The sequence below is a fragment of the Doryrhamphus excisus genome, chromosome 12 (assembly GCF_030265055.1).
Source record: "Doryrhamphus excisus isolate RoL2022-K1 chromosome 12, RoL_Dexc_1.0, whole genome shotgun sequence".
NCBI classification, from domain to species: Eukaryota; Metazoa; Chordata; class Actinopteri; order Syngnathiformes; family Syngnathidae; genus Doryrhamphus; species Doryrhamphus excisus.
The window spans coordinates 12,908,261-12,969,208 of NC_080477.1; the positions used below are offsets into that span (position 1 = coordinate 12,908,261).

The window sequence follows — 60,948 nt, forward strand, 5'->3', positions numbered from 1 at the left end:
TATCTACCAGCCTTTCCTTATGAAGATGGCTTCGGTGGAGGCTATGCTGACGAGTCTGTGTTTGAGAGGATGAGAAAGTATCAGGCAACTGCTGTAGATGAGCATTTCAATGTAAGTACAAACATCATTGCAAAGCCCCTTCCCCCTCCTGTCTGTTGTTGGTGAATTTTCAATTTGAAACCACCCTTTTTAAACTAGTCTTTTCCCGATGGTGTTTATATGTGCAGAGTGAGTTGAGTGCACAGGATGAGCGTACCGATATTCCTGTGGTTTTAAGGAGGAAGAGGGCAACAGCAAATGACAAAAATATATGCACGTTATTTATTCAGACTGACCACTTATTCCACAAGTTCTATGGCACTCGAGAGGCTGTCATTGCACAGGTACCATCACACGTACACATGAAGAAGCATGTCTTCGCTTTGGAGGACTTTGGGATATATAAGGCATGTAATAATCCAAACCTTCACGTTGCCCACAGATCTCCAGCCATGTTAAGGCTATTAACGCCATTTACCAATCCACGGACTTCATGGGCATTCGAAATATCGGCTTCATGGTGAAAAGAATCAGGGTGAGTTGGATTTATTCCATACCATTTAAATGAGTTTTACCCAATTGTGTGTTGTCTTGTACGTCACTGATTGACATTACCCCTTAGATTAACACCACAGAAAACACACTTGACCGTACCAATCCTTTTCGTTTTGACAACATCGGAGTGGAGACGTTCTTAGAGCTGAACTCTGAACAGAACCACAATGACTACTGCCTGGCCTACGTCTTCACTAACAGGGATTTTGACGACGGTGTCCTTGGCTTGGCTTGGATTGCAAGTCCCTCAGGTTAGCCACACATAGCTTTGGTGTTAGTAACCTCCTGTATTAGATTTACAACATACAGCGTGTATCATTTTGAACAAAAATGTATTGCTTCACATATATGTAAATTAATATTTATAACAAAATTATTCTTCAAATTCAAAATTGCCACAATGTTTATTTGGAATCCAGTATGAAATGCACTCCCATTTTTCTTGGAGACCCCACACTGTGTCCCAGTGTGGACGGCCCCAAAGGTGGCGTTTCCTTGATCCTCAGTGCCATGCCATGTCTCCCTACTGTGTGTGATTGTGTGTGGGTGTGTGTGTCTAGTATGGAGGGTGGGAGGGAGGGGCTTTCTTAGTAATTGTTTTTCCTTTTAATTGTGGTAATTGTTTTTAATTCTGTAAAGCACTTTGTGTTGTATGTCTTTGCAGAAAAAGTGCTATACAAATAAAGTTGATTTGATTTGATTTTGAAAAACAAGATTGCTTTATGCCAGGTGTGTGCAAAGTGCAAGTGGGGCCCATTTGTGGCCCACGGCTCATTGTAGAAATGAAAGTAATTGAAATGGCAAAACAGTAAAAGGGCACAATGTAAATCAAAAAGGTGGACATATTGAATACCAAACATAATGCAAATCTTTTTTCCTTTTACAAAATGAAATGATCAAAAAAATATATAATTTTGGACACCCCTGCTTTATAAGAAGTGTTGAGTAATTGCCTGCTATTTTGGACACACAGCTATCAGCTTGAATGCATTGGTAGCATAGTGTCTTTGTCAATCAATGTTACACTCTGTTCACAGGAAACTCTGGAGGCATCTGTGAGAAGGCAAAACTGTACTCTGATGGGAAGATTAAATCCCTGAACACTGGTATTATCACTGTGAAGAACTACGGCTCGCACGTCCCTTTAAAGGTGTCGCACATCACCTTCGCCCATGAGATTGGGCACAACTTTGGCTCGCCTGTAAGTCCGCCTCATGAAACATTGGGACTAATGCACTTCTGCAATTTTCATGTTGTAACTTGCAAAACATTCTATGTATTTGCAGCATGACTCCGGGATCGAGTGTACCCCTGGAGAGTCAACCAACCAAAAAGCCAAAGAACTTGGCAATTATGTCATGTATGCAAGAGCCACCTCGGGAGACAAGATCAACAATAACAGGTTTTCCACATGCAGCATTGGCAATATAAGTACTGTTCTGGCAAAGAAGAAGGACAGATGTTTTGTTGGTAAATTCCTGCCTTTTAACTGTTTGCATTGTAACGAATACCAAGTAGCGATTCCAAGTTTTGTGTGTATGTGTACATGTACAGAATCTGGACAACCGACTTGTGGCAATGGACTTGTGGAAGACGGAGAAGAGTGTGACTGTGGCTACAATGATCAGTGTCTAGAATCCTGCTGTTATGATGCCAGTGAACCGGAGGACAGGAGATGCAAACTGAAACCTGGAAAGATTTGCAGGTTAGTTGTGATGCATAATTTCCTCCTCTTATTCGAGTCACTGCTAACCTGTGTCACATAGTTGTGATGTCATGCTATTTACTTAAATGTTTTTGAGATGATGTAGATTCTCTCTGTAGAACCATGCCTTGTTGGTACCTTCCTGTGTGAAGAGGATATGTGAAGAGAATAATGCATTTCTCTGAATAATACAATGTTTTTGCTGCAGTCCAAGCCAAGGCCCATGCTGCAATGCAGATTGCTCTTTTAAGGGCTTGAGTGACAAGTGCAGTGCTGAGTCTGAGTGTAGCAAAGAGGGAATGTGCAGTGGTACAACCGCCTTGTGTCTTACCCCTGAACCAAAGGAGAACATGACGGATTGCCATGAAGGTACACAAGTCTGTCTCAATGGGGTAAGTTAGCTTGACTTTGTTTTTAGTTTTTCATGCGCCATACTTGTGCATTAGTTTCATGCGTCACATTTGTGCCATCCACGTGCTTTGATGCAGGTCTGCAGTGGTTCCATTTGTCAAAAGCATGGACTTGAAATTTGCACCTGTGCTAGCAGCGACAAGAATGACATGGCTCAGTTATGTCATGTGTGCTGCATGAACGAAAGTGGGTGGCAGGCTGCAGATGTGACTATGGTTTGGAATGCACAGTGCCAGTCATTTTCAGAAATCAATACCGCTCTATCTGCCCCGCAGCGGACCCCAGCACCTGTAGCAGCACCAGCTCAGAGAAGTGGAAAACTTACTTCCAAGGAAAAGCCATAACCCTGCAGGCTGGCTCACCGTGCAACGATTTTAAGGGCTACTGTGATGTGTTCCAAAGGTGCCGTCTGGTTGATGCTGACGGGCCTCTGGCAAGGCTTAAGAAGGCCATATTCAATGCAGAACTATACGAAACTATTGCAGAGTGGATTGCGGTGAGTGTCAAATTGATGCAGGACTGCACTGCAAGTTGTACCCTGTATCATTACATTGTCCAAGTTACATTACCATGTCTCTTTTGTCAAGGATTACTGGTGGGCGGTGCTTTTGATGGGCATCGCACTTATTATGCTAATGGGTGGTTTCATCAAGATCTGCAGTGTGCACACTCCAAGCAGCAACCCCAAACTGCCTCCTCCAAAGCCACTGCCAGGTACAACACACAATCAGACATAGCGCATTTTCATCCTGCGACATTTAAAGCACATTTATAACAGTGACAGCAACTCCTTAAATGCTTCAAAGAAACCATTTGAAATCTTTAAACTATGGGTGTCCAATAATCAATATTACATTGTCAGCCAATATTGGCATCCAAATTGCTTTTTTTGGGTATTGTCTGCCAATAATACCAATACTGTAACATTGGAAATTAGAAAAAAAGCTAATATTCCCAAATAATTACATTTTATTCTCTGAATAACTTTATGTCTGTGTGATTCATCCATAGTTATTGATGTGTTGTTACTTCGTAGGTACCCTGATGAGAAGAAGAATGCAGCACGCCAATGCACGCTTGCAGGCCATGCCACGGAGCTACAGGGGCAACCATCAAATGGCTCAGACGGTCATCTGAGTTGACCTGTTATTTGCTCAGCCTCTGCTGGCTCATTTCCAGTGATTACACTGAAAGAACGTAACTCAAAAAGAGTCACTGTACCTATTTTACTGCAAAACGTCATTGCAACTGAATCATTGCGCTAGAGAGCAGCGCACAGTTTTTGAAAATATCCAAAATAGAATTTCACTAAACACTGTTAGGGTCTTAATCTTTATATTTTTGACTGGACTTGCATAAAATTTTAATGTTACCGCCAATCAATTTTTTTTCTTTTTCCTGATTACGGAGTCGACACAGTGAATCTTTCTTTGATCAGCACACTGATTTTTGGATTGAGCCCTTTAAATTGCCGATGCCCTTCCTGACGAATACCGATGATGGTTACCAAACACTGGCTACAGTTGCTATTTTACAGTCTTTATAGTCTAAAATGAATCAAAGTGCAAGCTTTTTGTAATATATTGCCGTAGTTCTTACATCTTGAATGTAAAGTTCTTATATAGTATCTTGTTCCAATTGTAATTAGTTTTTTTTTTGTACATTCACTTTCTCAGGATTAACGGCAGAAAAAAATTGTTGGGCACATCCCGAGTGGTACCTGAAACAGGTGTGTTTAGAATGAATAAAAATGCACTCTTGGGCACACACGCCATATAGCGTTGTAAATAAGGTCATGTGAGATTCATGTTACATGTTAATGGTGAGAATTTGTCAATTTGTCTCACCACACACACTAATGTGCCTACTGACGGCTCTATAGCCTAAGATGTTCTATTGTCAGTGACCTCACAATAGCCTTGTGTATATATACAGTGTTTAAATTGTGACAAATGTTTTCAGTGTTGTCTGTGCTAACTGTTCAAAGCGTCTTGCTAGGGGAAATTGGCTGCTAGAATAGTACAATTTGTCCACGTGAAGCAACACCTGCTGCTGTTTGTGTTGCATGCAAGGTGTGAGGATGTCTTGTTACGTGGTTTCCACCACCAGACTTGTCATGTGGGGAAAGAAATGTTCTAATGGTACTACACTGGAGTTTGAAACTACTTCTAGTTGGCAATTTGTACAGTGTAATTGCATTTTACTGAATATGCTTAATTTGTATTTATTTTGAATTGAAATTGATTAATAAAGTATCTTGTTATACAGGTTTGACTTGTGGCTTTACAGGAAATAATGTCACTGAACTCTGAAGTACTGACCTGAATCCTATTGGTATGCAATGTGGCTGTGGCCAGTGAGTTGTTGCTAAGGGTGGCCCAACCAGTTATTAGGTTTAGGTGGTGAACACTTTCACACAGGGCCATGTAGGTTTGGATTTTTTTGTCATCTAAAAATTCCCAGTTGTATTGTCATTGATTAAGCTTGTTCGATGATCATCAGAAACAAGTGTGACAAATGTGTAAAAGAAAAACATTTTCAACACCACTGTAGTGTAATTTGAAAAAAACTTTAATCACTTGAAAGTCTAGTTTTGTAACCTTAAATGACACATTGTCTCTGATTTTTCTAGGGCCATCCTCATCCAGATGCCAAGTGGAACCCAAAGAAAGGTGAATCCGTCTTTTGAATGGACGGATAGTGTCTGCTTAGCTGTGTTTCCTCTTGTGCTGCCTTGGTGGGTCTTGTTGACATCTTACAAACACTGTTTCTTGTGACATTTGTACATGATGTTCATTTGCCATGGCACAAAAAGATATCCTAGGTGAAAAGTGCACACAAATGGTTCATGTTAACACAAGTTGTATAGAGGCAGGATAAAGCCACTAGATGGCGTTAAAGTCCTACAGTGACTAATATTGTATCCTTTTCACTTGAGTTCACAAAACTATTGTGATGAGGGATAGGCATAGGAGTTTTCTGTAGCCATAGCAATGACTATGGAGCACAAATTATATGTAGAGTAATGCTATTTATACATTAATCAGGGGTCCTCAATTTGTCCAGAAACATAGTATCGTTAAAAAAGAGTTAACATTTACAGTATACAAATTTTTTGATGGGCCAAATGAACTGCTGCCTATTGAGAACCCACTGCTCTATATATATTATATATATTATATATCTCTGAGAATATATAACTGTATATTAATCCTATGCATACCGTTTTTGTGTGTCACCATCTTTGACGCTAATCTTTCCCACAGTCAACACAGGCATGATTTGGTGTCCGCCCCAAGGTATGATGGTTTGCACCCTGTTCCACACATGCTTCCATAGAGCTGATCCTTCCCAGTGGAACTTAAGCAACATCAGATCCCCCAAATGTCTGTCCAAGGTTATCAGGAAGGTGTAGGTCTTATTCCCCCGAACCTGCTCCGTACTGGGCGAGAGTTTACAAAAGAAACAATTTCATCCTCTGAATAGCACTGAAACATTGCAAAAGAATAATGTATCTTTGTGATACATGACTGAATTATTCATTGCTAAATGCTCTCTTCCTTGATGTGAACAGGTCTGCATATTGCATGTGATGGAAGGTGGTACTTACAAGACGAAGGAGACCTCGCCACTTTCGTCTTTTGTACCAGTGAGGGAGATGCTGAGCGAAGGCTTGGTGTTCTCCATGGACTGGACAAACTGGATCCTGAACTGGTAATGATAAACTACACAGCAGGGATGAAGGTAGCACATCACAAAGCTGCTGAATGTCAAGTCACCAGCTAAAGATGACATTTATTTTAATTTTTACCAATAATGGTTCAAAAACTACTTAGAATGCATGGGTCCATCTAATGTGCGTGACTTTCCGAGATGAGAAAATCTTGTATTTATAAAGGGCAGAGTATTAGGTCCACAGTGAAAAGAGTGTACATTTACGAGATATTACCTCATAATATTACCTTTACCCAAGGCCAAAGGTCACATAAATGGCCCCTTTTCATAGATGTCTCAGTCAATGCCTGTTACAAAGGTGTATTAAAATAATAACTTATGTGACTATTGGTATTGGTATGTGCTCAACTGTTCTATTTTTCCTCTGACGTATGACCATGTAATATGACTTTATTCTCGTAAATTACTATTTTTCTTGTAAATTTAGAAGAAAAAAAGTCATCAATTTATGACTTCATTCTCAAAATCTCTGATGTTTTTTTCTTCATTGTGGTCCTAATACTCCGTGGTAGACAGCAAAAGAGATGTGTAGAGGATGATAATGGTGCTATGCTGCACATACGTTTGTAGGGCATCCTGGAGCGTGTTTTCAGATAGAGCCTCTTGCTTTTCCCCACATGAACCTTTTTGATGTTGTAGCCCAGTGTGTTGCAGCGGTTCTTGCGGCAGTCCAGGCAGACGCCTTTGTCGAAGGCTCTGTCGTCGCTGCACCTGTAGGCCATGATCTGTTTGTCCTTGTTGAGAACTGAGTCAATGAATAGATGCACGGAACGCTCGTGGGCACATTTCACTGTTTGTTGAAAACCTGACGGACAGAATGAAAGTGTGTTCATTTATACTGTAATTACTAGCTTTGTTTTAATTAGCTTTTTATAGCAATCATTCCGACATAGAAATAGGAAATCGGCGTACCCGGAGAAATCTCATGCATGCACGGGGAAAACATGCAAACTCCAAACAGAGATGGCTAAGGTTAAGCAGAGAATCGATCGTTCCCAATCTCCTGGCTGTTGTGAGTTACTTCAAACTTTCAATGTAAGTCTGTTGTTACAGCAATTAAGTCTGGATCTTGTTTGTCTCCTCCAACATTACACGAACATCACTGACACGTAGTAACTAGTGTAGAATACTATGTCAGTGTAATTTAATGCGTCTTATATTGCCTTATAATTTGCCTTATATTTATTTTATATTATAATGCCTTATATTTGTAGTTCAGTTAGCCATTTTTATGCTTGAAAATGCTTAATTTATTTTAAAAAATAGGTAACATTAGCTTAAATTTGTATATGTTTTGACTAATGATAGGTTGTATTTAATAACGAAACAGCAGAATTAAATCATATTTTGTGAAGCCGCAGAATTAGAACTGCAAAGTGGCAAGAGATGATGGTACACCCCTGCCATAACTAAAAAAATTAAAATAAACCCCTGCCAAGGTGATTATTTAACAAAAGTTGATGAAGAAGAAATCAGTCATGGTTTTTGTTTTATCCAACCACATGGAATCAGCCAAGTAAGCTCTGACAAGAATGAGGCAGTAGATCATGTTCGCTTCCCCCGTGACTCTAAGTGGAAAAGAGATTCCTCCAACCTACTTTTGGTTCCATAAAATAATGTAACACACTGATGGGACTCCCATTTTCCATGTGCATTGCAAGGTGGACAGGAAGCTTCCATTACGACACAAAGTGCATTGGGAGAAAATACACAGTATGCATTTCTGTGCCAACATTTAATGGATTCTTGCCACCCCAAAATTCCATAGAAATCGGTAGTGTAAGTTTTACATAAATAACAAGGACTTGTGCTTGAGCAGAAAAGAACAAATCTAAATCTGTCTCAAGATGAAGTACGATAACTGTGACCGCAGCTGGCTTTACAATGCGCCGAGAGGATTTAAAGGGGCGTCACTGTGTAGATTGACATCATTATTCTCAAAGGCTGACACCTCTCATATGTTCATGTTGTCACCGCTCCTAAAGACGTCTCATTATGTCTAATATTTCCTCTCTAAAGGCCTCATTTCTCAGACGGCGTAGCCTGAAGGCAGCTTCACCTCAGACGGCTGGACCGAGGCAGGAGGAAAGGAAGCAAGGCACATGTTGCTAATTAACTCCTTAGTTTGACAGATGCTTTAATGTGGCACTCGCTGTCATTTCATGCGGATGCGTTTTGCATTGAGAGGCACCAAAACACCACAAATCACTGAGCCACTTGCGCTCAGCTGGAGGGAATTAAATTCATCTGCTTGAACGCACTCCACCAGAAACTGTCAACACCAGCAAAGATGAACCGGCTCAGCACATCCTAGTTCCTCAAACCGTTGTTTTTGAGGTGGCCAGATCAATTAAGAAAAAAAATGTTATGACAGGGCAGCAGAGGAGGATGTGACAAAGCACTTCCTCTCTGAGTGACATGTCTGTCTTCACTCATATAGACCAGAACATTCAGATAGTTATTCATCATTAAAAACTACAGTGTAGCTCTATTTATAATTACGTAGATTAAAAGAATGTTCCAATCACAACGTCTTTAGACAATTTTTTTCTTCATATGTATCCTGTTATATAGTCAAAATGCTTATTGTTGTAGTGGTAGTTTGCAGTGTATATATACTGTATATACTGAAGACTATTTCTCATATATTGTACATTTTGTGTGTTTAAATAAGGTAAAGGAAGGATTTGGGGCAGATCAGGATCTTGGGCCGCATGGTGGTTAGCATGTTGGCGACACAGTCTGGAGATCGGGAAGATCTGGGTTCGAATCTCCACTTTGGATCTATGTGTGGAGTTTGCATGTTCTCTACGGGTACTCCGGTTTCCTCCCACATTCCAAAAACATGCTAGGTTAATTGGCTACTCCAAATTGTCCATAGGTATGAATGTGAGTGTGAATGGTTGTTTGTCTATAAGTGCCCTGTGATTGGCTGGCGACCAGTCCAGGGTGTACCCTGCTTCTCGCCTGAAGACAGCTGGGATAGACTCCAGCATACCCGCCACTCTAGTATAGAAAATGGATGTATATTGGTAGCTTGTGTAGGTGTACCTAATGTTGTGAGTACTGAGTATAACATACTGTATATTGCACGGTTGCATTAACTGTGTAATTGTGTAGTTTCTCACCAATAATGCCATACTGGGCCATGTGATCATAAATGTTTTGCAGGTCACATCCTGGTTGATAGTCTCCTCCATTGGGGTAAAAGTCATAATGTGCCACAGCCTGCTTGATGCCCACACTGAGGCCTAAACGTTCATGTGTGAACGTGTGGATGGCATCAACAAACTGGGCATCATCAGGGGACAGTCTATCTGTTGGTGACATCCCTTCAAACAATGGCCCGGCAGGATCGAGACCTGAATGAATGTAAGTTAGAATCAATAACAGCTTTGGATGAAGGAATAATGTCATGTAGTAACTTACCAGTAATTCTTCCAATTTGTTCCGGCCCTTTAATATAGCTTCCAGCAAATCCAGAGATGTGCGCTCCAAGGCTATAACCAATTAAATGGGCCTTTCCAAATGAATATCCATAGTGCTCCTGTGAGAGTGCTTCAAATGTATTAAGAGCTTTGGTGTACATGTGATTGATATGCACTGTAGACACGTTTAGGAGCCTCAGACGTGTGTCCCAAGACTTTTGTACAAATAGTGTATTTTGTTTGGTACCTTGAGTGAGGACAGCAGATGAGCTATGTCTTTTCCAACAGTACGTGTGTTTTGTGCTGCAGTGGGGTAGTACTGATGAGCCAGGGACAGCCAGTCAGTGATCACTATATTGACGTCCGTTAGATGAGTCTTCAGAATAGATGCTAATCTGTGCACCCAGCTCTCCATTATGCCATCCACCTGAGGGAACATTTACAAGAAAAGTTTCTCTCCTGTGTGCCACAACAGTGGGTAGGTGCACAATCTCAGGTAATCCAAAATTCTGCCAGTGAAGCATACAAGCATATTCAAGAGTCAAATTGCATTTCATATGTTGGCAGGTCTACACTAATATCGAAAGTCCTCCGTGCCTCTCACAATCCCACTATTTGAGAAGTACCCTCTGAATCATAGTATTCTGAATCATAGTACTAGTGTAGAACTGCACTGTTTATATTAGAACCAGCATTTAGTACGATACAGTCCAGTCCCATTGCAAACTACAGCCACAGTATCGGTACAAAGCTGAATTTTTGAGAGCTCATTAAGTTGTGCAGGTGTAGCCACAGTAACTCCTTTCCTTCCATGCTTCTTAGCTGCTGGTGAAGTGACCTTACCGACCACCCGTGAGTGATGATGATGAGGGGATTAGTGGTGTTGAAGCCACAGGAGGACAGGCTGTGCAGCTGCAGAGGGTCCAGCGTGCAGGTGTCCTCCCCCTCCACAAATAGCCCGAAGACTGAACTGCTGACATAAGGCTCTTTCACCTTCAGGGTGCCCCTCTTGTCCGGGGGTGCCACATCTCAGGGATCAAACAGCAGAGGGAGACTTATCTGTGAGTATGACACTCAAGTTTGCGCTCAAATGAACACTAAATAACCTAGTAATAACATTACTGAGTACACACTGATGCAATTATGGCTGAGTAAATAGTTCTGAAGAACTCCCAACAATTCCAGAGGTCTGTTGGAACGACACGGGAACGTGAGGTCAAATGCTTGTTCAGTTTTCTAATGGAACCTATATTTTTTGTAAAAATGTTCCCCTTTAAGTTGCAAGAACTTGGGAATTTGAACTGCCATTGTGCAAATGTCTCCCAATTTTATGAAACTTCAACTCAGCAAGCATCAGAGGATTAACTTTTTTTTTTTAAACACTCATTTAAAAACCCTCCCACATGGCAGCCTTTCAGAGATTTTCACATGCAGTGGAGTGCCCTAATACCAGTCAGTGTAATGGCCCAGTGAAAAATCAGGACATTTCCGTCAATTGCTAAAAAAAAAAATATATCGGGCTGGGTGTAAAAACAGAATGTGTCCTGGGAAACCAAGATATTTGGTCATCCTAAATATTATTGTGTGCTGTCAATACTGTCAGTGGAAAGCCATATTTTGGATATTTGACTCTTGAATATCAATATTGTACCATTAGAGAAAACAAAACAATACATCAGCATTTGTACTACTCCTACAAGTTTATTTCTTTCCGCTTTTTCCTGATTACGGAGTCGCCACAGCGGATCTTGTTGGGTTTTGAGCCCTTTATATTCCAGATGCCCTTCCTGACGAATACCGATGATGCTTACTAGTGGAGGTTCGAACCCGAGGTGTTCACTCCAAAGTCCAGAACGCTATGACTACACTACGGCGGGCTCGTACTACAAGTAGGTTGCCGTAACTACATGTATGGTAGTATTGTTTATCAAACTTACAGTTCAGTTCACATGGTCATGGTTTGTGTTAGTAAGCAAAGAACTACTGTCAACCGCTGATGACATCATAGATTGGACTGAGCTGGAGGATACTGACTTCCGGTTCCTGTTTCCATGTGAACACGGACATATTGTGATAAAGATATGTTACAATATTGACTTTTTACTGTCTGCCAGTATCCTTAGTTACAAAGACAGTTTGACTTTTCAACAGAAATAGAAAAAGCATATGCTAATCAAGGTTCCACTGTAAATGCATTGAGAAATTGCCTTCTTACGGCTGTGCAACAAGTGTACACCTGAATAAACCAAAGACAGACCAACTCATATGGCAATCAAAGTAATGCCGATACCTTATTAAAACTGCTTACTACCTTGGAGTAATCTAACATCTCATAACTCTGACATACGTCATGCAACTCCACCCCAACCCTGGTGAGGATAGAAAATGAATTGATAGATGGAACTCATGCAACTCCAATTAAACAATAAAAATATGACCAAATATGACCTACACTCAAATAAGCAAATGTCAGATCCTGTCAATAACAACACATTAACATAAACATTCTTGGGCTGCTGCTCTAGGCTCCTTGTGGCTTCCTTGTTTGTGTTCCGAGCAGTCCAAAAAAAGAAAACAATTAACTGGATGGTGGAGTTGATTAATGAGCAACAGTTTGCACTTAATTTGTGGGGCTCTATGTCATTTAAAGCCACACTATTTATTCAGCAGTATGTGTGGCAATTAAAATAATTGAGATGGTACAATGACTTGTGAAAAGCAGTCTTGTTGCCATGGCGACCACTTTTTCATCTAATTTAGTGGTTTATGGACCAGTCAGGACACTTTTCATTGTGTTAGCACATGAAATGATGAATGTATTTTTTCCCAGACATAAACATAGGCGCTTTGTTAGTGACTTGGGAACACAGTTGTCAAACTAAGATTTGATTGTGGATTACATAAATGACTTGATCCATTTTTAAGTACAAAGACAGAATATTCCTTCTTTCTTTTTTTTATCAGTAACAAACAACACAAATAATGTGATCATTATTTTTTTACATTTTAGAGCACCTCAGATTTTTCAAAGAAAAAATACAATTTGCAGAAAATGTAATGCACTGCATAGTCACAACAGATGAAATAATAATCATATAAATTCAACAATATGTCTATAAGCTGTGCACAAAATTGATGGATGTTTATTATTGTGGTAACATGTATCCAAATAGCTTGTATCTATATATTTTAGACATGACATGAGAGGGTCATAATATTGGTAGGATACTGCTATCAATTTTTGGGGGGGTGTTGGACCTCCTTAGATTAGACTGTGAGGGTCTACTGATATACTGCTCATTGTGATCATGAAATTCACATGGTTCCACTCACCTGTTTTATTTGCTTTAGCTTTTCTCCCCTCTGTGATGTGACACGCTAACAGCAGACAGCACAGGACTTTGAGCACAGACATGGCGCAGTGGCGACTACTTCAAATGACACAGTCAAGTCTGGAACCCAGGGTGATGTCGACTTGAAAGCACAATCTACAGGAAACAACACACACTGTGCTCTGCTATACGGAAAACTGAGAGGACAGCAGGTGTGGATAAGGTAGGACTAGGCTTTTGCTGATTGGCTGGGGTCAGGACATGGAGATCGAACGTGTTGTGAAATAGCGGGTGGTATGTACGATGGGGGTGGAGGTGGGCCGTTTGGTGCAACGTACAAGGGAACCAATGACTCAGGAGACGCCTACTTGTACACAACACTGCACTGCTGAGCAAAATTTTAAGATCAGCTGAGAAATTACAAGTATTTACTTTTTGTCCTGTTGGATTTTAAGTAGAGCTTCAAAATACAAAAAGGAAAAAAATGGGAGCGAGACAAACAAAGTAAGCGAACAAAGTGAAGTAGGCTGAGTTCATAAGATGATCAGACCACAGCCTTTAAAAGCCAAAATCTTACGGGATGATACTTGGCCCAAATGAAGGTTGCTACTCGTACCGAGTGCAGACCAATAACCATCACATAAGAGAAGGGTATTAAAGTGGACCTATTGTGCTCATTTTTCGGCCCTTTGTATTTGTATTGAGCTGTGGACTCCTATAGAGCAGCTAAACACAATAACCAGCAGAGAAAGCCTTCTAGTTTTTCCAGAATCTGCACCTATTCAGCTGTATTTATTTGGATTTCCGGGCTTTCTGTGAAAACGGTCTGTTTCAATTTATTCCAGGCACGCCCACTCCACTGTGATGAGTCACACAACTGCTTAGAAGGACTTCCGGTTTGTGCCACTCGCTTTAAAATGTCCACTTTTAACATACAGCCATGTGTTGGAACCCAAATCCCATCTGAAAGTAGAGACTGGACGGTCTGAAGTTTCTCAAGAAAAGAGGTTACTTCAAGACGTCTCAATGGTAAGTAGCTTTAGCATTTTAGCGTTACGTTTTCTCCAGCATTGGTAATGTATAATGAGTTTGCGAGACTACCTGTGTTTAAAAAAACAGCTATTAGCAACCCTGCTATGTGTATGCACACTCTATAATGCTACACAGACAAGCGCTTTTGCTCCATGACTTATACAAAATAAATACAGTTAGGACACTGAAAAATCGTTACTTACTGCTGGCTCTTCTGGCTCTTCCACACAACATAACATTGGAAAGGTGCAATTTTTCCAGGAAGAACTCGATGGAAACTGTTATAGCTGCGATGTAGTGGCCAGGGTCCTGCAGGTTTATGCGACCTTTTCCCTGGGTTATTTCCAAGTTAGGCAATCAGTGGTGGATGATAACCATGCAACGCGATCAAAGTCACAGAATTATCACATTATCTTCTGCACTTCAGTTTTATATATTTCCAAGTACTGTTTCCCAAATAAAATATCCCCTATCATGGATACAGTGAAGGAAATCATTTATTTTATTTTCAAACTCAATTGCACAGGGGGCCAAAACTCCACCCCCACCCCCCACCCCCAACATACATACATTGAGTTTTGGGGGCTGTTTCCTTTTCCTTTCACTGTGTCCCAGAAAACGGTCACCAAATGTTTAAATATAAAGGCAAAGGTCATGTCCAGTGTTTGTGTCTGGAGCGAAAGGGTTAATGTACTGTATTTTCAATGTGTGCTGTCACATCAGCTGATTTGTTAGAGCAAATATTGTCAACCTTTGCTTGTGTGTGTATACCAGGGCATGTCATGGCCCATCATTGATTGTTTTACTGAAAAGGAACAGTAAATCTGCTGTATAACAAATAATACAATTTAAAGATGTTGTTATTAGATGAGCTGATAAGATGTTTAAAATACATGAAATTAATGACTTAATTTGTACCCCTAAAGACTGAGGCGCCAACTAGATTTCTGACAATGACTTACAAGTAAACTTCTTCCTGTCCAATTGGCGCCAAATTGTCTTCTATTTTGACTGACACATTACAAAGTCTGTTAATGGCCAGAAATTGATTCAGTCATCCCTACTCCTCCAGATAAAGGATAAAGCATCTAATCTAAGAGGGTGTCTGATGGGAGTTTCTCAGAAGGACATGCAAAGAAACTGCTGTTTAATGCATACACATTATCAATACTGTATTTGTAATGGGAAGTGCCTGCGCTATTTCTTATAAGACTGTTGTAATATTAAGAATAGGGCTGTCACATTAACGGCAGTAACTAATTTATTGAATTAATTAGGTTAAAATATTTAGCGTAATTACCTCATTGCACATCATATCTAGTCACCGCACTGTTTTGATGGCACAAAGATGCACAATAGTCTCTCCGCAGAGTGTAACGCTCTTATATAACTTTATTCTGTATGTATCTTCTGAACCACACATTGTCACAAGACAACAGCAAGGTGCATTCAGGGGCACTCGGAACATCACAACAACACCTTTATTATGCGTGTATGTGTGTCTTCATACTGAAGATGTACAGTTTTCTGTGTTGAAGTAGGCTTGGAAATCTACGCTCAAAACACTGATTTCTGTGATGTCTTTGAATGCAACACATCATGGCTTCTAAGTGTGATTAAAATGTTATACTACTCCTATATTATGGAGACTGGTGTTTGGTGCATTTGGAAGTGAGCCCTGAAAGAAGTTTGGGATGGCTCAAAATGCTCGGTTTCAAAAGGCATGGTAAAATTGCCCCTTTGTGATGTCACAGAGGGGCGGACTTCCTTATATGGTTCTTTGTTCGGAAGCACTAGTGTTTTCACTTGGGTGTGTGACCAATCACAGCGGAAATAAATTAAACCAGACTAAATAAATAATGAATAAATGAACAATCCGTTCTGGCAGGAAGTGTAAATAAAACTAAATTGAACTGAATTCCTTGGTAATTTGTGTCTCAATTTGACTATGCAGAAAACATAAATTGCAAATAGCCAACACACTTGTTGAATAATGCAATAGATATTATTTCCTTGGGTGCTTTCAGAATTACAGATAGTAATTCCAATCACCCTGAAGAGAAGATAAAACATTAATACAGACACTATTAGGCCACTTCCCAAACAAGCTTTCAAACATCGTTACTGTATGATATTGATTTAATATGAAATGTTCATCTCTGTTCTCTTTTTAAACATCGGTTGAGTGCATGATATTATACTAGTAAATACTGTTGCTCTTCCGCCACTCAGGGGCATCAAGGAGATTGTTGCTGCTCACATTTGGACTATTGTCTGTCTGCAGGGATCACATAAAAGCTTTAATGGAAACTTGCTCTATTTTTAAAAGTTATGTTAGCTTCTGTATTGTCAATTAAAGGATAGACTACTCATAGAAATGACTTTATACTGTACATGGTCCCATTCCAAAGCAAATAAATCAAGAAAGCTTATTTACTGTGTTTACTTTTCACCAAAGTTACAGCAAAACACAAGTCATTCCATGCATATAGAGTAGGTGTTCAATATCATATGGCTTTTTAAATAATTTTATCAAACATCAATGTGTCACTTGTCATGACTTTATAGCTTAGGAGACCTTGAGAAAAAAAAAGGATGCAAATATAATACTTTAAGGCTGGAGTTTCTAATCAAAATAAAAACAACTCCAACTACAGTTTTGACAGAACACATGAAAAAAAGTGATTTGTCCACATCATTGGTACAACATTAGATGACCACATTTACATACTTAAGTGCTAAAATATTTAATAAGCTAAGTATATCTCATGCTAAATAGTCATAATACTGTACAATAAACTTGGCAAATATTCCTATGGAGAAAAAAATGGGCTCATACGATACAACATAGTTAAATGCAGCCTGTTCTTCTGAGAATTTAATAGGAAAAGTAACATTGTTGAATTCTTGCTAAACTGTGGTTAGAACACCAGCCTGATGCATGTACTTTTGTACTCCCAGCAGATAATACCTGCAACCTAAAATTTACAACAACAATAAAAAAAGAAAAAACATTCGGAAACTTAAAAAATACAGACACTCCTGATCTAAATTTTAAAAGAATATACATTTTGATGGTTAATTGGCGACTCCAAATTGTCCATAGGTACGAATGTGAGTGTGAATGGTTGTTTGTCTATATGTGCCCTGTGATTGGCTGGCGACCAGTCCAATCTCGCCCGAAGACAGCTGGGATAGGCTCCAGCACCCCCGCGACCCTCATGAGGATAAGCGGCAGAAAATGAATGAATGAATACATTTTGATCTTATGGAAGGTCCTAAGTAGAGATTGAAAATGAAATAGGCTGTTCTTAAGTTGACCACAGTCTTTAAAAGCCAAAATCTTGGAAACATTTTGATTTAATGTTATTTTCTGTCAGGTGTAATTATTTTTTCTAAAGCTCTCTTGCAGTCAATATTGTTGGTTGCATAAACAAGGCCTCTTTCAGCGAGGTTGGACACAGTAAGCTTCTTAAAGGGAAAAAAAAACAATCAATCAATAAATAAACTTTTTAAAAGATCCTGAGGCTGATGGGACAAATGAATCAAGTGGTAGACACAAAAAATGTCACTAGCCCAGAGATGGAGGATTTGACTGACTGTCTGTGAAGAAAGGGCCCAAATAAAGGTTGGTACTGGTGCTGATTGCAGTCCAATAACTCAGCATCAGACAGCATCTGAGAAAGGTTTTAGGAACAAAAAAATCTCCAAAATCTCATCTTCTTGACGGCCAAAAATTGTCTGTTTGCATGAGAATGCTAAACATGGGACATTGATCTGGGAAGCTTTTTCCTTCAATGGAACAATGGGGCTTGAGCTTGTGCAGGAGTCAGAGTGGCACAAAGTAGCCCGGGAGAGGAAAGTCTGGGCTTCCCTGCTTAGGCTGCTGCCCCCATGATCCAAACTTGGATAAACGGTAGAAGATGGATGGATAAATGTTTGCTACAAATACAAAAACTGATGTCATCATTATTATATTTATAATGAAACAAGTGCCTGTCTTTGTTGACTGGTTGGGAGAAATCAATGTGTTTTCGTCATTTTATGAGGCGTGTGGCGTTAGGTTGAAGCGAGCATACCCTTGAAGGCTAAGTCAAAGTCACAATGTCATACTTTTGCTGTACGTTGTTTTCCTCTTGTTGTTGGACGTCGGTGTGGTGCAACTCGATGAAGAAAAAGTAAATAGCCGCCCCAACTACGCCACCGACCATTGGCCCAAACACAGGGATCCACCACCAGCATCCTCCAGCCCTGCAACAAAAACACAAATTGTCCAATTGTGATTAGCGATATACAGTAATCACGCACACTTCCTGTTCAGTGTGCATAAATGTTGTCATTTCCTGGTGCGGGTTAAAGGCCTTTTATCCCAGCTTAGGGTAAAGTCTTAATAAGCAGCTCTTGTGTGTGCAGCATGTGTCCTCGTTGTCACTCTGGCTGACCGCTCACTCCTGAAACGAGCGATTAGTCAACGTAGCATTGTGGCACAGCAGGTGAAAGCAGACAGATATAAGTTTAAAAGTCAACAAGCGACAACGCAGGGCGTCCTCTCCCTACTGTGAGTGCGCAGGAAGCAAGCACTTATAGGCGTGATGCCACTGGATTATCCACTTATATCCAGGAGACAGGAGACACTGACTGGGTCACTTTGTCGGCAGGGCGACACGCTTCCAACATGGGATGCAAATGAGAATAAATCCCATGCCTGATCCGAGATTTGTCTGCATTAAATATGCATTGGACTGATTCAATATAAGATTAGATGTGCAAACAGGAAATAGAAGCAAGGGTTTACAGTAGATGTGCATTAAATAAATCTTAATGTTTATTTTTGAGGCCTGCTGGTCAGCCCATATCTCAGCTCAGCTTTGCATAGCTAACATCATGTTCTTCTTCTTTAGAACACAAACTAGTTGAGACTAAATCATTAGTGGTGCACTCTGAATTTTTCTCAATTGCTTCCAGATACAATTGACCGAATTCTTATCAATTTATCAAGTTTTTGTGTCCATATTTGTCATATGTCATCTTCACAACAACGCAGACGTCACTTTCGGGATAGACATGACCTACACTGTAGAAATGTTTACAGTACCTTATTGGCAGTTCAAAGCTCCCTGTGGAAATTTGCCAAAGTCCAACATGAGCTGGTTCTCTAATCAAAGCCTAATTCGTCCTTATGTCTCAGATAAGGTGCCCATTTAGTGACATACGTTTCTACAGATAAAATAAGGTGTAAACTGGCACATGGTCAAAAGTAGTCACCAACATGTCATCTGGAAAACTGATCCAGATGAATGTGGTCCAACTTTCCAGGGATCACACGACTTTGTCTCAGTGAGAATTAAAGACTGAATCACCACGCTACTCGGTAGACTTCTTTGTTTGAGGAATATGGTTAGGACACTAAAGTGGGACACAATGTTATAAGTACAACTATTACTATTTAAAAAATACAAACATGGGAATTGTCGGAACACAGGGATTTTGAATCACCAAATTTTGGGGTGATTTGGCAAAACACCCTAAAGTCAAGTCAATCCGACTTACGGGGTCCAACTTTTGGGTTGAATAACAGCGCCACCATGCAATATACTCACTGTTCTCACTCACTTTTATGTAAGAAAATTAGTTATTGGCTGTCCTATAAGTTGTTACATGACGTCATCATCTAATTTGCATATCTTATGCATATGATGTTATAAAATGCTGGAGGAAAAAAGTGAGTAAAAACACCTTAATTACCTTAAAAACGTAATAAACTTGATTCGTAGTTTGTTAACTTGAAATTGTCAATCATTTCATCAAAATAAAATTTTTATTTTAAATGATTTGATCGCCCGAACAACAGGCTTTTATTGCAGGTTTGAATTATCTCACAACAGACACAATAATAGCTAATAAAAACACAGGCTAAGTCTTATTTATGTCTTAAATGGCTTATTTACTTTTAGCATGTCTAAATATATTGGGTAATATAAGTGTAAAGGTGACTGTAGGGGCGTTAGTTCATGTGTAGCTACAAAAATATTGTAAATTGTAAATAAGGGATGTTTGGCAAATCTGTGCATGATTATTCTAGTGTGCATTGAGTATTCTACTAGTTTCCGATTACCTGAACACATCCCCGCCCCATCCAGCCACCGCAGTGAAAAGTCGTGGACTTAAGTCTCTCGCTGGGTTGATGGGGTAGCCGCAGTTCAAGCCCATGGACACAGCGATGGCCATGATGACCAGACCGATGCAGAGAGGCTCCATGCCTTTAGGAGGACCGATATTCTTTGAGTCTGTGATGGCTAGGATGCACAGAATCAATGCAGCAGCCCCCACCACCTAAAAAAAACAACCAAGATAAATAGTCACAGATAAAAGTACTACAGGACATTCTCTTGGCATTTCTGTTTTTCAGTTGTTCAAAATGTTGACCTGTGGTCTACGTTATTTGATCTAAGCTTATTACATGGCCCCCAATTTCCCCTGCTTTATGGCTTAATGGGAGCTTTAAAGTATACAACATATACAAAACTGGAAACAGGTGATCAAACATCTTGTCAAAGGGCTACACTATGTCACTTGGTCATTATGCTATCCTAGGGCTGTATATCCCCATATATTTAGGTTGAATATCAATACACGATATATATCCTGATATTTTTATCCTGAATGCTAAATAACACTGACAAAATAATTACAGATGAATAACATATGAAGAACCCCAATATGACAGTATGTTTACTATCTTTACCAGCTTTATACATGCAAACCAGCACAAAGTGCCATTTGATTTGGAGCTTTTCTTCCTGTCACTCACCAGTGGAATAACCAGAACAACATAGAGACCCATTTGTACACTCAATGACAGTGAAACTTTTTGAAACTAAAGGTTTTCCTGCAAAAATGATTGCCTCTTAAACTTAATAACTAGTTAGGCCATAACTTGCAATGAGTCACTTAGAGGAATTTTGCAGAATTGTTGTAATTCAGCCACATTGGAAGGTTTTCCAACATGAACCACCTTTATAAGGTCATGCCACAGCATCTCGATAGGATTCAGGTCAAGACTCCAAAGTCTTCATTTTGTTTTTCTTCAGCCATTCATAGGTGGACTTGCTGGTGTGTTTAGCATCATTGTCCTGCTGCAGAACCCAAGTTGGTTTCAGTTTGAGGTCACAAACAGATAGCCGGACATTCTCCCTCTGGATTTTTTTTGTAAACGACAGAATTCATGGTTCCATTGATCACAGCAAGTCCTCCAAGCCCTGATGTAACAAAATAGGCCAAGACCATCACACTACTACCACTGTATTTTACTGTTGGTATGATGTTCTTTTTCTGAAATGCGGCATTACTTGCACACCAGATGTAACACACTTTCACACACTTGTATTGTCATTTACTAATATTTACATTTGTTTGATGATCTGAGACACTTAAGTGTGACAAACATACAAGAAAACAAGAAATTGGAAACACTTTTTCAAACCACTGTGTATTGTGAATATCAGGTGTTTTGGTGGCACCAAAATACAGATTATGGCCAAAATGTGCCCACATTCTCTTATGTTAGCAAAATCCATTATAGACTAAAGGGTCCAAAATCATCCTATATAGTCTTTAATGTCTTTCAACACATAGTGTACAAATCCAGGACAGATAGTTATTTTTAGCATTGTGCACAATTGTTTATTCATCAGCGAACATTACATGTATGCCCATGAGTGCACAGAATGTATGCTCCCATGCTCTGGTAGCTTCTACATACTCAATCAATGTTGCGTAACGTTGTTTGCACTCGACATCATCAATAATTCCATATAGAAGACATGAGCATCCAGACTACTTGGCTAATGTTGTGGCCGTTGGTTGCCTACTACAGTAGTTTTTATGTCATCTGGTAAATATACTGTATGCAAACCAAACACATTACCACTTGCATCTGCATATGACATGTAAGGGTTATTATTCCTACCTGGTCCAGGAATCCATTGAGGATGGAGAGATGTTTTGCAGGATAAGATGCAAATATGCCAGCTGTAGCGTTTTCTCCAGTAACAATGAATTCTCCCTTACTATAGTCCATTAAAGCATCTGCCAGAAGGAAACACACGTTGCTTTTGCATCATTTCGTCACTCATATCAATTAGGGTGACTAAAACAGTGGTGTGAAAAAAGTGTTTTTGTCCCTTTCCTGATTTTTTTTTGCATGTTTGCCACACTTAAATGTTTACATTTAAGAATCAGTCAATGACAAACTAAACGCAATCCCAACCTACATGACACTGTGTGAAAAAGTGATTGCTTCCTTGTTGAAACATATCTGTGATTTATCATTTATCATTTACTGTGTTTATCTCAGTTCAAGTGGAAAAGGTTTTAAAGCTATTTCTAAAGCTTTGGGACTCCAGCAAACCACAGTGAGAGCCATTACCCACCAATAGCGAAAACATGGAGCAGCAGTGAACATTCCCAGGAGTGCTCAACCAAGCAAAATGACACCAGGAGCACAGTGACAACTCATCCAAGGGGTCACAAAAGACCCCACAACAACATCGAAAGAACTGCAAGCATCACTGCCTCAGTTAAGGTCAGTGTTCATGACTCCACCATAAGAAAGACACTGGGCAAAATGTAAAAATAACTAACACAATATACTATTAACAACACAAAATGGTTGTTTCACATCATAATAACTATTTATTTACAAATATAACACCATGAACCATTTACAATTTTCACATTTTGAAGTGAACTGTGTGTGTGTCTTATATATTTCTTAAATTTCTTAATTTATTTCTTAAGTGAAGTGTTCATGTGCAGTTCATGTCTACAGGGCCCTAATAATGTTAAAATAATGCATTGAGAAGGAAAAAATTGAATTTATACAATAGTGAAATTCACTAATCACAGTTGGGTCTGGAACCAATTAACCCCAATATACGAGGGATTACTGTATACACAAGCAGTTTATTTTGCTAAATTTAAATATACTGTATATAGAGTGTATATATAAATGTCAGTGTGATCCCGCACATCATTTTTCAGTACAAGGCCATTGCTTGAAAAACTGTGGCCCCTGGTGTAGAGGATCTATAAACTCACCATAATTTAAGATGTAGACACAGCAGGCTCCAACAAAGGCTCCCAAAAACTGTGCAACAACATACACTGGAAACTTCTTCCAAGACATTTTGCCTAGCAACACCATGGCGAGAGAGACTGCAGGGTTCACATGGGCTCCTGCAGCAATACAACAACAATGTTACTCATTTTGGGGGAAATGGTAATGGTAATGGTTTTATTTCATTTGAACATGCATCAGATTACAATTAAGTGCATCACATAATCAGTTCACAGTTCCACATGTCTAAAAGGAGTAGGAAGAAGCAAAGCTTATTAAATCCTACCCCTCCATCTGGTACTTTTACAATCAGTAACTGTTACATTTGTTCACGTCCTGCTTTCCTAATATAGTTTATGTTTTTTTTTTTATTTTATTTTTGCCACGTACTGAAGTACGAGGTGATATGACCATACAATGACATAATGGGTACCATAGTAAGTGTCAATATAGTGATATACATATATAACACATCATGACTGGTTCAAGACTCTTCATCCTTGTATTTAGCAAACATCAACTGCTTGTATTGTTTCTTGAATTGGCTCATCGTTGTGCATTGTTTGAGGTCCTTACTCAATCCATTCCATAGTTTGATTCCACATGCTGAAATGCTAAGGCTTTTTAACGTAGTCCTAGCATATAAGTGTTCAAACGTAGTTCTTCCCTGAGATCATATTTCTCCTCATTTCATTTCATTTACAAGAAGAATTATAACAAAAAGTCCCAAAGATTCACAGTGAAGGCTCAACCGATTTTCCTTTATAAAAAAAAAAACAAAAAAAAACAGAGCAGAGCAGAGAACACATTCCAACCAAAAGTTCCAGGCCGGTGCTGACAGTGTGGGCTCATTTATTTAACACTCTGGGATCTCAGCTTTGACCTTGCTGTGGTGACACCACTGGGGGGTATCAAGCATGTAGCCATTGTTCCTCTCCCCATCCTGTTCACAAACACAGAGCGCCACAAACCTGCCAGAAGCAGCGGGCCCAATTGCATCTGACATAATCTGTCTGAAGCAGCTTAAGGCACACGTAGAGCGCGGGTCATTAGAGTGACCAGGATGTGTCACACTTGCGCTACAAAATCTGAGACTACAAAGAGAAGACAATTGTGTTTTCTTCTCCGACCGGGCGCCTCCCTGCCAGCCCTGAAAGACGGGCTCGTCACACCTGACCCCCCGCCCCTCCACTTACCTCTCTAGAGACCCATGCTCCAGTAAAGCTCATTAGTCCAATACCTATGATCATCTTCAGAGATGTCGTCCCACAGAAGCTTCCCACTGTGCTGTGGACCCCGGGGCCCAATGGCCCAGTCATGCAGCAGAATCTCTCCATATATTAACCTCCTTGTCCTCTAAAGCCTTGGAACTCTTCCTCTTGTTAACCATGGAGCAAGCGACTAGATACATCTGATCACTGGCCACAACATTAGAGACACCCACACCTTCTCATCACATTAGATTTTCATATGCTGTCAATCTATTTGTACAGTATCTTCTTTATTCTTGGAGTTTGCATTGCAATAATATTCAAAATAATAATAGGATATGGCACTTTACAATAAGATACAGTGCAGTTCTCAGTAAAGCAATATTATCTTTGTGATTTTGTATGTCATTATCTTGTGCAGATGTACCTAATGTTGTGTCTGGTGAGCAAGAGTGTCGCTCAATAAAAAAAAAAAAAACAGAGTGCCACCCCCTGTTTATTTTTTAGTAATCACCCATTTTGTGGAGGGCCCCCCTGCCGGTGAGCATACCGAGCATGTTCCGACATGGGAAAATTTGAGTGTGACAGCATAATAATATTTTAATCCATAATTTATGGAAACTCAACTGAAAGCCATAACAATGTCTTCTTTTTGTTTTATTGCCCCCATTTCAGTAAATAAATCACACGTATTGATCAATGATGTTCATCATTTCTGGAAACCCACCAGGAGTTCCAGCGTTTGGAGGATGGGGAAAAAAATGGTCAGTCAGTCATTCATTCATTTTCTACCACTTATCCTCACAAGGGTCACAGGCGTGCTGGAGCCTATCCCAGCTGTCTTTGGCCGAGAGGCGGGGTACACCCTGGACTGGTCGCCAGCCAATCACAGTGCACATATAGACAAACAACCATTCACACTCACATTCATACCTATGGACAATTTGGAGTCGCCAATTAACCTAGCATGTTTTTGGAATGTGGGAGGAAACCGGAGTACCATGCATACATGAGGAGAACATGCAAACTCCACACAGAGATGGCGGAGAGTGGAATCAAACTCGGGTCTTCTAGCTGTGTGGCATGTGCGCTAACCACTCAACCACCGTGCAGCCCCATCCAATGGTGTGCTGTTTTTTATTTAAATTGCTGTTGTGTTACAAATGTGGGTTTTCCAGGTGATGCCTTTTTTACCTGACACCCCTCCTGCAATGTAGGCGGCCATCATGAGTCCCAGAGTGAAGCCAAGGTGGATGGACAGGGGCTCCCCGAGAGCCCCCTTACTGAGGACAGCCTGAGCCACTGAACCACATCCAAAGAGCTGTGAGACACAGAACACAGTGGAGGTTTCAACCATTCCAATTACAGGCACCTTTAACACTCGCCCCCTTGTCTAACAGCAACGTCGAACTGCCAAGCACAATTTGTCCCAGAGGCAGCTCAGGAAAATAAAGAATCCCCCCACTTAGTTTGGACAAAACAAAGCGAGAGCAGTCATCCACAAATAAAAAGGCTGCACTAATGGGTCACAGTCATTGAACTTAGATGGTGACAGGTGGAGGTGAAAGGAAGACACACAGAAGGACTCTCACAAATATATATTTCATGCAATGTGATGCTGCTTTTAAAAGTCAGGATATCAAAGTGTTCTATCCCGTGTCTTAATAGAGACATGTGCCGTGTCCCAGGAGAGGCACCAGACACCTAATTAGCAGCATGAAGCCAGCAGAAGCCTTAAAGCGGCTGTTTAAGCTGAATGACAGGTGCACAATACTCACTATCAGGACAAATATCCCCAGAAACTCCGCCAGGAACTCCTTGAAGATGTCTCGCCTCAGGGCAAGCCTGACTTTCCACTTCCTTCTGCACTCACTGTCCATTTTGCCCCTGGTCCCCTTATGTGCTGCTGCCACACAATAAACACACAACAAGAAGGAGAGAAGAAGTCAAGCTCTGATGGTCGCCTCCCACTCGGTGCGTGCAGTTCTCTTTGTCACCGCTAGTGGGGATACTCTGACTGAAGACCTCCCAGGGTAATGCTGTATACATTTTCACAGAAGTGCTCTTAAATGGCACACTAAACATGTGCGTATTTGTAGATCAATTCACAGTTATTTAAGATAAATACGAATTGGTGTTTGTGTGTACACTAAAACAGCAATCATGAAAACGTGCTGCCATCGTTTAACTTCATTTTATAGCATTTTTGTGTGTGTTGATGTACATTATTTATATACGTGTAAATTATATATAAGGGCGATTCAATAACCATATTATGTTTTATCATAAACTGGATTAAAATAATTTAAAATAGAGTTTAAAACACAACCAGCAACCAGTCCAGGGTGTACCCGGCCTCTCGCCCGAAGACAGCTGGGATAGGCTCCAGCACCCCCGCGACCCTCGTGAGGAAAAGCGGTAGAAAATGAATGAATGAATGAATTAATATAAATTCAAATTGGTGTTTGTGTGTACACTAAAACAGCAATCATGAAAACGTGCTGCCATCATTTAACTTGACTAACTTGACGATTTAACTTAAAATAATTTAAAATAGAGTTTAAAACACAACCAGCAACCAGTCCAGGGTGTACCCCGCCTCTATTTAGCTTACAAGACCGCCGCTATTAATAATCCCACACCAGCTCGCTGCTTCTCCCCTGCAGCAACTGCAGAGTAGAACACGGTCCAGCGAGGTGAGTCCGACTGTATTCTTATCGGAATGTCTGAACCACTCGTACAAGTCCGGGTCACCAGAGAAGTGACATTCCATCTCCTAAGAACCAGATTTGCAGAAGAGAGGTCCATCCATCCATTTTCTATACTGCTTATCCTCACGGGTATGCTGGAGCCTATCCCAGCTGTCTTCAGCCGAGAGGCGGGGTACACCTTGGACTGGTCGCCAGCCAATCACAGGGCACATATAGACAAACAACCATTCATATTCGCCAATTAACCTAACATGCATGGTTTTTTTTGGAATGTGGGAGGAAACCGGAGTTCCTGGAGAAAACGCACAAAGAGGAGAACATACAAACTCCACACAGAGATGACCGAGCAGAGAATCGAACCCATGTCTTCGCGATTTCCTGACTATACTTTGTAAAATATTTTAATAATACACATTGCTATTTGACTTTTCTTGCATCTTTGTTTACACACTTTTTCTAGTTGTCACTGGTGGCAGCTAACCAGCTAGCATTATCCGCATAGCGAGTCATTTTCCGGACACTTCTTGCATCTTGACACTTAAGCAGGACAAATTTCTATTTAATAACAATATTTATTTGTATTTGGATTATTTTAGTCTGTAAATGTTGTTATATTGAACTAAAAAATAATTTATTTAACAATTTCCCATAGGGCGGCACGGCGGAAGAGTGGTTAGCGTGCAGACCTCACAGCTAGGAGGACCAGGGTTCGATTCCACCCTCGGCCATCTCTGTGTGGAGTTTGCATGTTCTCCCCGTGCATGCGTGGGTTTTGTCCGGGTACTCCAGTTTCCTCCCACATTCCAAAAACATGCTAGGTTAATTGGCGACTCCAAATTGTCCATAGGTATGAATGTGAGTGTGAATGGTTGTTTGTCTATATGTGCCCTGTGATTGGCTGGCGACCAGTCCAGGGTGTACCCCGCCTCTCGCCCGAAAGACAGCTGGGATAGGCTCCAGCGGTAGAAAATGAATGAATGAATGTTGTTTTCTAACCCACTATAAACAATATTACACATCTTATATTGAACTATATTTCATTCTGCTTAGTTTTATTCTTAGGTTGAAGGAAAACTTGTAAAGTAAACATTACTGAATCCTTATAATGTATTTTTTGTCATTGAACCATTTAGACTTGTATTACCAAGTTAGAAGGCCCAAGAAGGGTTCAAATGTGTCCTTCTCTTCCGTCCAACAGAGGGCGCTCTATGAATAGATGTTGGAGTGGCGGCTGAGCTTTGTCACCCTGCACCCTCCTCCTGTTCACCGGGCTTTGTGAAAAGGTGAGGCGACAGGCTGAGGACGGCGTGTTTTGCAATGCATTCTTCATTGTCACTGCATGCTCCTCTTTGAAGTCAAGCACACACTCGGAGCGAGTGAAGAAGAAGAAGACGACGAGGAAGAAGAAGGTCTGATGTGTTGATGGACAAGAAGCATCCTCTTGGGGGGGGATTTTGCAAATGAACCTAGTCCTCATCACCAACAGTCTTTTGTGCTGTCAGGGGACCCACGTTGCAACATGCAAATTATGTGACACGCACATCGTTTTATTTAGGAGACATACTGCTAATTCGTGGATGTTGATTGGGAGGTGCTGCGTGGAATTATCACCTTGCAGGACAAATCTCCCTGCAAGTAGTCCTCATTTGCATGACATCTTAAGAGGTTTTCTTATAACAAACAACACTTCATGCTGATATAGTCGTTTGACACTCCTGTGTCACTGAGGAAATAGTTACACAATAGAGGTGTCAGGAAGTGTGCGTGGAATTGAAGTATTAAACATGCGTGTTTTTTTTACATCTGCACAAAAAAAATCACTCAATACATTTTTACAAGATAAGAAAACATGCATTAGTATGAAATGTTTAAAAAAAAGTAGTGACCAGGAGTGAATCACCGTGGAAAGGAGTGGGAGGCTTGTGGGTGGAGTGCATGTGTTCCTCCTCCTTAACAAGTCGTTTATGTAAATACGTGAGTTACTTTGCACTGAAAAAAAAGAGAAAAAAAGGGACAGCCCTTCTGTTGGCCCAATGAAAGCAAGCCTGGGCTGACACCTGGCTATAAACCCACGCAAGGAAGCCCAAAGTCCACTGCACAACTCCGCCGTGTGGGGGCACGAAGACACGCAAAGTGGGAGAGCGAGAGTGAGAGAGAGAGCGAGAAAGAGAGAGAGAGAGAGAGACGCCGTGATGACTTCCAGTGAGATCCACATCCCCGGGGAGGTGAAGAGCGACCCCGCCGCCCTCATGGCATCCCTCCAGCTGATGCCCTCGCCGGTGCCCAACCCGGAGATCAAGTACACTAAGGTCAGTCCAACCATCACATCACACACTCGGCTTTCAGTCATGCACACAAAACTCGGGAGTCCGGAGTCAAACTTCTGAAATAAAAGTTGCGTGTCTCACCTTCACTGCAAAGAAGATCACTTCAAAGTTTATGCTCACTGGCGTGGTGGAGAGAAATATATGAATATTCTCAGAAATAATGAAAAAATGGAAATGGAATGGAATGGCCTTTATTGTCATTACACAAGATGTACAACGAGATTGGATATAAATAATAAATTATTTGGATAAATGATATCCAAATAAAAAAATACCACAAATTATTATGAATTAAACTCCCCAAAGTGAAGCGTATTTGCCTTGTACAGCAATAACAATGCAAATTGTATTATTATTATTCAATCACTGGCAACAGCATTTGGTATCACTTTTTTATTAATAACGTCAAATGTGCATTTTCCCCCTCATAAATCGTTTTCTTATTCCAATAATATGTTTGTTATTGTGGCTAAATCAACTTGTACATCTACTCTAATGAAATCCAACACAAAAGCAGCAGCCCACAAAATACTGTCATGCTGTTTTAGACAAATATTCATTGAATAATGTGTTTATTATTGCTGTTGCTGTGGTGTACAATTGCACTGCTGTTTCCAATATTTTGGCGACTTTATTTATTGACTAAAAAGAAAGAAAGCGAAATAGAAGCAGTTTTTGAGAATGAGGCAGTGTAGTTTTAGACTACGCCAAACTACAACCACAATAACACACATATTGCTTCATTCATATTTGCATATCTATTGGATGCATCTATGCATTCCGAGGTAGTTTATTTAAACACACACATTAGACTTTAAGTTGCTGTAATTGAATAATTAAAAAAAGCCATCGTTAAAATGTCACATTTAAGTCCACAGTGATTATAGTGTTTGACCACAGCAGTGTGTGTATGTGTGTGTGTGAGTGTGTGTGTGTGTGTGTGCTTGCAAGTTGTTCATTTACTGTAACTAAGATTGCTGTCAATCATTTTAAGCATCAGTGGAGGAAAAGTTGAAAGTGAAGTCTTTATTTAGCATGTGTGGTCCGCGTCTTAATGATGACAATAAATGTGGACACCGTCCCAACTGTGACTCCAAATTCTATCCTTATAAAAACAAGCTGGTGTAACTTTTCTGTGAGAAGCAAACAGCCATATCACAAATGTTTTTGGACGGCTTCTGCTGCCAGAGCTGCTGCGTGGGTGGGTGGGTGGGACGGAGGGAGGTAGGGAGGGAGGAGAAGGAGAGGGATGCAGAAACAGCTGGAGAAAGGAGTCACACAAAGAACCGAAAGGGTCTCTCAAGCACACCAAACTATGTCACGTATCTGTGCTAAGTCATCTCATCGCACCGTGCTTGAATCTACAACCACTTCCACATCACCTCAACAGTATTTGTCAGTAAAGTTTTATTTTGCGTCACATTGGCTGATGAGGCCTCCTGCAGCGAAAAGTGATCTTTTTTATGATAGTGGGATTAAAGGGCAGCTTTCATGGGGGAGAGCTGCATGATAGTGGGGCGTAAGTCCATCGGCTTCCATAATTGTTCTCTTAACACATACCTCGGTGTCATGAGTGCAAAGGTCAATGCAAAGAAGACGTTGTATGTTTTTTTTTTTTTTTTTGGCTCTCCGTTGTGTTGCCTTGTCGTCCGCCGTTTATACGCATGGAAATGTATGCGGCGACTTGGTGAATTAACCCCCAGGAATTTGGATCATCCAGTCCTTGATGGTTTGGTGGACACAGGGGGGCAGAAGGGCCCTGATTTATGGGCACCCCTGGCGTGGGCGCTCCTCACACCCTGTTCCTGTTCTCCGACCCCACAGCCCATAGCGTATAGATGGAGCTTGTGACTACTTTCTTACACCATAAATACAATATTTTCAGTCATTGCATCACCTTGACATTGCATAAACAATGCAACAATGACATGTGTGTGACCCTGCACACGTCTTATATGGGGCTGATAGAGGATCATTATTGATGATAAAAGGCGGCTCATGGCCATTGAGGTTTGCTCCTTGTCCTTTTTACCCAGTCGTGAACTCTCAAAGACACCGTCGTAACGCCTAATCATCACTTAGGAATACGTTACCAACTTTATTATAATGGTTCAAAAAAATATTCTATATTTTTGTCCCCTTGCACCCTCATTTGTTTAGCGCTGAGGTTCCAACAGCTGGCTTACAAGACACAAACAGCTTAAATCTTGACCCGACCACGACGGAAGCCATAAACAAGACAGCCGTGATAGATGTTTATGCTCGACGTATATAATACTGCTTTTCGCTGACAAAAGACGTGAGGACACTGGATGTTTTAAGAATCATTCAAGAACGCTGGGAATGCTTTTATGGATGATAGTTAAGTCACCGGCATTGTTTATGCATAGCAAATACATTTAGTCACACCAGATTAATTTTCTATTAATTATAATACTAATAATCCAGTACAATTTTTTTTGGTAACAGTTGTATTATTATTCATCCTAGACTGTATATGGAATAATCCCACATTTTGCACACTGAAATCCATATTATGTTATTATTATTTAATTTTGAACTACTATGAATTCTTAATTAATTAATAATGTATTATTAATTTGTATAAAAAATGTATAATTATTTTTTCTTAATTAATTTTTCTAATATTAAATATTTCGTGAAGTTTGTTGGGTTGAAAGTTAAACGATACTTGGTTTGCCAACCTCCATGTTGAGCCGACAAGGGACACACTTGGTCCCGCATTGCTATGAGAATCAAAACTTGTGGATTCAATTTGATAGCTCGACACAGGCTATGTCAATCAATGCCAGTGTGTTTGATCACTCCCTTATCACACACTATTTGACTTTTTTGACTTTTGACATCTTTGTTTACACGCTTTTTCTAGTTGTCACTTTTGGCAGCTAGCTAGCTAGCGTTATCTGCGTAGCTGGTTGTCTTCGGGGCACTTCTTGCTTCTTGACGCTTAAGCAGGACAAATTTCTATTTAATAACAATATTTATTTGTATTTGGATTATTTTAGTCTGTAAATGTTGTTATATTGAACTAAAAAATAATTTATTTAACAATTTTTATTACATGCCAATAGCACTCACCATAAATACATTGAAAAATGTACAGTTAATTCATGGAGTAATTATTGTAGATTGGTTATTATTATTTGTTCGTGGCGTTAAAGCTCATTACTTGTTTTATTACCTTTTGTTTTTTTTTCATTAGTGTTTATTTTCTTAGCAGAGCGGACTGGCTCATTTGGCAATTGAGTATGTGCAAATGCAAAGGGTGCTGTGGCCTCTAGGGGGTGCTAAAAATCGGGAGAAAAAAAAATCACCTTCTATATAATGATATTAAAAATAGTTATTACTATGAAGTCCTAAAATGGAAGAGTTCACATTGATTCAAATGTACAATAATGCCCAATTTATAATACTACCAATATGTACCAGTATGTTATATAGCTTTTGTATAGTTTTTTTTATTTTGTTATTGTCATAGTGTAGAGAGCTATTGTGTGCAAACTGACGTTATTTAAATTCATATTTTTAATTTATTACTATAATTATTATTTATGCTTTGTTTATTAGTTAGCAATAATGTGCAAAAACTAGTTGGTTTGTGGAGGCATGCCGGTGAAACGGTGGTGAAATGTATTTACTTTTGTTGTTATTTTTGAACCTTTAACATCTTGATTTCTCATTGTTTGATGTGTGGCCTTTTTTATCTGTGAATTGTGTAATTAGTGCCATTGTAACGATAGCAATTAGCATGTGAGACCAATGGAGAATGAAAAGTGTACTTGGTAGTGGTAAAGTGTACTAAACAAGGCTGAAATTCAGTGCTGTTGTTCCCGGTGATAAATGATCTTTTAGTGCATTTTAGTGCGGTCTCTCCAAAGGTGCACAACCTGTCTGCCCATGCAGGAACTGTGTGTTTGTACAAGAGTCCATTCACACACACACACACACACACACACACATAGACATCCACTCAATTTGGATGAAGAAGGGGCTCCATCAATCTGTCACTGATTGAGATAGTACAGATGGGGGCTCAGGGGCTCCCTGATGCTTGCTGCTGTCCACCAGGGTGTAAATTATGACCCCCGCTTCACTGTGTGGTTCGCCAGAGCCTGACCTGCAGTTCTGGACTTTTTCACTTCAAAACCACCATCTTACTGCGATCGAGATCAAACAGAGAGCAAGTTAGGGGATACTGTGTAACCCGGTGATTTATCACAAGCAGCACAGTGAGAATCCCCAATTTCTTACTTCCCTCCCTTTGGGGGGACTTAAACAATCCCCCGTTCACACACACACACACACACACACACACACACACACACGGCAACACACGCACTAAAGCATGTCTCCTTGATTGTGACGGTTTAAGTGCTCAGCGTCATTTATACGTCCATTGGTGTGAAATGCCCACTTGTGCTGAGTGTAAATTTTGGTGGTAGTGTACACATGTCAACATGACGTCCCGTGCCTCTTAATCACTGCAGAGGGAAGGCCTCTGACAGGGAGGCTGCTCCGTTCACTTCCCACAATACCCTGCTTCCACGGCCCTCCTGACAGGGAACATGTAAATCCTGCTGGTGTCGTTAGGAAAAACACTGGGCTTCATAAATCTGCTGGAATCGGTTCCTTCCCCCGGCGAGCACGAGACACAAGCACTTTTCAAGATGTTTATTTGTCTGTTGAAAAGCATCACATGTCTGAAAGATGACATGATTGACCCCCCCTGCCATCCCTTGAGTAAAACAACATTTAGAAAAAGGTCTTTAAATATTTCTTTGACCTGAGCTTTAAAAAATGATGTACACAGGAGGAAGCCCATTAAAAAATTGCTAATGAAAATAAGATGATGTTTTGCATGATATGAATAACAAACTATTTGAAATATACTATATTTATGGCTCAGAGTCACATGTACAAATTATAATCCCAATAATTATTTAATTCATGTAACCTCTGAACTTGAATTATGTGTTTTTCCAGATTAAAAAAAGACAAAAATGGAGATACAAAAATTTGGAGATAATGCTTTTCAAGGGGACATCAGCGTGTATTTTATCAAAAGTGTTCTCTCCCACACAATCTATTGTCCACACACACACACACACACACACGCTGGTCAGACAACGGCATCTTCCGATGTGTGATAACGAGCTCGCTGTTTGCTAAACGCAACTATTGCCAGGTGGCATCGTCTGCATGCCCTGCCGTGTCAGACATGGAGGCAAAACACACTCAGTTGTAACTGCAGTAATTACTGAGAAATAGCCGTCATGTGATGAAGGAGGATATGAAACTTCCTGTACAGACGACCAGCCTTGCAGGTGCCCGCGTTTTGGATTTTTCTGCCTGTGGAATCTTGGCATGTTGTGTATAAACACACACATTTGCACACTGGCTTCACAGAACCCCCCCACCCCCCCAGTCTTGTGTGTGCATAAAGAAGACACAAAGTGCGTACCGCTGCATATTCCTTCAACAGTAGCCAATAGTAGCCAAGCAGATGTTTTCCCATCAAAGTCCACCTATGAAAACGAATTAACTCTAAAGCACACACTCAATGCCTTGTTAATATTAAATATGTGAATATGAGTAAACAAATCATAATTGGTGTTTCAATTTGAATGATGCGAGCTATTGTGCAATGCAATGTATTATCATATATAATATAAATTATGATCTTACAAGTATAAATAAATGTAAAAGTCTTACTAGAGAAAAAAACAACTAAAATTATGAAATAATAATAACTTATTTTCCTGATTCTGGTCAATTTAATGGTCCAATGAAAACCAGGACATTAAAGGACATCACTTTGAAAAAACAAAAACAGGGCATGTCCTGGGAAATCAGGATGTTTGGTCACCCAAACATATTACTAATACTGCTCTACACCTCTGTCGCTAGTGATTGATTCCTTGGAATTAAGTTTTTTTTAGTGTGAATTTAAAAATTAAAACAGGTTTCAATGTATTAATGTATTAATTTTTTGATATCTGTCACACAAGCTAATTCTGTAGAACTGGTTAGCGCTGCTAACTAGCATAATCACTAGTGGCTAATCAAGACGCAAACAGCTGTGTTTGAAGTTGCTAAAAAACGACCGTCATCTTAATTTTGGAATATTTTGACCATTATGATCTAATCATTAGAAGAATAAGTTTTGTATCGATCAGAAGTGGCTGGCTCGGTGGCTAATATCACTGCCACTACATAACCCAGAATGCACTGCAATTGCCTACTACTCTTCTGTTGGTGACTTCATCCCTTTCTATCAAGTTTAAGAGGTAATTTTATGATGTAAATCAAAAATAAAAACAATTACATTATTGAGCTTGTTGGCTAATGTTAGCATTTTGAGCTCCGCTAGGACACTAAATAGGAAGCTAACCACTTTTATTGTTGTGACAAAAAACTGATTTCGTCTTAATTTGGAACATTCTCTTACTTAGAATTGAGATTGCAATTCTATGGGACAGTTTTGACACGCATGCTTGCACACACACACACGTGCACACACACACACACACACACACACAAGTCCCTAAAGGACAGATGATGGGGGACATTCTTAAAAGAAATGAATAGAAAGAATGAAAATAATCAATCAAGTCACACTTGCTAACTGGACACAACATTCGTGCATGCAATGAATAACATTTTAAAAAAGTCAACTAAGTAAGGCGATCGCTTCTCCTGTGAGACACGCCAGCAGCGTCGGCCTTCAGTGGGGAAAACAACGGAAGCGGAGCCAAATCACCCAGGCCGGCGAGGCTCGCAGGAGGACAGGGAGGGACCGAGGAGAAAGTGTGCTTGGGTAAAATGACAACGTCTGTGATACAGCTCATAAAGTAACATTAAAAAAAATCTGTTTATAAATTCCATCTATGTAAATCGAGATTTTTATAAATTTTGTGCAGCCTTGCTTTGAAGGTAACATAAGCGTGAGAGTTGGTTTCCCTGATCATGAAACCATCACATGAAGACATGATGGCGACCCCACTGGGGATGGGAAAGAAAACACAATTTGTCATTTCCAAATGTGCGCCCTCGCTCTTGTTTTCTCACTCTTGTGCTCTTTGCCCTTCTTCCAAATGATCCTAAAAGCAATTTTCGTAAACCTCGAGAGTTGATTTACTCCCAGGCCCTGTCATCTCCATCAAGCCCCTCAATGGAACCAGACAAAAGTCTTAACACCAGTCCGAGGCCGAAGAAGGGCCGAGCCAAACGTGTCCTTTTCTTAGCGTGATTTAGATGGCGGCCCGCTCCGCTCCTCTCGCGCTTCTCCCTTTAGCGGTGCCTTGTGAGAGGGGTTACGCCACGCACAAAGCTTACCCACCGTCTGCATTCTTGCCGGGACTGTTCAGGCTGTCAGGGGGGCTCGGCTGATTTAGGGCTCCCCACTTCAGTGGACGCTATAAATTTAAAAACTAATTCAGTGCCCTACAGGGCTTTGTGTTTTTGTAGCTGGCCCCGCTGCTACTTATCGTTCCTGACAATTTTATGAAGTGCACTTAATGAGCGGCAGATTAAAGGTGGCCTCTGATGGAAGGTGCCTGAGAATACTTGACTGGTTGAGACAAGGCGCTCTGGCCTGTGTGCGAGGGTCACCAGAACAAAGGAGAGGAATGGTTCTGGAACGTATGGTTCTGTGAGGTGCTACGCACACCTACTGAACACTGCCAACGTCTGCTTCAGAGTTATGGCTGGAGCAGCAGCAGCAGGAGAAGGAGGAGGAGGAGGAGTGTACTACCAACATTTGGCATTTTATACTTACTATGTGAAAATAAAAACACAACAATTTGTTTTGATTTGATTTGACATTTGAAATCATGAAAATGGTCCATAAAATTCCGTCAACTGGTCATTAAAGCAGGTGATTTTAATGATCAACACCTCCTTCAGGGCAGCACGGTTGCCTAGTGGTTAGCACGCAGAACTCACAGCTAGGAGACCAGGGTTCAATTCCACCCATCTCTGTATGGAGTTTGCATGTTCTCCCCGTGCATGCGTGGGTTTTCTCCGGGTACTCCGGTTTCCTCCCTGTCGGGTGCAGCCAGATGACTTCTCCTCCTCCCCAAGCTAGTGAGAGCTTATTTTCTTGTCACTCACACGTACCAGCGACATGGATTTGACAAACAAACAATGAAGAACTACAAACCTGTTGGGACTTTTTGAAGACTCCGACATGAAAGCATGTATTGCTTTCTCAACAGGTCTCTCTTCCGCCATCCAAAAGCTCTCAGGCGGCTTTGGTTTGTTTGTGACATCAAAAAGAAGCAATAGAAGAATGGTCATTTGTAGCTCTGAACATATTTACTTTGTTTTTCATTGTTTTTACTCACTTTTAATAGTCATCCCTTGTTTATTGCAGTTAATTGGTTCCAGACCCGACAGGGAATTTCAATATTAATAAATTGGATATTTTCATAAATAGAGCATAAAAAACCTGTTTATGCCCTTCTTAAGAATATTTTAAAAACATTATTAAAACAAAATTGGTCACCTTTACACTTGTATGACCTAATGTTGTTGACATAATAAGCAATAATAAGACATAACTCATAACTCTTCTTGTCGTATGTCAGCCTATCATCCATAATCATGTTTGATTTGATTGATTGCAGTCTGACATGCATCCAATTTATTTATCATAAATGTAAGAATGGGGTTGTAACTGAGTGAGGAAGGCAAATATGTACCACTTCCACACAGAATAGCCAAATACAAAACCGCGATCATGAATTTTTGAAAATTCTCAATGCGTCCAGGCTAATTATGCAAATTCAAATGACATCATTACATTATTCTTACATTAAGGCTGTTTTTTTCTTAGTGATGCTCGTTGAACTAAGGTCTGGCAAGGAAATACAACGTCTTACATGACATGACAGTAGTTCAAGACAGTTCCCTGAATTCTAACGTTTAGAGGTTCCTCTGTACAGTACTTGTCTTTATAGAGGTAAACGTGGGGAGTTGGATACTTTAGCCGTGCTATCAGGTTTGTTGTGAGCCCGTTGGAGGTCTTAAGGCAGTAAGACTGTATACACAGAAGGATTGGGGCCAGCAGATGTTCTCCTTGCACTCCATCTATCAGAGAGACTGACAGCCATTAAAACAGTGTGTGAGTACTCTGCCTAATGGAAGTAAACACGTCCAAGAAGGGTTTTTTTGGGCATATGTAAGTTATATTTTACATGACACCTTTCATGTACCACTTTTTATGCCAATGTTTTTAGCATGGAAGCCTTCAGGGACCTGATACCAAAGGTCAATTCCTTTTTGGTAATGTCCATAGAGGTAGCATATCATATACCATGTATGGAATCCCGGATGGTTGTTTAACGCAAGGCTGGCTTTAACGCATCACAGAGACCAAGTGCAGCACGTGTTTTATGATCTCGTAAACGAGCAGTGATGTTGTGAAACGTGTGTCTGTGTGCTTGGGGGGATGGTGGATGGGCGTCTCTGGTGTCTGATAGGGATTTATCTATGCTCCTTCAACCCACCCCCCTTTGTCTGGACGGTGGAGTACTCCCAAGAGAGCCATGGTGGACACACAAGAATCCTCAGTCCAGATTTTCCAGAATCTCCCACATCCTTTACACAAGACTGTTGAGGGCTGTTGTACATAGTACATCTCTGTGGTGCCATAAAATACTTCACTTGCAGCATGTAACATTTACACATGACCATGACAACTGAGACTAGATTTCACTAGTAACTAACTACTGTTGCTCTGCAACAGAAACTCAAATGGAGCAAATAAGTATTTTTGGGTTAGCTATTAACTTATTGATATGACATTGATATGACATTTTTTTCCAGTTTAAAGTAGAAGTAAAAGGTCAAAAACAGGTCATCTTATTCAGCATCTAGCGATTTATACATGCAAATCTGCAAATCAAAAGGTGGGAGCAAATGGGTCAGAGCTTTTCTTCTTGTCACACACACATAAACTCAAAAAAGTGACTCAAAGATCTGACAACTTATGAAACAACAGGAAGAGTTATGATGCTAATTTTAGGATAACCATCAATGTAACAGTTGTGAAACAGTTGTGCGGCTAAGAAATATGATTAATAAAATATGACACTGACAAAGGGGCTGCAAGATGGTCGAGTGGTTAGCACGCAGACCTCACAGCTAGGAGACCCGAGTTCAAGGCCATCTCTGTGTGGAGGTTGCATGTTCTCCCTGTGCATGCACATGCATCCACATTCCAAAAACACCTCAACCCTGGTTCTGGAACCAGGGTTCCAGAACTTCTGGATAAGCAGTAGAAAATGAATGAATGAATGCTAACTTTAGATTATTCTAACACACAATTTCTTTTATGGCGGCACGGCGGTCGAGTGGTTAGCGCGCAGACCTCACAGCTAGGAGACCAGGATTCGATTCCACCCTCGGCCATCTCTGTGTGGAGTTTGCATGTTCTCCCCGTGCATGCGTGGGTTTTCTCCGGTTTCCTCCCACATTCCAAAAACATGCTAGGTTAATTGGCGACTCCAAATTGTCCATAGGTATGAATGTGAGTGTGAATGGTTGTTTGTCTATACGTATGTGCCCTGTGATTGGCTGGCCACCAGTCCAGGGTGTACCCCACCTCTCGTCCGAAGACAGCTGGGTAGGCTCCAGCACCCTCCGCGACCCTCGTGAGGAAAAGCGGAAGAAAATGAATGAATTTGTTTTATTTATTTTCCTTGCAGATTTTTATCAACAATGAGTGGCAGGACTCTGTGAGTGGGAAGGTCTTTCCAGCTTATAACCCAGCAACTGGAGAACAAATCTGCGACGTCCAGGAGGCAGACAAGGTTATTATTACTTCTCAGTCTCAAATCCTTTTTTTTAATGTTATTTGAAACCACAGGAACATTATTATGTCACTTTCACAGTAATGTTTGTGGTTATTTGCTTTGTGTGATTCATTGTGGTCCTTTATAAATGGTCATTTTAGTGTGAAGCAGGTCATAAACACATTTTGTAATGTTTAAGGTGAAATGAGTAATCAGCGTCATCTCTCACATCAGGCTGATGTTGATAAAGCAGTGCAAGCGGCTCGGCTGGCCTTTTCGTTGGGGTCTGTATGGCGAAGGATGGATGCATCTGAGAGGGGTAGACTGCTCTCAAAACTGGCTGATCTGGTGGAGAGGGACAGTATCTATCTGGCGGTAAGAAGCCAAACAAGTTTTGGTCCATTTTCAATCCAAATAACTCCTCATGAAGTTACCACAATGAAAGTAAAGAAAATCATTTTATTATTATTTGCTTCCCGGTCAGTATATCTTTATTATGTTTTTCTTGAAATTGAATGCACTTTCTCAAAGCGTTTTGACTCACACTTCTTGTCCAGCAAAAGCAAATAAAATGTTCATGCCCAGTTGGGAAACATATAACTGTAACTGAGCGGCTCTATTTGTAATTTAGTATTATCTTTGGGTCACATTTCACCCAAGGGTGAGTGAAAAGACTGGAACAGTATGGAATTAGATGTGTAGAGCATAAGGTTATGCTGTACATCATATTTCATTTCATGCAATGCCCCCCTCCTCTCCTCCACCTCTCCTCAGACTATTGAGTCACTCAACAGTGGGAAGCCTTTTCTACCCACTCTATTTGTGGACCTTCAAGGAACCATAAAGACATTGAGATACTTTGCCGGATATGCAGACAAGCTCCACGGCATTTCTATTCCAATGGGTAAGAACAACTACACAAAAAAAACATTAAATATTAGTCATAACAAATTTGAGGACATGATGTTAAATATGTTATCTTCAATTTAAACCTATTATGCTTTTTCCACTTTTCTGACCTATAAATGTAGTTAGAATGTTGTATTCTCGTGTTAAACAATGCCAAAGTTTTAGATAATGAGGTTTGCGCATTTGGAAGTGAGCCCTGAAAGAAGTTTGGGATGGCTCAAAACGCTCGGTTTCAAAAGGTGTGGTAAACATGCCCCTTTTGTGATGTCACAGAGGGCCGGACTTCCTTATATGGGAATGTCCGTGAGCCAAAAAAGTGCTCAATCCTTACATAAAGCTCTGCTCCTCTGTTTACTAGCTAGCAAAGCCACATTTGTTTATAATTCCCAACAATGTTACCATCAGTCACAAGTGGTTGGAGTTCTTGATTCTCTAGCAGCAAAATAAATTCATTTTAATTTGTCTCATTACTAATAAACAGAATATTTTCATAGTCAGGAGGGTTTATGAGGGTTGAGGGTTTTAACATTAGAGCCATGTAGACATGAAATAACACCTTAGTAAGATACTATAGTTAATTTTACACTCATCACAATGCACAGGCTATCACTGCAGGGACAAAAGATGGCTTCCATTAGCATAGCAATCTCTCAAACTAACTACATATTTAGCCTCTCTAATTTACTTACTCTAAACTTAAGAAAGTGTTTCAAACGAAGTGAGGAGGAAGGACAAAAACATACCACTTCCACATGGAATGAGAGGAGAACCTTCTGTTGCATGTTGGCTAGGCTATGCTGGCTCAGTAGCCAGTCTCCATGGAGTATGAAAAGTAATGTAATCCAACGTCATGTTTCATAAAATTAGGTCTATTAGGTCTGTCAATAAACTAAAATATTCAATCACGATTAATCACATTTTGTCCATACTAGTTAACTTGCAATTGATCACAACTACTTTTTGGAGTCTACATTGTTTTTATACACCCTGTAGTAAGGGAGAGATATCCAAACTGCCATATAGCGAGGGATGACTGTACAGACTGTTTTGATCGATTAAACTCCACTGAAGAAATTAAAGACCCGTGACCCACTGACCCACTTTTGGGTTACGATCACTGCTATAAATTGTCCTTAGGTGTGAACTTGAGTGTGAATGCTTTTTTAACTGGCAAACCAGTTCAGGGTGCACCACACCTCAGCTGGGGTAGTTTCCAGCTCACCTGTATAGCCCAGTATTCATATTCAGTATATGAATGAATAATACTTAATTATTGGACAAGATCTGACACATTTTACTGAATCCCACTGGGAGCAAATAGAGTGATTGTATGTTATGGTTCATACACACAGGAATACAATAGAACACATGTTACAGTTTTAATTGGGTGTCAACACTGCATGGGCCAAAAATTCTGTCGTCTCTACAAGTTTGACGCATTTAGACGTCATTTTCTGAAGAGTTGTTGAAATAGATATTTAACCACTTCCCCACTAGTATAGCAACTCCACTTTAATTGGCCTTTCATTCACTTTCATGTGTAGAGGGATGAATACATGGCAAAACAGTCACACAACAAGCCTATGCTTAGTGAAGTGAGTAGAAATCAACGCAAAGACAAACATTTATTGTCCTGAGGAGGCTGCCATAAGTGTTGCCCCTCACATGCCGCTGAATCGGATGAGTCTGGGGGGAGTGGAAAAGGGGAAAGTTGGCTGTCTGTTTCAACAGGCTGCACAAAAAGAAAAAAAAAAACAAGAATAAGAAGAGGACATGGGAAACCTCCTGATACCGCCGTATTGTCCGTCTCAAAGCTTCTCTTGTACTCGGCTGCCAAACCAACCACAGTGAGCGCTTTTCCCAGGGCTTTAGTTTAATCTTTATTCCTCTCGTAGACTTCCAGAGAAAACAAACAAGGGTATTCCTGAAGCCTGAATGATATAAACGTGCTTGTATTTGGACAAGTGTCAGGATGAGGGGCCGGACACCACCATCAACAACATGCATTTTCGGCTTTTACTAATATTATGCTGATCAACACAGACACTGTAAAGGCATGGGCGGTGTCCTTGTACTCAGCACATTTGTCTACACAGTTTACACTCTTCATCTTCCAAAATGAAGTGAAGCAACCAGCACACGTCTTATTGCTTAGTCTCCAAACAAAAGAAGGAAACGTTATTGGAGTTGTGATTGAAAAGTAGCGTCATGATCACTGAACATTCCGGTGTGAATGTAGACTTCATTGAGTCAAAGTGTCATCTGATTTGTTCTGTTAGCCAACATCTACACACACGTTTCCCAATATCAGTTGTTTGTGGCCAGTGAACAAGTATGGCACACCCTCAAGTAATGCAAGAGGAATGAGTGAGCCTTTCCAGCATGACCTTAAAACAGTTACACACATGCATATGCTTTTCACAACGTAATCTCTCACAGGGGTAAAAGGAAGCGGGAGTGTTGTGGGTGGATTCACTTACAAACGAGCATGGAGGGGCAACAAACACCAGAGCCATCACGGGAGTGACCATTTTCATATGGTTCAATCATTCTAACCAAAGCCAGAATTGAATAAACTTGTTTTTTCTTTGTGTGTGTGTGTCTGCACATGTGTTCCTCCACAGATGGAGAGTATCTGACGTTCACCAGATATGAGCCCATTGGAGTTTGTGGACAAATTATCCCTGTGAGTATGACAATCACTGCAAGTGCATGATAATACAAATGGACTTTCAAGCATGATACAAAGTGCAAAGTTTGAGCAACCCCTGCAAATGTGAGAGATGTTAAAGACGGGAATGGGGAGGTAAAGATAAAATTGAAGCGTGTTCTGCGAGTGCAGAAAAGTGTGTGGTTTGTGTGTTGATCTCCATGACCTCCTCCTGCGTAAAGCAGAAATAACACAGGCCTGAAATGTTATGTACTGCTCCCATTGCACATGTTGCAATTCCACCACCTTCTCACAATCCAGCAGGAAGAGAACACATTTTCCCACTTGACTATGTTTAGACAAGAGTGAAACCGAGAGTAAGTGAGTGGAGAGCGATGACTTATTTTGCTTGACTTATGACCACCAAGCGCCTCATTCTGATGATGTCTTTTTCCTTTGTGCGTGTGTGTGTGTATGTATGTATGTGTCATGAACAGTGGAACTTCCCTCTGATGATGACGGCATGGAAGCTGGGCCCGGCGCTGGCATGTGGAAACACCGTTGTCCTCAAACCTGCTGAGCAAACACCGCTCACCTGCCTCTATATGGCGGCGCTCGTCAAGGAGGTAAAACGGCTTTGACAATCGCAATCTAGTCAAACTTGGAAGTTTCAGTTTGTAAAAGACACGATGAATATTATAAACATTTCATTTCATTAAGAGGGCCACATTGTTTTAGAAAAAGCCAGAAAATCAATAATCCAGCACATTTCCTCCCTAATGTAAAAAAAAAAAAACGCTCTCATTATATTATAGTGCTATCTGGCTTCCATCATTTACATTGCTGAGAAGTCTGCTGTTTTTAAATGTGGGAAACTGTGCTTTATCTACCTGACAACGCTCTATTGAGTGTTGTTGGATCAAACACAGACTGAACCTTTAACTTATTTGTTAATATCTTTTAAAGTGACTATTTGGAATGGCTACAGGACTGCCAGGAAGGTGCTAACTTTCAAACGTCAGTGATGCCAACTTGGTGACATTGTTGCTAAATCTGGTGGCATTCCAAACCCTCTTTGGCGACATACAGTCATGGAAAAAATGATGAGACCACCCTTGTTTCTTCAGTTTTCCTATTCATTCTAATGCCTGGTACAACTAAATGTACCTTTGATTGGACAGATGTTTGGACAGTGATAGTTCACAGTTTCATTTTTTGGCACTACAATGTTATAGTTATTTGGGTTATTATCAAGAAAACCATGGAAGTTGCTAGATATCACTTCTTAAATTAAACTCTTATGAGCTATTTTTGTTATCATCATTATATTTGTCCATACAAATGTACCTTTAGTTGTACCAGGCATTAAAATGGATCAATAAACTGAAGAAACAAGGGTGGTCTGTATTTTCTCAAAAGTCACTAGCGACAAATCTAGTTGGAGAGTTTTATGTTACTTGTGGACTTAAAAGTGAAAGCACGTATTGATTATGCACACTGCCAGCATAGTTGAGCTCAATGCATCCATAAATCATGCCACCAATGTAGATCTAATGTAGATTTAAGACATAAATGTTTCTTAATCTACACTACATTAATACTCATTACACTCTAGTCCTAACTACAAGATAAAAGGTGGAGGTCGGAGGCGAGACCACATGTAATTAATCATTCATTCATTCATTTTCTACCGCTTATCCTCACGAGGGTCGCGGGGGTGCTGGAGCCTATCCCAGCTGTCTTCGGGCGAGAGGTGGGGTACACCCTGAACTGGTCGCCAGCCAATCACAGGGCACATATAGACAAACAACCATTCACACTCACATTCATACCTATGGACAATTTGGAGTCGCCAATTAACCTAGCAAGTTTTTGGAATGTGGGAGGAAACCGGAGTACCCGGAGAAATCCCACACATGCACATGGATAACATGCAAAGTCCACATAGAGATGGCCGAGGGTGGACATGTAATTATAAAATATAAAATTATTTTATTTTATTTTCATGATGTGATGGCCAATATTAAATGAAACCACTTAGCAATCAGATTTCTTTGTAGTTCCATATGTAATTAAGATGTAAGATGCTCAGGGTAATGTCAACCATGCACTAAATGCCATCAGGTTTGTGACTGACAGCAGGATTAGCATGGTGGTCAGATTAGACAAATATTATCATGATCTATCTCATCCTGCAAATCTGGCCTCACCTCCACATGGAGACTGTCTGTCTGTGTCCTTCCTCTTTTATTGCTGTTCTCTCCGTTTTGTGCTGGTAGGAAGGTTGGGTTGGGTCTGGACTCCCCCATGCTGCCTGTGGTTTTGCTTGGCTCTGCTTGTCATCTCCGCTAAGCCTTGTTTCCTCTCATATTGTTTTGACAGGCTGGCTTTCCACCGGGAGTCGTCAATATTTTGCCGGGATTCGGGCCAACGGCGGGAGCCGCAATCGCTTCTCACATGGGCATCGACAAAGTGGCGTTCACAGGATCGACGCAGGTAGAGAACAGGCTGTTGGCTCGTAGTGATGCAGTGACCAACATGTGCGAGATAGGAGAGTATGCTGGGTAATTAGAAGACATTGGGCCTGCTTTGGATCCTAAATGACAAACAAATGGGATCTTATATAAACAGCAAGCCCTGTCATTATTCTTTTTTGGCAAGGATGTCAGATTTTATCTTGCACATGTGCACATATTTGCTCTGTCAAGAGTATACAAACACATCTGTTTAAAAACGCTGGCCCTCCTTTGTTAACCCTCTACTGTTGAGCCACACACTATTGTAGTTTTACATGACTGGGAAGCTGCTCATGGGAAGCTAAATCATTGAGTGCATACCATGTTAGGGGATGGAGCCAACTGCATTCTTTGGAGCAGATTCCTCTTGTACAGACCATTAATAAATATCTGCTGTTTCTACTGCACTCTAACCCCTATGATAAAAACCTTTTACAGTGAACCAAAAGCAGAATTAACGTTTCACAAGCTCCTTTGTCAAATGAGCCGTGTCATGTTTGGATTAGCTTTTGGCTTTATAGACTCTATAGAGTCTGTTTTGACTCTGATGCTGCGCACAGGTATGTGTATTTGTGATAAAGCCCCCATTTAAAGATCTTAAAACACAAGGAGCCAAACGACCAACATACTACTAAAGGGTGGAGCGAGACACACATAGCAATGTGGATCATGACAGTATATGGTGTATATCACTATGGTGCTGAAGTCATTGTCAACATGCAAACACGCAACATTAAATATAGTAAATATAGTGAACATCATAGACCAGGGGTCTCAAACTCAATTTACCTGGGGGCCACTGGAGCTGGGGTCTGGGCAAGGCTGGGCCGCATCAGGTTTTCCAAAAAAAAACAAACACATTTATTAAAAACAGAAAAATATACAAACTTTTTCAGTGCTTTGGTTCCGATTTTCGACAATAAAAGCTCTGATAAAACATTCCACTGTTCTCAAATATCTTAATTTTTATTTTTCTGCACAAAATAAGATGAAAAATAAATAAACAAATCAAGAATAAAGAAAATCAATCAATCAGTAATAAATAAATATAATAATAATAATAATAAAACGGCAAATAATAAAAACATAAGAAACCACATATAGTTGGTGGGTAGACAAATTAATTTTTTTCAGATTTAAATTAACAAAGCATTATTAGAGCCCTGTAGACATGACAAAACACGACTATAGTCACATTTATACTTTTTTTATTTACAACATATTGCGCAACTGCAGGGTCTTGAGACACATGCTAACTCGCAAACTAGAGAGCTAGCGACCTAAACGGTAGCCTTCAAGTTATTTCCTTTAAACTTAAATAGCCAAAAACTTACCACTTCCACATGGATAGGGAGGATAACTATTAACAGTTATTTAACCTTTAACATGAACATTACTCAAACGTAATCATTTTTTCTGGGTACATGATACCATACAGCATCCATATCAAACTTGCGCGGGCTGCACTAACATTAAACTTTCATATCAAGGCGGGGGCCTCAAACTAGTGTCCTGTGGGCCACATTTGGCCCGCGGGCCGCGTGTTTGAGACCACTGTCATAGACTATGATATGGTTTGTAGTAGCCAGTAGGTGGAGACACCCTTGTGTGTCCATCTAATTCATTCATTCATTCATTTTCTACCGCTTTTCTACTAGCCTATCCCAGCTGGAGCCTATCCCAGCTGTCTTCGCGTGAGAGGCGGGGTACACCCTGGACTGGTCGCCTAACCTAGCATGTTTTTGGAATGTGGAAGGACACCGGAGTACCCGGAGAAAACCCACGCACGCATGGGGAGAACATGCAAAGATGGCCGAGGTTGAAATTGAACTTGGGTGTCCAAGCTGTGAGGCCTGCGTGCTAAACACTCGTCCACCGTGCAGCTCCCATCTAATTCATTCACTCAATTCACCCAATCAGTTCAGCTAGTTCACCAATTAGTTAAAGTATTTCAAATTAATAGCTGAATCAATGTTCAGTTATGGTACAAAAATGTCCCCCTCACACGAAGTCTTGTATGAATGCATCTCGTAAGACAAACATCTTTTTTTGGTTTTTAATCAACACGCCTTGATTGAACATTTCCCTTGTGAGTGGCCTGCATGCTTTTTTTCCGAGCCGTTTTCCTGTTGTTTCTTTGTGATCTGGAGTCAATTACAGTGGAAAAGAGCCAGCTGTCAGAAGCTGCCCCATGCCCAGACAGTGAGTCACCGCAACGTACTGTAGTAGCGAGCATATCAGAGGGAGAGGAGCATCTCCTTGCTAAGTGGAGCTCAGTGATGTGGCTGCAGGTGCATTCACGTGAGGCTGTGACTCCTCATGGGCGAGTCTGGCAGCTCAGCAGGCTTTGTTTACCTCTCATTGAGGACACGCTAACCTACCCTTAGTCAGCCAGGCTGTGCTGATCAAAGCCAGGCACACAACACATGAGTCCAAGGCAAATGTTGTGCTGTCTGATTACACTTAGACTGCAGCGCCAGCACAACACAACACAACACAACACACCTGACTGTTGAGGAACCATAGTGAGAATCTCTTTTGCTGATAGAGATGCAAGGCAGACATTTTGTCATACAGATGTTACCTTGCGGGCGGCACGGTGGACGAGTGGTTAGCGCGCAGACCTCACAGCTAGGAGACCAGGGTTCAATTCCACCCTCGGCCATCTCTGTGTGGAGTGCATGCGTGGGTTTTCTCCGGTTTCCTCCCACATTCCAAAAACATGCTAGGTTAAATGGCGACTCCAAATTGTCCATAGGTATGAATGTGAGTGTGAATGGTTGTTTGTCTATATGTGCCCTGTGATTGGCTGGCGACCAGTCCAGGGTGTACCCCGCCTCTTGCCCGAAGACACATGGAATAGGCTCCAGCACCCCCCGCCATGAATGAATGTTACTTTGGATCTCATTAAGTTGTGCAGGTGTACCTAATGAAGGGTAGTTTGGGTGCAGCAGCGCTTAACTATTATGACTGTTAAAGGTTCTTTTTTTAGAGCAGCGGTTTTCAAAGTGGGAGGCACCAGAAGATTTTGAGAGGAAAAAAATACTCATTGTCAAACTTCACTCTTCCGGTTTCCTCCCACATTCCAAAAACATGCTAGGTTAATTGGTGACTCCAAATTGTCCATAGGTATGAATGTGAGTGTGAATGGTTGTTTGTCTATATGTGCCCTGTGATTGGCTGGCGACCAGTCAAGGGTGTACCCCGCCTCAAAAACAAAATGAATATATTTTCGTTCCTATGGTGACCGAGACAACAGAGTCACATATGAGCGCAAAATATCGTCCAACAAGCATTTGTTCTTGCGGCGCCCCAGCTGTATTATGTTCTCTGAAGCTCACTGTTCCCTGTTCTAGAGTAAATGAATACATCACATTACATTACAATGACCACCCCGACATCAGTTTCATGTTTGTCTGTTCATCATAAACTGCTTTCAAGATGTGTGCCAATATTGGGGGAAAAAAAGGAACATATGATCCCTTTATAGTAAGGAGTAAAGTACTAACTAGAATGATGACAAAGAAAACCTCCCTACTGATACATGAGAACTCCACCTCTTTCTTTTCACAAGCTGCTACCCACACATGTGCTCACTTCCTCCTCCTTTGTCACACATCACAAAAGTACATTTATCCTCTGGAGCATTTTACTGACGATGTAGGGTCTGCATCACTAAACTTGAGATGTTTTTTTTTTTTTTTTTCTCTGGCTAGGTTGGAAAGCTGATCCAAGAAGCAGCTGGGAAGAGTAACCTGAAAAGAGTCACGCTGGAACTGGGAGGCAAGAATCCCAACATCATATTTGCAGATGCGGATCGTAAGTTCACAAGTCACATTTATTACATAATTGCAGACTCTAAATTGGCCTTTGATGTGAATGATTGTCGTCCTTGAAACTGAAGAGGATAAGTTGGAAATTTAATGCAAATTTACAAAATTCATTTTGGAACCGCCCTGGTCCAAGAACGTCAAGAGTGGAGTGGAGTCTATCAATTACAAATACCTTGGTTAGAAAATAGTCTGCAAACTAACTAGCAGATAGAATAAAAAGCACAATTTTTTTTTTTCCGTATGAGGTTGGCGGATATTTCACATTCATGTTCACAAAAACCGTGTGAAATGCTGTTGACGGATGAAAATATTTTTCTCTTGCTGGGAATCACCAACTCCAACCACTTCTGCCCAATCCTGCCTCGTAGAAAGATTTCCAGGGAGCCACAGCAAACAACCCTAAACAGAGCTGGAGGGCAGACCTACCAATATGTACAAATTTATAGTACTCAACATTTGACAACTGAATACGCTTGTATGCTCTCCATTTTGTTGCATTTTCCTGGTTTCAATTTCAAGTTCTGTACAGTACAGATAAATGAATAAATATTATCAGTATTTCAAATCATGGGGGTGTGAAAAAAAAATCAGTCCCTCTGTGGGTGCATGACAGAAAATAATTGAGAAACACTGCGAGAGAGCTAGCGACCTAAATGGTAGCCTTCAAGTTATTTCCTTAAAACTTAAATAGCCAAAAACTTACCACTTCCACACGATTGGGAGGATAACTATTAACAGTTATTTAACCTTTAACATGAACATTAATCAAACGTAATATTTTTTTCTGGGTACATGATACCATACAGCATCCATATCAAACTTGTGCGGGCCGCACTAACATTAAACTTTCATATCAAGGCGTGGGCCTCAAACTAGTGTCCTGCGGGCCACATTTGGCCCACGGGCCGCGTGTTTGAGACCCCTAGTATAAAGAGTGTAAAAAATCTGTAATACATAGTTCTTTGACAACCTATGGCTGGATGGCGTTCATATAGATTTGACGTGACTCACTAAACTCGTTTAGTTGAAGTGTTTAAACGCTTTCAACAGCCTCGAGATGATCTCCCTGAGGTCTGTAAATCAGGAAAATGGACTGAGACTCACTTGGGTGCTTTGGCTTAGACACATAAATCACGGGGGTCTGTTAACTCTTTGTGTACAACTGCAAGTGCAGGATAGTGCCAATAAATATTTGGGCAAAATGTGTAACAATACACAACATACAGTACATTATTGGACATGATCACGCTTTGAATGAACTCTGCTATTTCCTCAGTGGATCTGGCTGTTGAACAGGCCCACCAAGGTGTGTTCTTCAATGCGGGCCAGTGTTGCACCGCAGGCTCGCGTATCTTCGTGGAGGAGCCTATCTACGAAGAGTTTGTCCGCAGGAGCGTGGAACGAGCCAAGAGGAGGACAGTGGGCAGCCCGTTTGATCCCACTGCTGAGCAGGGTCCACAGGTGAAAGGGCAAACTAATTCTTTTCTGTGCATATTTGTAAAAATCTGCTTCCTCATCTGTTGTTCTATTACTCGCTGCTACAGATCAGTCGCGAGCAGCAAAACCGTGTGCTGGAGTTTATCCAGAGTGGCATCAGTGAAGGCGCCAAGCTGGAATGTGGTGGCAAAGCTCTGGGCTTGAAGGGCTTCTACATTGAGCCCACTGTGTTCTCCAACGTGAGGGACGACATGTGCATTGCCAAAGAAGAGGTACAAATATATATTCATTATTTGCAATATTATACCTGTGTAAAAACTATAATCGTCCATGGCAACTATTTATATGTGGCAAGCCTCACCTTTCTGTTGTAATGGCAGAAGGAGGCACAATGTTGTGCAAGTCCATAGTTCTCACAAACTAGTTCAAAGTTCAGTTCACACAATATAAATATGAATAGATCACATTCAGAGTTCACCATTTCAGTTTTGAACTAGTTCAAAGTTCAGTTAGTTTCATTTTTTTAAGTGAAAAGTGAGAATAAAAGACTGACCTTGTTTTTAAAAGAAAACTAAGACATCCATCACCACCTAAAACTGTTCATTGTTTACAATACTGTATATTCCTAGTGGAATTGTGGAAAGATATTGAATATAAAGTAGTTTCTTAATTTATGCTTTTCAGCCTATGCATATTTATTTTAACAAAAGCCACAACTAATTACAGTTTTGTTTCATGCGGTGAAATCAATTATACTACAACCTAAATTCTGTCACATAAAATGGACGAAGTTATTGCCGCTAGCATTGCAAGCTCCCGAGCTAACAAATTAGCCTCTCTGATTTACTTTCAAAATCAAAAGAGTGTTTCAAATGGAATGGCAAAGAAGAACAAACAAAAAAACAAAAAACAAAAATGTACCACTTCCACACTGAATGAGAGGAGAATTTTTTTTAACTCTATCATGCCTCTCAGCCTTAGAGCTGTCAGCTTGGCTTGGCGGCCAGTCTCCATGTGGTGTGTAGGTGATGTAATCTAATGTCATGTGCCTTGAATGTAACAATCAGAAAAAGAATTATGCAAAATGACATGGGGGTTCATTGAATCGTGAACGGTTTTGTTCAATGGATGTTTGCAATGCTACTTGAGCTCTCTTTTCTTTTATTCTAATCATTTGTCATTGAATAAATCTTTATTCATACAGTGTATATATAATATTAGGACAGAGTGATACCAAGACAAACAAGTACTAACTATGGTTAAAATATTCCAAGTGAGTGCTCATAAAGGGTGAATGAGTTCTTCCTTGGCCGACGCCTCCACAAGTTTTGTGGAAAGCATTGAAGTAGTTTTTGTGTAACCCTGCTACCAGACAACCAAACATCACTCCCTTGGCAAGGGGTTGAATTCCGTCAATCAACATTAAACCCTCAAAATGAACCATGTGTATGTTGTGGAAATGTTTTGCAGATTTTTGGACCAGTACAGCAGATAATGAAGTTCAAAACAATGGAGGAAGTGATCGAAAGGGCCAACAACACAGACTATGGTTTGGTTGCCGCAGTGTTCACCAATGACATCAACAAAGCCATGACCATATCAACAGCCATGCAGGCTGGCACTGTTTGGTAAGTTTTCATCTGCTGCTGCAATCAGTCATTTTTCTTCTCCGCTGTAAGCGGTATCGGCCCTTTGCACGCTTGGCATCCACTAACCGTAAACTGGCAATGTGCCATTTCACTATCATTACACAAGAAATGTTTCCCTTCCACGTTTTTCCCTTTTTCTGCTCGCCAGCGCAGACATTCGAGATGTAACAACAACACACAAACTACAACACAACTGTACATGTAAAATGACACCCTAATTTCATTATGTGTAATGAAATGGCTATAAAATGTTACTTCTTGATTTCACCCCTTTTTTCTTATATAATTATCTGCAGATGCTTGTGGCTCAGACTAAATTTCTAGCTAGCCTAGAACATTATAGTATAGTTGACTAAGGAAATGTTGGTTAACTTGTGCTTCATTCACCATCCTTGAAACACAAGTGGTTTTAGTAAGCCCCATTTGGGAATATGCCATTTTGTGTCTGCAGCTTTAATGCTAATGGACTGTATTTGTACACGCCTCCGACATGGATGTGTAAGTTATCCTTAGGTGAGCAAAGGTCCTGTTAGCTCAGGATATGTCCTGTTTTCACTTCCTGTCCTGGCCACTTTATTTTAGTAAGTGATGAAAACGCCATGCTTTTCCTGGTTTTTCCATTCAATTGAGCGACGTTAGGGCACTCTGCTGCATGTGATGTAATCCCTGAGAGGCTGCTGTGTGGGCAGCTTTTTGAATTAGTGTCGTACCAAAAAGCAGAACATATTGGTGCCTTTCTAGTAGTATTTTTTAAGCTGTTCGTAAATACATGGGACTTAATGGAAAATGACTTTTGTACCAATTTTGGGAGACACCATCAGTAGTAGTAGTTGGATCAGTGGGTGTTTTGGCCTTTCAACACTTGACACCCTCATCATCAAAGGTAGCCAGCTACAGGGTGATCCCATGCCCACTCATGAGTAGAGTAGTGCCTGGAAAGTTGGGGGGGTCACTAGTGGACTATTGTACTATTGTAAGTTAAAATCTGATCTTGTCTTGTGTATCATCTTGTGATACCATTATGACATAGGGTTTCTTGCCTACAAGATTCAGATCGTTAATTGGATGATAACTGGTTTTGTCTGATGTTGAGAATAAAGAAAGTTTAATTGTTCCTTTGAACGCACAAATTGGATTACCTGATATTCTCAGTTTTTAGACAGGTGTGATACGACAGTGTGCACGTCTGAGGGTGCTCACAGAACTCCAAGGAATGTTCAGTGTGTTTAAGCTCAGACACTGTCAAGTCTGCAAAGTCGAAAAAAAATATGGACCTCACTTATAAGACCTCACAAAATATGAAATAATGGAGCCAACATTGTTGGTTTAGATGTATCATAAAATAAATATAAATAAAATATAAATAAATAAATAAATGGGTATCTTGTCCCGGGACCCAGGCATGAGGGTGTGTGTGGCGAGGGGGGGGGGCACACTCGTGATTGTTTTGTCCCGGGCCCAGCCAAAGCTGTCAACGGCCCTGGCTCTGTCTTCCAGCACAAGACGTGTGCTCCAGTCAGGTAAAAAAAAATGCTGACGAGCATCTTGTTGAGTCTTCGTAGCGAAATTGAGGGCTAGGTATCCACTCTTAGTATGTCTGTGATTGACGCTGAGACGATCAACACCATAGAAACTTAACAATGTAGCTGTAGCTTGGTTATGTAATTGGAACGCTTTTTTTGTGAGGGCTTAATGTCAAAATAGATACGGTACTTCTCATGATGTCCATTGTTAGATAGCTCATATTAACTTGTTTTATCGCACTACAATGCACAGAAAAGGGAAAGAAATATGTATTCATGTTTCACACAAGCATTGTGAATGCAAAAAAAGTGCATCAAAACAATTCAAACTATTCTTATTGAATGTGAACATCACGCTAAGCCGGAGGATTTGGAGGGGGAGGAGTGAGCCTGGATTGTGTATGCTGGTGCCTTGAACAGAAATATACACCAGGCTTTACAGTTCCCATATCTGTAGATGACCGATGGAAGGATGGCAAATGTCCAAGCTTTATTTTAGAATGTGTTGCAAAGACTTTTTTTTTTACTGTTTACAAAGCTGTCCTCTGTGAGGTGGACATATGCATGAGGCAGGCTCATTGGGGGATGGCGGCGGTGTGGTATCATGTCCATAAGGAAGGAATTTGTTCATGACATCGTCAAAACCAGGAACTTGAAAAGATACCGTTTATGCACGTCTACTTTCAATGGCGGGAGATGATTCATTTTTCTTATGCTTGGCGGCTCCAGGGACACATATGACATCATTAAACATTTTTAATGCATTGTTGACAAATGCAACCTCGTTTTTCATTATTAATGTGTCCCAAAGGATCTGTCTAAAACTTGATAGCTTGACGTGCACCTCCAAAATTCTAACCTTGCATCAAAGGTGATGCGGACTGCAGAGCTGTGATTGGTCAGCTTTTCTTCATACATCATTTTTGTTTTATTTGCTCTCACAAACAAAAGAATGGGATCACTGATCAAATCCTGTCAAAGTATCATTCCAATGCTTTTTAATTTCTTCACTGAATAGTTCCACGTTGTCTTTTCCCAGATGGCTGATGTTAAGCAACTCCCAAATATGCAACTGACTACTTTCAGCTGTGTTTGCTAAATACTAATGGGATTATCTTATGAAATCCAGAGGGTGGCTAAAATAGCAATAGCGGTGGTGATGATGTGCTCTTACATCCATCTTTGCTGCTATGATATTCCACTTTAGCCAAAAATTCCACGCTGTGAGTCCAGTTCGCGATGGTAATGAATGTTTTGTGTACTTTTTTAGGATAAACTGCTTCAACGCTCTCAGCACGCAGTGTCCATTTGGAGGATATAAAATGTCTGGCAACGGACGTGAATTGTGAGTATGACTTGTGATGAACAGTCCACTGAGTGTACACAATGAAGCACAACATCACTAATATTGACTTAAGGACTTTTTCAGCGCATATTACAATATTCCTATGCCAAGAATCTCTCACACTTAGTCATGGAGCTGATAGATTAAACCCGGTTTTCACAAGCTTTCAGCACAAGACCCAAATTGCATCAATCTTAAGTTTGCTGTGGTGTATTGCAGGGGTGAGAGCGGACTGAAGGAGTACTCAGAGGTGAAGACCATCACGATGAAAATGGTTAAGAAGAACTCTTAAGGCATCCTCTCATTTCGGGAGGAGGAGGTAGCATCTTCCTCAGTACTGATCGGTGGCAAAAAAAACAACCAACTCTTCATGGTGACTACAGGCTGTGACCCCCCCCCCCCTCCGTGTCCCTTTGACTGCCCCCAAGCACACCTTGGTCCCTTGTGGGAGCTGTCCTAATTGACCATCCAATTGACCAAACCATCCCACTTTACCTCCTCTACTAACTCCACTAAAGCACCCACCCACAAGACAACCCCATATAACAAACCAGGCTCCACCCTGATCAACACCAACCCGCCAACCTGAGCGTGTAGATGCTGCTGCCAGACTCCGTCACCGCACTTGCAACGAACCATTTATTCGCCACCTATATTGGAGGCTGTCATCAAACCTCACATTGTGTCACTGCTTTGGTCCAGCCACTACAATTTTATGCAAGCATCGTAAGACCTCTGATGATGTCATAAGCCTCAGATATGAATGGATGAAATGTTAATTCCCAATTTCAGTTGATTTCTAATTGTCTTTTTTTTTTAACTTGGCTTAACACTGTATGTCAACCTTTGACTGATGTATACAAGAAGATTTGAACCTCTTTACAAACTTTTACTCTCACCTGCTAAAAGAGGGCTTAGATGTATGTGAAATGTTATGTAACTGATTGTCATTGATGTCCATCTATGTTATGTTTATACAACCATATGCTATAAAATTATAAAATGACCATAGGTTTTTTTTCAGTAAAAAAAAGCTTTTTCCTGTAAAATATTTGTATGTGTCATTCTTTTTAATGACTTAATTGACTCGGTGTGTAATTTCATTCATTCAGATATCACATGCTTTGGACCGAGACATGAAAATGTAATATAGCGTGACATAACAACATAGTACAGCAATATGTATGTAATTTGACCTTAAAAATATTTTCCCAAGAAAATATACCACAGCATAACATATCCAGCAGCGCTGACATCACATACTGTAAATGTATGTGTGTGTTTTCAATATCTCACTCCAGATGTCTCTGTGCGGAGTTTGATCTCCTATTCTCGTGTGGGTTTTCTCCCACAGTCCAAAATGACAGTATGCATGTTAGGTTAACCTCCATGTAAGTGTGAATGGTTGTTTGTCTACATCTGCCCTACAATTGGCTGGCAACCAGTCCATGGTGGGTACACCTGACGTCAGCTGGGATAGGCTCCAGCTAACCTCATGAGAACAGGCGCCAGAAAATAAATGGATTAATTCAAATACAATCTTTTAACTGTATTTAATAGAAGTATCTTAAGTGGGCCCAGTCAGCCTCAGCCTGAGAAAATCCTATCAACATCCTTGTAGACCCATCACCAGAGGATAAAACACAAGTATCCATTGCAGTCAAGGGCGGTAGCCAGGCCAACCCTCCCTGTCTTTCAGAGAAGGAAGCTGAAGTTGTTCAGACTAGATCAGGAGTGGGCAAAGCGGCTGCATTGAGTTTACAACTATATATTTGATACTATACACACTATATTACACTTAGAATTGCAACAGTGCACCTGAAATTATTTGTCTTACATTGTCTTAAATATTGAAATGTAATTTTACACCCGGACTGTACCGAATGTGTGACATACAATATGAAGTATGAACGATAAAAGACTGACTATTAAAGAGTATGTGAACGTCCCTCCTTTTTTACTTCCCAGATGGTGCGGTGTAGGTTGAGTTATGTGTTTGTTTGGCACCATGGGTGAGGTAGTTAGTCAGATTGACTCAGTCATGTTGCCACCTTGTAGTTTGCCCACCTTTGGACTACTAGATAGTCAGATTACCCCACTCTACAGTTTGAGCCGTGGGGTCTAACTTTACAATATGGTAAACAAAAATACAGTACTAATGACTAAAGGCACATCAATTTTGAGGTAATGAGGAAAGCCAAACTCCTTGAGAGGACTTCGATGCTGGAGTTACCACTGGGGAAAGGCACGTTTGCCTGAGTGCAGGCTTTTTAATTTGTTCTGCAAATGTTGCCTATGAATTGCAGTCATCCCTACTGAACGAGAAGGTCCTTTCCCTGTTGCAGCCTTGCAGTTTAGGCACTTATGCAGATGCCCGTGCATAAGCAATCATCCCAGGCCCACCTCTTCCAAGCACGAGAGCAAAGATTGCGTACCATGCTATAGCCTGGTTCACAGCACTGACGCTAACCGTACCCAAGCCACTGTACGTATTACCTTGTGGGAATACTCTCTTTTGATCTGGGGTCTCAAACTCAAGTAAATTGGGGGCTACTGTAGGTAGAGTTTGGGTGTGGATGGAGGGCATCAAATATTCAGTCCAAAATCAGGTTTCAAGTAACTTATCAACAAAGACTGTCATAAGTGGTCACAAACATAAGGTGTCATAAAGTAAATGCTGCTATAAACATCACACAGCAACTTAACACGCAACAGGTAGCCAGCACATATACGGGCATCTACTAATATTAGCAATTAGGACAACAAATTGTTAACTCTGAAAATGTATTTTGAGCAACTACTATTTTTTTAAAAGTTGTGCTCCCAGCATACCTTGCGGCACTCAAGTTATTACACTTGACTTCCGAACTGTGAGTTTGGGCTTCGTGACTTACTCCACTGTGGAACAAATCAACAGTCACCGCTGATGCTAACATTGCTGCATAAAAATGAGCTTGGTTTTGCATTTTTAAATTTTTTTTGCCTGAAAGGTTTGTACAATGTTTTGGTATGAAAGCCTTCAAATATAATTGTGTCAGGCAAGGTCAGGGTCAAGTGTTGTTTGGGAAATAAGAGCCACTCTCCCACTAAGAACCACATGATCGCAATCAACTTCCATACATCATCGTCTTTGTTTGCTGAGACAGAAACTTGATCTTGAAGGGTTTTTTTTTTTCCTCCAATGTAGCGTGGTGATAATACAGTCATAAGACAGTCGCTATACATAAAAGATACATCCAGTAAGAACCTTTGGGCATGAAAGGACAGTGATGCCTTGTCACAAGTGCACTGATGTGATGAATAGGTCACTAACACCTCAAGATGAAGCCATCACATAAAGCATTAAGAAGTGATATCCTTAAAGACTGGTCAAGCCGTTATGGGCCAGACAATCCATTGAATGATTCCAGCCATGTCTTGGATTGACTCCAAGGTTAAGTGCTAATCCCATATCCATCAACACTTGAATCCCAATACAAATGAGCCGCACTATGTATTTATTGGCGGGAGCACTTACACAGCTTGATAAGTATCATTCAGTGGCCATTACCCTATGGTCAGAAAAATGATCTACGACAGCCATTTCATGCTAATCCCTCCCAATCTGCTCAATAGCTTTAACGGCTCAATTTTGCTTCAGATGGAACTTTGGGAGGCAAAGACTTAGCGTCGTTGATCTATGGGTGATCCGCGATGAGCCAAATTCATCTTTGAAATGACCGTCGCGTACCTTCGGGACTTAAATGAGATGGTGACATTGCAGCTTTGAATGTCATCATAAAATGTGATCTTGACATGTCTACAGGCAAGACGGCCATCAATGCAGGGCGCGTGGAGGGTGCAACGCTTCAACTGCATTGCTGCTTCGCTGCTACATGGATTGAAGACACCATCACACGCAATGTTGGGCTTTTTTTTAACGTCCATTTGTCAAGAATGACCAAAAATAATCACCGATGCCCAAAGATGATGTCACGTTAATGACTGTAATTATGTTTCAATAGTTTCCATCCGTCCATCAGGTGAGTCACAGGGGGTGGAAGCGTGATCTAAGTTACACTAATTGAGTTGTGTCTTTCGTTTTGAAAGGAAATAAATCCAACCATCCAGTTTCCAGGCCACCTGGAATCCAGCGAAGCCGTTTGGTACTTCAATGAAAGCAGTTGGATAAGCTTAACGTGGCCAACAGTATCATTTATATGTATATCCATGTCAAAACATGAGGACCCATGTACTGTATTTTTTTGGTGTAACTCTTGTACTCCTGAATCGCTGCACACAAAAGGGTGAACATTTGGCAACACATGCACCCCTTCTGTGTTGGATGTACTACTGTATTTTGGAGAAAATACATGTACATACTGTATGTACAGTATTCTCCGACTCACACACGTCTCTTGTTCATTCATCCTGGGAACTACACTGAATGTGAGATGCATTCAGGGACACTCTGAACATCACAAAAACTGCGTGTGTGTAAAGAAAAAGGAAGATAAAGAAAAACATGAAGTGGCTATTGGCTGCCCGGTGGAAAGTGGTTGGAGCGCAGGTCACAGCTAGGAGACCCGAGTTCGATTCCACCTTCGGCCATCTATGTGTGGAGTTTGCCTGTTCTCCCTGTGCATGCGTGGGTTTTCTCCGGGTACTCCGGTTTCCTCCCACATG

At 40.7% G+C, this 60,948-nt stretch overlaps 4 protein-coding genes across 5 annotated transcripts in view; 2 read left to right on the plus strand and 2 right to left on the minus strand.

The window, feature by feature from the left end:
• Positions 1 to 4,977, plus strand: part of adam10a (ADAM metallopeptidase domain 10a) — a 10,572-nt gene extending 5,595 nt beyond the window's left edge. The window contains exons 5-16 of the mRNA XM_058089396.1: positions 11 to 111; positions 228 to 383; positions 482 to 574; positions 662 to 845; positions 1,632 to 1,795; positions 1,881 to 2,064; positions 2,149 to 2,299; positions 2,508 to 2,691; positions 2,788 to 2,896; positions 2,986 to 3,206; positions 3,298 to 3,424; positions 3,747 to 4,977. Of these exons, the coding sequence (XP_057945379.1) occupies positions 11 to 111; positions 228 to 383; positions 482 to 574; positions 662 to 845; positions 1,632 to 1,795; positions 1,881 to 2,064; positions 2,149 to 2,299; positions 2,508 to 2,691; positions 2,788 to 2,896; positions 2,986 to 3,206; positions 3,298 to 3,424; positions 3,747 to 3,847 (1,775 nt within the window). The 3' untranslated portion in view covers positions 3,848 to 4,977. The remainder of the gene's footprint in view (positions 1 to 10; positions 112 to 227; positions 384 to 481; positions 575 to 661; positions 846 to 1,631; positions 1,796 to 1,880; positions 2,065 to 2,148; positions 2,300 to 2,507; positions 2,692 to 2,787; positions 2,897 to 2,985; positions 3,207 to 3,297; positions 3,425 to 3,746) is intronic.
• A 286-nt stretch (positions 4,978 to 5,263) lies between these two features.
• Positions 5,264 to 13,439, minus strand: lipca (lipase, hepatic a). Of its 2 annotated transcripts, XM_058089400.1 has the most exons (9): positions 13,207 to 13,439; positions 10,717 to 10,901; positions 10,121 to 10,300; positions 9,875 to 9,992; positions 9,574 to 9,807; positions 7,008 to 7,250; positions 6,321 to 6,435; positions 5,934 to 6,152; positions 5,264 to 5,530 (listed from the first exon to the last, which is right to left on the minus strand). In XM_058089400.1, exons 1-9 carry the CDS (start codon positions 13,286 to 13,288, stop codon positions 5,419 to 5,421), a joined length of 1,488 nt encoding a protein of 495 aa, XP_057945383.1. In that variant the 5' UTR covers positions 13,289 to 13,439; the 3' UTR covers positions 5,264 to 5,418. The 2 variants fall into 2 exon arrangements, with proteins under 2 accessions (XP_057945383.1, XP_057945384.1); XM_058089401.1 differs by lacking the exon at positions 10,717 to 10,901 and having other exon boundaries at positions 13,207 to 13,365.
• Positions 13,440 to 15,612: 2,173 nt separating this feature from the next.
• Positions 15,613 to 26,526, minus strand: aqp9b (aquaporin 9b). Its single transcript, XM_058089402.1, has 6 exons — positions 26,345 to 26,526; positions 25,761 to 25,887; positions 23,337 to 23,474; positions 22,207 to 22,325; positions 20,353 to 20,570; positions 15,613 to 18,488 (listed from the first exon to the last, which is right to left on the minus strand). Exons 1-6 carry the CDS (start codon positions 26,444 to 26,446, stop codon positions 18,326 to 18,328), a joined length of 867 nt encoding a protein of 288 aa, XP_057945385.1. The 5' UTR covers positions 26,447 to 26,526; the 3' UTR covers positions 15,613 to 18,325.
• A 2,663-nt stretch (positions 26,527 to 29,189) lies between these two features.
• On the plus strand, positions 29,190 to 57,332 carry aldh1a2 (aldehyde dehydrogenase 1 family, member A2). The gene is made up of 13 exons (XM_058089399.1): positions 29,190 to 29,586; positions 40,335 to 40,439; positions 40,656 to 40,796; positions 41,196 to 41,325; positions 43,955 to 44,016; positions 44,478 to 44,606; positions 46,363 to 46,476; positions 50,213 to 50,315; positions 51,606 to 51,790; positions 51,874 to 52,038; positions 53,237 to 53,394; positions 56,209 to 56,283; positions 56,503 to 57,332. The coding sequence occupies exons 1-13, from the start codon at positions 29,470 to 29,472 to the stop codon at positions 56,573 to 56,575; spliced, it is 1,557 nt and encodes a 518-aa protein (XP_057945382.1). The 5' UTR covers positions 29,190 to 29,469; the 3' UTR covers positions 56,576 to 57,332.
• Positions 57,333 to 60,948: the final 3,616 nt, after the last annotated feature.

Bases quoted from the DNA above. Each gene is read 5' to 3' on its own strand.
- lipca (XM_058089400.1), bottom strand. From the start codon at position 13,288: ATGTCTGTGCTCAAAGTCCTGTGCTGTCTGCTGTTAGCGTGTCACATC. The intron at 10,902-13,206 runs GTGAGTGGAACC...TTGATCCCTGAG, and splicing joins AGCTAAAGCAAATAAAACAG to ATGTGGCACCCCCGGACAAG. The intron at 6,436-7,007 runs GTATGTGCAGCA...CCTGCTGTGTAG, and splicing joins CTCCAGGATGCCCTACAAAC to TTTATCATTACCAGTTCAGG.
- aqp9b (XM_058089402.1), bottom strand. From the start codon at position 26,446: ATGGACAGTGAGTGCAGAAGGAAGTGGAAAGTCAGGCTTGCCCTGAGG. The intron at 25,888-26,344 runs GTGAGTATTGTG...TGTGTCTCACAG, and splicing joins TGGGGATATTTGTCCTGATA to CTCTTTGGATGTGGTTCAGT. The intron at 20,571-22,206 runs GTAGGAATAATA...TGTTTTTTTTAG, and splicing joins TCAATGGATTCCTGGACCAG to GTGGTGGGGGCTGCTGCATT.
- aldh1a2 (XM_058089399.1), top strand. From the start codon at position 29,470: ATGACTTCCAGTGAGATCCACATCCCCGGGGAGGTGAAGAGCGACCCC. The intron at 46,477-50,212 runs GTAGAGAACAGG...TTCTCTGGCTAG, and splicing joins CGTTCACAGGATCGACGCAG to GTTGGAAAGCTGATCCAAGA. The intron at 56,284-56,502 runs GTGAGTATGACT...GGTGTATTGCAG, and splicing joins TCTGGCAACGGACGTGAATT to GGGTGAGAGCGGACTGAAGG.